General features: G+C 44.1%; 2 protein-coding genes across 2 annotated transcripts; one reads left to right on the forward strand and one right to left on the reverse strand.

The window, feature by feature from the left end:
• Positions 1-13,944: 13,944 nt before the first annotated feature.
• Positions 13,945-15,458, reverse strand: LOC124683927 (exopolygalacturonase-like). The gene is made up of 4 exons (XM_047218343.1): positions 15,324-15,458; positions 14,920-15,231; positions 14,296-14,826; positions 13,945-14,181 (listed from the first exon to the last, which is right to left on the reverse strand). Exons 1-4 carry the CDS (start codon positions 15,456-15,458, stop codon positions 13,945-13,947), a joined length of 1,215 nt encoding a protein of 404 aa, XP_047074299.1.
• A 29,540-nt stretch (positions 15,459-44,998) lies between these two features.
• LOC124683928 (exopolygalacturonase-like) lies at positions 44,999-46,437 on the forward strand. The gene is made up of 3 exons (XM_047218344.1): positions 44,999-45,193; positions 45,286-45,594; positions 45,685-46,437. Exons 1-3 carry the CDS (start codon positions 44,999-45,001, stop codon positions 46,435-46,437), a joined length of 1,257 nt encoding a protein of 418 aa, XP_047074300.1.
• Positions 46,438-62,705: the final 16,268 nt, after the last annotated feature.

A 62,705-nucleotide genomic window follows, 5' to 3' on the forward strand; every position in this document is an offset into this window, starting at 1 on the left:
AAGGTATTGCTAAGGTTAAAGAACGACTTCACATCAGACAGCACCCCGAGGGAAAACTTGCTGCTGTGCTCATCATACCTTCCTCTTGGGGTTGCCCAACGAACGTGTGAAATACACGCCATCAGTGGTCAACACGAAAAATGTTCACCTTGATGAGCTCTTGGATGAGGTGCAAAGAGTTGGCAGGGTTTGGTTTGAAAATTTCTTAATAGAAGGGCTCAAAGTGGGTAAGATATTAAAAAGGTCAAAAGTGACCATTATCACATGCCACATGCAATTTTCATTTCTTTGATTTTTGATTTGATTTTTCTTGACCCAAATGATGTTGTTGAGTGTTGAAATGCTCTAGAGGAGTGATCCAACCATTCTCCACAAGTCTTAGGGTCAAGATCCTCAAATTCACAAATTTGCTATTTACTATCATATGCCTCTATGGCATTTTTATTTTCTTTTTATTTTCTTTTGTTTCACCTTGGGTTTGATTTGTTGATCACTAGGTAGGGTTGACTAATGTTTTCAAAACCTCTACACAAGGTAGAAAGGTCTAAATAAAAGTTTCACAAAAATAGTCATAGGCACATAGGCCCTTTCCTTATTTGGTTTTAACTTGGATGGTGAAAAGAGGGGTGAGGTTTAGGGTTTAAGATCATTTCAAAAATACTTCAACAACAATCATGGCAATAGCACAAGAATTAAGCATGAGTACTAGGCATAGCACAATTTGTAATAAAAGTTTTTGTTGGTTCTCATTTTTGGAAAAAGGGATATTCATTTTCTCTTTGTTTGAATTTTTTTGGGATGTTACACAACAGCTCTCAACCCTGCAAGATATTTGCAACTCCACACACTTGCGCACGTAGCCGCCGACCACGAAGCGGTAAGTTGCAACCGTCTAATTCCCAATGGAATAGCAGATCACACAAGACTTTTCAGATCTACACAATATCAAGCAATATGGTGTAGGGAATTCAATAGTTTTGCAGAGCAAACAACTAAGAACTAGGGTTTATCTTAAACGTGGTCTAAAGCAGCTAAGGGGGCGTCCTGGGCACTTATATAGGAGTCCGGGACGACTTCTGGTCGAAAAGATACAAGAATAACCGACCCAGAATAGATCTGGTCGAGACAGACTCGGACACGGCCGGTCTGGGGGCCGGTCGACCGGGCCTGGGACCGGGCTGGCCGGTTCAAACCGGGCCGGGGACCGGGTTCCAACCGGGCACTGGAATTGTCGCGCAGTAACGTCTCCGGTTGGCATCAGCGTGGCGCCCAGTCGGCGCCGGGGTGGATCCGGCCTGCCGCCCGGTCAGGCCGGGCCAGGGACCGGGCGCGCCGGCGTGGCGGCCGGTCTGACCGGGTGCTGGGCCGGCCTGGACTTCGTCTTCTCCTCTCGCGCATGCCTCACTCTCCTCCCTCGCGCGTCCATGAGATATCTTCATGTCCAGCTCCTTGTCCAGCTCCACGTCCATCTTCACGTCCAGCTTCTCTCCTCCTCGTGCGATGCTTGTCTCCTCTTCATACCTGATGATACATAAGTAATGGGACTTAGGTAGTATAAAGTTCTGATAAGTCAAAGTATCGTTTAGGAACAAGTTCACCTATTGTTTAAGTAGCTTCGCACGAGCCCTTGTAATAGGTTCAATCCGAACTTCATTGGACTTGAGCTTCACAGCAGGTTCATCTTCAGTTGGTAATGACGGAGGTGGTAGTGAGGTAGGGATGTCCTCATCATCTCCCCCCCCTTCAAAAGGCGTCGACCTCGACGCTCCAAGGTCTTTTCCGTCATATGGTGTCAAATCAGCAACGTTGAAAGAATTACTGACACCAAACTCATCAAGTGGAAGATCTATCGAGTATGCATTATCATTGATCTTAGCAAGCACTTTGTAAGGACCAGCACCACGAGGAAGCAACTTGGACTTCCGTAGCTTCGGGAACCTATCCTTGCGAAAATGTACCCAGACCATGTCACCAGGCTTGAACAACATCTCCTTCCGCTTCTTGTTCATCCTTGCAGCATTGCTCTTGCCTTTCTTCTCTATCAACTCTTTAGTCTTCACATGGATCTTTCGCACAAAAGCTGCCCTCTTGGATGCCTCCATATTAACTCTCTCATGTATGGGCAAAGGCAATAAGTCAAGTGGAGTAATGGGTTTGAAACCATACACCACCACAAAAGGACACAGCTCCGTGGTAGAATGTACCGCCCTGTTGTAAGCAAACTCCACATGCGGCAAACAATCTTCCCACTCCTTCAGGTTCTTCTTGATCATGGATCTCAACAGTTGTGAAAATGTTCTATTCACCACTTCAGTTTGTCCATCAGTTTGGGGATGACAAGTAGTACTGAAAAGTAGCTTCGTCCCAGACTTTCTCCACGAGCGTCTTCCAGAAGTAGCTCATAAACTTCACGTCACGATCAGAAACAATAGTCTTCGGGACTCCATGTAGTCGTACAACCTCCCTGAAAAACAGGTTAGCAATATCCGATGCATCGTCGCTTTTGTGGTAGGCAATAAAGTGTGACATCTTAGAAAATCTGTCCACTACCACAAATATAGAATCATGGCCTCTTTTAGTACGGGGCAAACCCAACACAAAATCCATACTAATATCCTCCCAAGGTGTAGTAGGTGCCGGTAAAGGAGTATACAAACCGTGAGGCTTCAGCTTGGACTTGGACTTGTTGCAAGTAATGCACCTCTTCACGTACCTGTCCACATCCCGCCTCATCTTTGGCCAATAAAAGTGGTCAGCTAGCATGAGTAGCGTCTTCTCACGCCCAAAGTGACCCATCAAACCTCCGAGCATGTGATTCCCGCAATAAGAGCAAACGCACGGACGATTACGGAACACATAGTTTGTTAGCTCTAAACAAGAACCCATCATGTATGTGATATTTTCCCATGCTTTACCAAGAGCACATAAGCGATATGGTTCAGCAAAATCATGATCGGTAGCATACAAATCACATAGCACTTCTAATCCAGGAATTTTAACATCAAGTTGAGTTAATAGCATATTCTTCCTAGATAGAGCATCAGCAACAATATTATCTTTTCCCTTCTTATGCTTAATAATGTATGGAAAGTAGACTGAGCTTTCAGGTATTTTAAAGCTTCATGATCAGAATGTATGATAAATTCTTTTGGCCACAAGTAATGTTGCCAAACCTCAAGAACTCTAATTAAAGCATACAATTCTTTATCATATATAGGATAGTTCAACTTAGCACCAGACAGGTTTCTCGGAAAAATATGCAATTGGACGACCCTCTTGCATCAACACACCACCAATTCCAATACCACTAGCATCACATTCAATCTCAAATTGCTTATTGAAATCAGGAAGTGCAAGCAACGGTGCAGAAGTTAACAATCTCTTAAGTTCATCAAAAGCATGATCTTGGGCTGCGCCCCACACAAATATTACACCCTTTTTAGTTAACTCATTAAAAGGTGCAGCAATAGTACTAAAGTTGGGCACAAATCTTCTATAAAACCCAGCTAGACCATGAAAACTTCTAACTTGACTCACATTCATGGGAGTAGGCCAATTTTGAATAGCTTCAATTTTAGACACATCTACTTCTACTCCATGCTTAGAGACAACATAACCTAGAAATATGACCTTATCTTTGCAAACTGTGCACTTCTCAAGATTACCATAGAGTTTATTATCACGCAACACTTGCAAAACATGTCGAATATGTATAGTATGATCAGATTCATTGCGGCTGTACATTAATATGTCATCAAAGTACACAACCACAAACTTGCCTATAAATTCACGCAAAACATGGTTCATCAGTCTCATGAAAGTGCAAGGTGCATTAGTCAAACCAAAAGGCATTACTAACCACTCATATAAACCAAATTTTGTTTTAAATGCTGTTTTCCACTCATCCCCTTCTTTCATCCTAATTTGATGATAACCACTGATACGTCTCAAACGTATCTATAATTTCTTATGTTCCATGCTAGTTTTATGACAATACTCACATGTTTTATATACACTTTACATCATTCTGATGCATTTTCCGGTACTAACCTATTAACAAGATGCCGAAGCGCCAGTCCTGTTTTCTGTTGTTTTTGGTTTCAGAAATCCTACACAGGAAATATTCTCGGAATTGGACGAAACAAAATCCCACGGTCTTATTTTCCACGGAGCCTTCCAGAACACCGAAGAGGAGACAAAGAGGGGCGACGAGGCGGCCACACCATAGGGGGGCGCGGCCCCACCCCTGGCAGCGCCGCCATATGGGGTGGGCCCCTCGAGCTTCCCCCGACTCTGCCCCTTCGCCTATATAATCCTTCCATCGCGAAAACCCTAGTACCGAGAGCCACGATACGAGAAAAGTTCCAGAGACACCGCCGCCGTCAACCTCATCTCGGGGGGTTCTGAAGGTCGCCTCCGGCACCCTGCCGGAGAGGGGAATCATCACCGGAGGGCTCTACATCACCATGCCCGCCTCCGGACTGATGCGTGAGTAGTTCATCCTTGGACTATGGGTCCATAGCAGTAGCTAGATGGTTGTCTTCTCCTCTTGTGCTATCATGTTTAGATCTTGTGAGCTGCCTATCATGATCAAGATCATCTATTTGTAATGCTACATGTTGTGTTTGTTGGGATCCGATGAACATGGAATACTATGTCAAGTTGATTATCGATTTCTCATATATGTGTTGTTTATGATCTTGCATGCTCTCCGTTGTTAGTAGAGTCTCTGGCCAAGTTGATACTTGTGACTCCAAGAGGGAGTATTTATGCTCGATAGTGGGTTCATGTCTCCATTGACTGCGGGGAGTGACGAGCAACCCCTAAGGTTGTGGATGTGCTTGTTGCCACTAGGGATAAAACATCAATGCTTTGTCTAAGGATATTTGTATTGTTTACATTACACACAGTACTTAATGCAATTGTCTGTTGTTTGCAACTTAATACTGGAAGGGGTGCGGATGTTAACCCGAAGGTGGACTTTTTAGAATTGATGCATGCTGGATAGCGGTCTATGTTCTTTGTCGTAATGCCCTAAGTAAAACTCATAGTAGTCATCATGATATGTATGTGCATTGTTATGCCCTCTCTATTTGTCAATTGCCCAACTGTAATTTGTTCACCCAACATGCTATTTATCTTATTGGAGAGACACCACTAGTGAACTGTGTACTCCGGTCCATTCTTTTACATCTGAAATACAATCTACGCAATCATTGTTCTCTGTTGTTCTTTGCAAACAAACATCATTCTCCACACCATACGTTTAATCCTTTGTTTACGAGCAAGCCGGTGAGATTGACAACCTCACTTTGTTAAGTTGGGGCAAAGTATTTTGATTGTGTTGTGCGGGTTCCACGTTGGCGCCGGAATCCCTGGTGTTGCGCCGCACTACACTCCTTCACCAACAACCTTCACGTGGCCTTCATCTCCCTCTCGGTTCGATAACCTTGGTTTCTTACTGAGGGAAAACTTGCTGCTGTACGCATCACACCTTCCTCTTGGGGTTCCCAACGGACGTGTGCTTCACGCGTCATGAACCACTACACAAATCAATTTTAGAGAAAACAGCAGCACCACTCAATTCATCTAGCATATCCTCTAAACGGGGAATAGGGTGACGATATCGAATAGTAATATTGTTTATAGCTCTACAATCTACGCACATACGCCATGTACCATCTTTCTTAGGAATTAGAATAACAGGAATAGCACAAGGACTAAGGCTTATACGGATATAACCTTTGTCGAGTAGCGCTTGTAATTGCTTCTGTATCTCCTTCGTTTCTTCGGGGTTTGTTCTATATGGTGCCCGATTGGGTAGCGAAGCTCCGGGAATCAAGTCGATTTGATGCTCAATACCTCGCAATGGTGGAAGTCCTGCGGGTACCTCATCCGGAAACACGTCACCAAATTCCTGCAAAACATTAGAAACACCAAGAGGAAGAGGGGTCATGTCATTAGAAACCAAAACCGTACCCCTGTACAAAAGCACAAGTGGCATGGCTGTAGGATCCTCACTAAATTCTCTCATGTCTTCTTTGGTGGCTAATGAAACTAAGGAATTCACTCTCTCACTTTTCGTTATATCACTCACGACATTACAATTCTCTCGCCTATCTAAAGAAGCATCCTCCAAGTTTACTTCAATTTTCTGACGAGATTCATTGACAATTTGCTGTGGTGACATAGGCTGTAAGTTGATTTTCTTGCCCTTGAACTCCAAGTGATATGTATTGGCACGGCCATTGTGTTGCACAGAACGATCATATAGCCAAGGCCGACCCAATAGCAGGTGACACACCGTCATAGGAACCACATCAAAATCAATGCAATCCTTATACGGTCCAATAGCAAATTCAACACGCACCATGTGGTTTACCTTCATCCCACCATTGTCACTTAACCACTGAATATAGTATGGATGCGGGTGCGGTAGATACTTCAACTTCAGCTTGGTACACAATTCCTTGCTTGCTAAATTGCGGCAACTTCCGCCATCAATAATGACCTTGCAAGCCTTGTCAGGACCAACTAAAGCCTTTGTTTGGAACAAATTGCAGTGCTGAGTAGATGCACTAGGCAACACATTAAGAGCACGCTGCGACACAACAATGGTGCGAGCATCAGATGGATATGCATCTTCACCATCAGTGGCATAGTCATCATCTTCTGGAGCATTAGGATCAACATCATCTCCAGTCTCGTACTCATTGTCCTCATTGATAATCATGACTTTGCGGTTAGGGCAATCTCTCTTGAAGTGACCTTTGCCACCACATGTGTGACAAGCCATATCACGGTTACGCGTAGTAGACATGTTAGAGCCACTCGTACTTGCAGCAGATTCAGACTTCTTTGTGTTAGACACATTGGAGACCGTCTTGCTAGGCGGAGTAGAGTAAGGTGCGGAGCGCGTCGATGGCGCCGGCGCCGTAGGTGGAGCCGCGCGGGGTGTGAAGCGCCCAGCTCCTGAAGCTCGACCTTTAATCTTTGCTTCGTCAGCCAACTGTGATTCAGCTTCTCATGCATGATGTAGCTACTCATTCATAGTGGTGAAACTATAATGACGAACAATGCCTTTGATCTCATACTTCAAACCATTGAGAAAACAAGTCATTGTCATCTCAAGGGATTCTTTGACACGGCCACGCTGCATGAGCATCTCCATCTCCATGTAGTATTCATCAATAGTCTTCACACCTTGTCTCAATAGGGTCAACTTATCAAATAAAATGCGCAAATAATTTGTGGGCACAAAACGCTCAGTCATTGCCGCCTTCATAGCACGCCACGTGATAATAGGCTGTTCACCATCTTCTTCGCGAGCACGAACAAATCGATCCCACCAACGCAAAGCATAACCATCAAATTCGGAAGAAGCAAGCTTTATCTTCCTATCTTCAGTATAATGTGGATGTAAACTCCATAACTTCTCAATCTTGAGCTCCCAAGTGAGGTATTCTTCAACATCAGCTCCTCCTTCAAACTTGGGTATAGAAAACTTGGGCTTACCAAATCCATCTTCCTTGTCATATCCACGACCATTGCGACCAAGTGGAGCCCAACCTCGAGGATGATCACCACGACCAGGGGCTTCATCAGCATCTTCATTTTGTTGTCGCTGTTGATTTGTAAGATTCTCAATAGACATTGTCAAAGTTCGAAGACTGCGTTGGATATCCGTTACTTGATCAGCCATTGCGGTGACGGTCTCATTAGTAGCATCCAGCTTTTGGTTGATCTCTTGGACCTCTCTCCTAAGCACATCATCCTGAATGCGGAATTCACGTCGCATCTCATTACGAAGAGCCTCAAACTCCCTCCATGTAATCAAATCCGCAGAGTTCTTGTTCTCCTGGTTAACAATTTTTTCGTCACTAGCAGACATGATTAGTAGGTTAGTGCACTAAATCAAAAATATATGGTGGTACTCTCACAACTCACTCAAAACTGATAAGAAAAGGAAATCTTACCGCTCCAAAGTGAATTAGTATTGCTTACCACTTGTAGCGACAACTAGTGCACGGATGTAGCGAAGCGAATATCAAGGGTATAAGACAAATCACACGGCAAAGCAGGATATATGTGGGGCTGTAGGTGGGCTACCTATTTGCACCAATAACAAGTTCTAGCGCTGACCGTAGACAACCAATGATACTCACACAAGGCGATAAATGTGGCAATGCAACTATATGGAGGAAAGGTTGCAATGCATTAGAGAGACGCTAGCAAAGCTCAACGAGACAGGCACAAGATTGGTCAACTACGGGTGCAGTAAAGTAAACTTAGGCCTTCTCTTGATTCTTCTAGCACTTCACTTTTCTTTTGGGATTTTTCTATTGTAGAACGCAGCTATGTAGCTCTTTTTGCTTCTTTTCAATTTTCTGTTTTTTTATGACACAACTCCTTGATAACACGGCCAACTAGATATGCAAAGCACCAAAACCCTAATGAGCAGCCTGTCGAGCGGTAAAACTAGTCTCTTCTAGGAAAGTTCCTAGTCACTTTATATCGATAGGCTGTGTCTATGGTTGGGAACAAGCACACAGTACACTATGTGGACTCAGAGTAATAAAAACTGAAACTAGATGGAATAGAGACTCAAACCCTAACAATACTAGATGCAAGAAAAAGATACGCAAAAACAACTACGAAAAGCAACTAAAACTCGAAATTAGTGCAATCTAAGGCTATGGCAAACCCTAACCCTAATTGTTTTTGGCTTTTTCTGGATAGGAAACACTCACAACTCAACGATGGGGTGGATTGTGGATGGCTTACCGAGGGAACCCGAGAATCTGATACCAAGATGATAAGGGGTGGCCTGATCTTCTCAGTAAGCAACGGTGGTGATGATGATCATGGGGTGATTGCAGCGGAGGAACTTGGATGAAGTGGATGATAACTTGTATGACGCAACGAGATCTCTCGATTGGTCCCTGTCACCAATGCAACAGCTCTCAACCCTGCAAGATATTCACAACTCCACACACTTGCGCACGTAGCCGCCGACCACGAAGCGGTAAGTTGCAACCGTCTAATTCCCAATGGAACAGCAGATCACACAAGACTTTTTCAGATCTACACAATATCAAGCAATATGGTGTAGGGAATTCAATAGTTTTGCAGAGCAAACAACTAAGAACTAGGGTTTATCTTAAACGTGGTCTAAAGCAGCTAAGGGGGCGTCCTGGGCACTTATATAGGCGTCCGGGACGACTTCTGGTCGAAAAGATACAAGAATAACCGACCCAGAATAGATCTGGTCGAGACAGACTCGGACACGGCCGGTCTGGGGGTCGGTCGACCGGGCCTAGGACCGGGCTGGCCGGTTCAAACTGGGCCAGGGACCAGGTTCCAACCGGGCGCTGGAATTGTCGCGCAGTAATGTCTCCGGTTGGCATCAGCGTGGCGCCCGGTCGGCGCCGGGGTGGATCCGGCCTGCCGCCCGGTCGGACCGGGCCAGGGACCGGGCGCGCTGGCGTGACGGCCGGTCTGACCGGGTGCTGGGCCGGCCTGGACTTCGTCTTCTCCTCTCGCGCATGCCTCCCTCTCCTCCCTCGCGCGTCCATGAGATATCTTCATGTCCAGCTCCTTGTCCAGCTCCACGTCCATCTTCACGTCCAACTGCTCTCCTCCTCGTGCGATGCTTGTCTCCTCTTCATACCTGAATATACATAAGTAATGGGACTTAGGTAGTATAAAGTTCTGATCAGTCAAAGTATCGTTTAGGAACAAGTTCACCTGTTGTTTAAGTAGCTTCGCACGAGCCCTTGTAATAGGTCCAATCCGAACTTCATTGGACTTGAGCTTCACAGCAGGTTCATCTTCAGTTGGTAATGACGGAGGTGGTAGTGAGGTAGGGATGTCCTCATCAAGAGGTGGCGGCGAAGGCCGGTGCCGTCTGTCACGTAGCCCTCGGTGCGGCGCAGGTCAGGCGAATCGTTCAGGTCGGTGAAGCGGAAGGCACCGCTGCCCCGAGCCGTTAAATCCGGCGAGAACGGCGCGTTGTTGTCGACGGTCATGTCGATGTCCCCGAACTCGGGGGAGTAGCGGGCGCGGCCATCCATCTGCGACAACCGCATCTGCGAGATCGACGGCGCGACCGCGGTGTACCCCGCGTAGTAACCCGGCGACGACGGGAGCTCGAGATGCTGTTGAGGCCGCCGCCCAAGCTCAGGCATGCTTCCGCAGAGGCCGCCACTTTCTTTGCATCGATGGAGGCGATGCGGCGCCTCCTGCGGTCGGCCGTCATGAGGGAGCAACGTTCCATATCTTTCTCCCAATCCTCCTGCGGCATGGTCACCGGCTTCTCCTTCGGCGCGACGGTGCGCGTCTTCGGCGGCGCCTTCGTCGATGGCTTCACCGGAGCCTTTCTCTTCGGTGCCATGGCGCGGCGGCGAGGGTTTTTCGGGTTGGAGGCTGGATGGGAGATGGAGCGGCTGGCGGGAGAAATGAGCGGCGGAGGGGACAGGGTTTTGGGGGAGAAGATGTATATTTCATCGCCGTGTGGCTCATAGGCGGCTCCCACGCCCAAAATTTTCAGCCTCGCGAGGCGCCGGCGCTCCCGATTCGTGCCCTTGGCGAAGGGACCATCACGGGGTTGCCGGCGCTTCTATTGGGCTAAAAAATCCGTCGGCGCCCCCAAGAAATCGAGCGGTCGCCCCGTATTAAACGGGGCCGCGGAGGGGAGTTCGGTTTCTAAACCCTACTCCCCTCCACCGCTTTCACTCCCGCCGCCGCCGCCTGCCTCCTCTCCGGCGAGCCATTCCGCCTCCTCTGACGCTGCTCCGCCGCTTCTGCCACCACCCCTCCGTCCGCAATGGGGCGGTTAAGACGCATAGGTAGGGGAGGGGGCCGAATCGGCGGTGGAGAAGAACCTCGATGTCCGCCGGGTGTACGAGCGGAGCAGACCGCGCGAGGCGGTCGTGCTCCGACGGCGCATGGAAGCGGGCGGGCCGGAAGTGGCCGCAAGTTATCGCGCGCTGGCAAGCGCGCGAGGAGGCGGCCGAAGAAGGAGATGCCGAGGCGCCCCCCGCCGTCTCGTGCATCCCGCTGCTGCCGGCGCTGCCCCCCGCGCGGCAACGACGACAATGACGCCGACGGGCTGCCTCTAGCCTGCGAGAGCACCTCCGAGGCGGCGGCCTTCGAGGTGGCGGCGCTCATCGTCTCCTAGGAAACGCCGGCGAGCAAAAACCCTCCGTCGCCGACAGGAAGCGCCCCGGTGACACTCTAGTCGATCCAGGGACTAATCTAGTCGTTTTAGGTCCCTAATTACCGAATGTAGGTCGAACAAGTATGTATTTTCCTAGGTTAATGTAAATTATCGACGAATTCAGCTTGATCGGAGCAAATCGGGTTCAATCGCGAGTTAGATTTTCCCGTGACGTTTGATTTCCGCGATTTCCGCTTTTTCAGTTCGCGAGTTTGGTTTCTGTTCTACGCCGTGACGAAATCCAACTTTCTTCAACAGTTCGGGAAACCGAACTCGATGTTTTCGGTTCCGCGATATATAGGCTCTGCTAGAGATGCTCTTAGTACACATGTGGTTTTGAAAGTCAATCTTGAGTTGACTTTTGTTCATGTTTACACCTTCGCTGTGGCACGCGCGTGGCTTATATAAGGGCATCTCTAGCGGCGCGACGCATTTCGGACGCCCAAAAGTGGTCGCGAGCGTCCGTTTGCGTCGCCCCATGGACTTATTTTGTCCGCTCGTCCGTTTGCGTCTGGGTGTGCTCCCACCGGGGCGATCCATTTTTTTGAATTGTAACATAGTACAAACATTGAAAGTAGTACATAAAAATGCATAAAAACTATAGAAAGTAGATCTATAGGCCTAGACTACTTCCTTCCTGACGGGCCGGCACCGTCGTTGCGTCGCTCCGTCGCCTGCTTCTCGGCCGCCTCCCGCGCGGCCGATATGGCTCGGTGCGCCGCCGCGTCCTCTTGCAGGCACTGCTCCAGCCTCGCGTTGGCGGCCTCCTCTTTGAGCGTCTCGAAAGACACGACGAGGGCCCGCTGCTCGGCCGCCTTCTCCTCCGGCGTCGGCGCATCAGGGTCATCGGAGGACCAAGATATCTCCGAGTCGGAGTCCTCGGCTGCAGCGGCGGCCGCCAGCCTGCGCTGTTCCAGCTCGGCGTCCAACGCCGCGTGGCCCGCCAGCTCCTCCTGTGCTTCCTTCTCCGCTTCAGCCAGGGCCGCGGCGTCCCTGACCGGGTGGAGGAGATCGGTGCTATCTTCGGAGTCGAACTCCTCGGAGGAGCTCGACGCCGGAGGAGGTGGAGTGGGAGGTGAAGGTGGAGGTGGAGGCGCGGCAGCCTGGCCGCGTCCGGCGCTGCTCATGGTGGATCTGCTTGAGAGGAAGCGGCGGTACGGCAGCGGCGGCTAGGGTTTCTGGGGAGGAGATGAGATGCTCGCGCCCCTGTATATACAGGTCGGAGGCAGGGCGACAGCCGCACCACGCGTGGCATCGCCATTACTACGTGCGCAGAGGTAGGCGACGGCCGCGCGCCACGCGAGGCATCGCCATTAACGCGGCCGCAGACTGCCGAAGCGACGCCTCGGTGCCAGTACTGGCGGAGAAGACGCATCGACGCTGCGCACGCTCGCGGAAGCCGAGGCATGCCATTAACGCGACCCTGCAGCGCGCCGCCCGGAAGTAATGCCGCGGAAGACGAAGCAGTTGTGCCGCTTCCAAAAATCGAAACAATCGGGACTTTTCGGAGATTGGATGCAGTTACTAATTCATGATCTGGCATGCGGGCCCGTGCGAGGACTGAGCAGATATTTTCCGTGACCGTCGAGCGTCCGCCGAGACGCAAACCTGGCCCGGTCACTTTGCGTCGCGCCGCTGGAGATGGTGCACGATGCATTTTCGGTCACGGCGGACACAAACGGTCGCTCAGCGTCCGTTTGCGTCGCGCCGCTAGAGAGATGCCCTAAGCAGCCGGCGCATCCACCCTCTATTTCTTGTATTTGCCTAGTATCACGTATTCGCTTCTTTCCTCCTTTTTTTTTTTGTCTTTGGTATGCTCGCCTCTTTCCCTATCGTCGGTTTGGTACTCTCCGGTCGTTGCCATCGAAGAATGGGGAGCGGGCCGAGTGAAGGAGAGGAATAAGGACATCTCCAATAGGGCGACGTATTTCGAATGCCGAAATTATCCGTGCACGTTCATTTGCGTCATCCTAAATGGTCGAAATCGACCGTACGTTCGTTTTGCGTCTGCGGGTGGCTCAATCGGCACGACGTATTTTTTCGATTTTGCATTTTTTGAACATAAAAACATAAATTACATAGTAAAAGAAAGCAAAATAAAAACCCTAAGAACTCCTGCGCCTACTAGTTCTCGTCGTCGCTGTCAATCACGACGAGCTCCGGTACTGGCCATGGCCAGTTGGGAATCAGCGGAACATACGCCGATGCCGCCGGCGGTGGTGGAGGTGGAGCAGCCCAGGCCGGTGGTGGAGGTGGAGCAGCCCAGGCCGGTCGTGGAAGTGGAGCAGCCCACTCCGGTGGTGGACGTTGAGCAGCCCAGGCCGGTGGTGGAGGTGGAGGCCCCCACGGATTGTACGGCGGAGGTGGAGGCGGCGGTTTGATTAACTTGAAATGAATTTTAATTAAGGGGTTCTTTAATTAATGGTGGATGGTAAGTTTCTAGAGAGAATAGTGTACGATTTGATCATGGTTTAAAAAAACACTAACTTAGATTAAATCTATTAAAAAAACTTGAATCTCAGGTTGATCTTGGATCATGACGATGGTGTATTCAAGGTTGGAGTGCTTCACTGCTTCATTTTCGGGTTTATAAACCGGCTAGCAGTACTGTAAAGTGGCGAGGTAGTTGTAATTTTATATGTACAGTACGAAAGTTCACCCCCATGTTAATTCTCAAATTCGGATGTCAAAAGGCGCCTACGATCTGATTCACCGTTGGACAAGACTCATATACACGAGGGAGGTACAAGCGTGCCTCCGGCGATACCACCGGCGACATTCGCGCACCGCGACTCGGTGGCGACGCTACGCTTGACGTAACTAAGGTCGATGTCCCTGAGCTCTAGGCCATGGCATGGGTTCGCGCCGCTGCAGGACAGCTTCACGGCGACCTGCGTGGCCGACACGCCCCTGATGTTCTTGAACTTGACGTCGCTTATCTTGACCACGGACGGCAGCTGCGCCTGCATGAACAGACGGTCGAATGCATATCGAATCCAGTGATGAGAGAGTGAAACCCAGCCAATGTACGGTCGGTTTCGTGGACAAGGAATCGAGATATGTGGGTGGGTTCTGACCGATTCATGGCGGCAGGAGATGGAGCTGTAGGGGCAGTACTCCTGGTCGATGATGATGGGGTTGCGAACCTTCCTCATGACGATGTCCTCGAAGACGAGCCCGGACACAACGGAGCCCGGGCGGACGCCACCGCGCCAGGTCTTGATCCGCACGCCGTTGGCCGTGCCGGCGAAGGTGCAGTTGGACACGCGCAGGCCGCGCACGTCCTGTTCCCCCGGGCGCCTCCCGAGGCTGCCGACGCTGATGCCGTGGCCCGGGCCGCAGGAGACCCCGGACACGGTGATGTCGGCGCTGCCGGGGCCGACGGAGACGCAGTCGTCCCCGGTGGCGACGGCGGTGTCGGTTATGCGCACGTTGGAGGAGGCCTGGATGTGGACGCCGTCCGTGTTGGGGCTGTCCCGCGGCGCCCGGATGGTGACGCGGTGGATGGCCACGTCCTGGCTGCCGATGATGATCACGTGGAAGAACTTGCTGTCCAGCGACGTCACCCCCGTGATCGTCACGTTCCTCACGCGCCCCAGCTTGATCGACTGCCCGCCCGCCCGGAGAAATGGTCAAGCTAATTAAAGCCCACGTCGCCGCCATGGTGGCTGAAAGTGTGAGAGAGTAGTTGCGTGGCTTACGACGGGGAGGGGCGTGCAGTTCGGATTCCTGGGGCACTCGTTGAGGTGCCACGACGAGGCGCCGCGGCCGTCGAACGTGCCGCCGCCGGTGACGAGCAGCCCGTCGACGTTGGCGAAGTTGATCCACTCGTGGCTGCCACGGAACGCGGCCAGGTCGTCCGGCGCGCGGAGGACGCCGGAGAGGCGCAGCTCCATGTAGCCCTTGCACGGGCCGCGGAAGACCACCGGGTGAAGCCGGTACTCGCCCTTGGGAACCACCACGGACGGCCTCCCCGGCGACGCGCAGGCCTTAGTCCACGTCCGTAGAAAAGCCTGCGCAAAGAAACCCATTCAGAAACAAATTAAGCTCCTACAAATTCCTGGTTGCGCAAATGATGGACTATCGAACTCCGACGATCGATTACCTTGGAGTCATCCGTCTCACCGTCGGCGATCGCGCCGAAGTCCATGACGTCGAACACCTGGCGGCCGGCATGAGCGACCTGCAGGCACCACCTAGCCGTGACCAGAAAAAACAGAGCGGCAAGGGGAAACGCCATGTCTGATAGTCTTCTGTGCAGAAACAAACTCATCACGCGATGAGCATAGCATGAATGTCTTTCCATCTTATAATCATGCGGCCGGGGTCGATCGAATCGGAAGCAGCTGCTGCAGGCGCAAAGGCACCAGGGCCTTGTTCTGTTATGCTTCATGCATGCTGCCAGTGCTCAAATAACGCATTCTTGGAGCTCTGTGGTACTATAATGTTGTTTGTTACGCGATTACAGCAGAACGAAAGGGAAAAAATAGCGTTGTTAGTTAGGCTGCTGCTCTTGCCATGAGCCCCTGTTTTCTACCACGTTTGGTGGCTACATTGTCTCTCGCCTAAGTAGCAGTAGGCTGCTTGGCAAGGGCAGGCACGTGGATTTCCGCTTATGATTTGTTGAAATAAGATTTTTTTTTTCGAGGTTGACGGGGGCGGTGGAAATCCCCACCGCTTGTTATATTTCCACGAAAGTAGCCTGGCAGGCCCATGTTCTTACAACAGATATGGAGAGATACACGGGGATACAAGGGAGAAGAAGACAATAAAATACAGAAAAAGCAAACTAGAAAGGGGAACACAAAGGGGAGGGGGAGGTTAGCAACCGAAGCCAACCGAACCCCCCGGGAGGTCAGCTCCATAAAGGACAGTCTTTGCGACTTGGCCTGGCGAGCGAAGGACGGCGACGAAGACCTGCAGAACCGAGACCAAGCACAGTCGAAGGGCGTCGGATAGCCGAGACTGGGGCGACGACACCGGTGTGCCGACCCCGTGGTCGAAGGGCGATGCAGAGACGAGTCACGCCACAAGCACAAGCAAAACAAAGCCAAAACCCGACATCACCTTGAGGACCTCACGCCGACCGCAAGGCGAGCAACTCCGGAGAGAAACCACACCGCAAGCAGACAGAGGGAGCAGGTGGTGGAATACGTGGAACCCATTAGAAGCACACGAAGAAGCGTCCCGGCACGGACGAAGGGCGTCGGATAGCCGAGTCCGTGCGGCGACACCGGTGTGGCGCCGGCGATGCCAAGGCGGTGTGCCGCCAAGACCAACACAGTCGAAAGGCGTCGGATAGCCGAGACTGGGGCGACGACACCGGTGTGCCGACCCCGTGGTCGAGGGGGCGCATGCCGAGTCAACCCCAGGACTTCCAGGCGGCTCGGACGGGGTCACCATGACAACGACCTAGGCCCGAAAATATACGAGCGGGCGGCCAGCGGGAAGACGAGAGGAAGCACAGTCCCGAACGCAGCGAGGTGCACAAAGCCAAAAAGGTCGCCTCCAAGGAGGGGTATGGCGCCAGCGGCATCATCGTCCACAAGCTTTCGCTCGGATGTGCACCTACAACCCGGCAACAGGACGGGCCGACCTCCCCCGCCCAGCAAGAACCACAGCGAGGGGTGGACGCGGGCCACCGGAGAAGGGCAGTGGTCGATCTGCAGGGAACCCACACCCCGGACGGAAGGGCAGCGGCAAGAGCAGCCACCGAGAGGCCCGTCGCAGGGGCGCGACGCCGGCCGCGCACCGGGGGCCGGGATCAACGGCCGAACACCCATGGTGGAGACACGGAAGGCGGCCGGACCACGCCGCAGCCGTGGGCGGGCCTCACGCGGGGAGACCCGAGCCACCACGGCGGAAGGGGCGGCGTGACGGCGGCGGGGAGCAGCAGCCCGAGCGGCAGAGGCAGCAGCCGGCGGAGAGCGCAGGGACGAGGGCCAGGGGGGCAAGCCGGTCGGCCCCCATGGAGCATGCAGCGGGCGGAGAAGTGGCCACGGCGGAACTCGACGGGGGCGCCGTCGATTGGCACGAGGGCCAAGGCGAGGAGCCCGTCCGGGAGAGCAGCCGCGCGCCCGCGGCAGATCCCGGCGGCCGCCGCCGTCTGCGCGAGGGCCACAGGAGATGGGGCTGGAGGGCCGAGGCAGCCCGAAAAGAGGGGATTCCTGGGGGAGGGGAGCTTGGATTTTTGGGAGGAGATGGCCTCCCGCTGCCGCCGTCCGCCGCTGGGCGGCTTCCTCCGACGGCAGCGGGGGTGGAGGGCTCGGTGGAGGGTGGGGTGTGGCGGCGGCGGCGCGGTCGCCTCGGAGTCGCCTGTTGGCGACCCGGAGGCGGGGTTAGGTCACGGGCTCCTCATTGAAATAAGATTCCATCCCGCTATATTTAGCAACACCACAATACAACGGCGAGACACACTACACAAACAAGTTCAAGAGAAAAACCAAGAGAAAGCAAGAGGAACTAATGCCAACAACGCCATCTCAACAAAAGTGATAATGGACGCTGATGTCTACGGGAGCTTCTATTCTTGTAGACAGTGTTGGGCCTCCAAGAGCAGAGGTTTGTAGAACAGCAGCAAGTTTCCCTTAAGTGGATCACCCAAGGTTTATCGAACTCAGGGAGGAAGAGGTCAAAGATATCCCTCTCATGCAACCCTGCAACCACAAAGCAAGAAGTCTCTTGTGTCCCCAACACACCTAATAGGTGCACTAGTTCGGCGAAGAGATAGTGAAATACAGGTGGTATGAATAAGTAGTAGCAACGGCACCGGAAAAGTGCTTTGCCCGGACGATGAAACAAGCGGTAGTAACGCAGCGGTAGTAACGCAGCAGTAGTAACGCAGTAAAACAAGTAAACAAGCAGCGATAGCAGATATTTAGGAACAAGGCCTAGGGATTAGACTTTCACTAGTGGACACTCTCAACATTGATCACATAACGGAATAGATAAATGCATACTCTACACTCTTGTTGGATGATGAACACATTGCGTAGGATTACACGAACCCTCAATGCCGGAGTTAACAAGCTCCACAATAATGCTCATATTTTAGTAACCTTTAGTGTAAGATAGATCAAAAGACTAAACCAAGTACTAACATAGCATGCACACTGTCACCTTCATGCATATGTAGGAGGAATAGATCAAATCAATATTATCATAGCAATAGTTAACTTCGCAATCTACAAGAGATCATGATCATAGCATAAACCAAGTACTAACACGGTGCACACACTGTCACCTTTGCACACGTGCAGGAGGAATAAAACTACTTTAATAACATTGCTAGAGTAGCACATAGATAAATTGTGATACAAACACATTGCAATCATAAAGAGATATAAATAAGCACTTCACTACGCCATTCATAACGGTGAGTAAGTATTCTGTGAAATATAGCCTAAGAGACCCACACGGTGCACACACTCGTCACCTTTACACACGTGGGACAAGGAGTCTCCGGAGATCACATAAGTAAAACTCTCTTGACTAGCATAGTGACATCTAGATTACAAGCATCATCATATGAATCTCAATCATGTAAGGCAGCTCATGAGATTATTGTATTGAAGTACATAGGAGAGAGATGAACCACATAGCTACCGGTACAGCCCGAGCCTCGATGGAGAACTACTCCCCCTCATGGGAGCAACAGCGGTGATGAAGATGGCGGTGGAGATGGCAGCGGTGTCGATGGAGAAGCCTTCCGGGGCACTTCCCCGCTCCGGCAGGGTGCCGGAACAGAGACTCTGTCCCCCGGATCTTGGCTTCGCGATGGCGGCGGCTCCGGAAGGTTTTCCGTATCGTGGTTTTTCGCATCGGGGTTTTCTCGACGGAGGCTTTATATAGGCGAAGAGGCGGCGCAGGAGGGTCGAAGGGGTGGCCACACCATATGGCGGCGCGGCCGGGGCACTGGGCCGCGCCGGCCTATGGTCGCAGGGGCCCGGTGCCCCCCTCTGGTCCTTCCCGGGTGTTCCGGATGCTTCCGGTGAAAATAGGAACCCGGGTCTTGATTTCGTCCGATTCCGAGAATATTTCGTTACTAGGATTTCCGAAACCAAAAACAGCAGAAAACGAGAACCGGCACTTCGGCATCTTGTTAATAGGTTAGTTCCGGAAAATGCACGAATATGACATAAAGTGTGCATAAAACATGTAGGTATCATCAATAATATGGCATAGAACATAAGAAATTATCGATACGTCGGAGACGTATCAAGCATCCCCAAGCTTAGTTCTGCTCGTCCCGAGCAGGTAAAACGATAACAAAGATAATTTCTGAAGTGACATGCCATCATAAACTTGATCATACTATAAACATATGTAATGAATGCAGCGATCAAAACAATGGTAATGACATGAGTAAACAAATGAATCATAAAGCAAAGACTTTTCATGAATAGTACTTCAAGACAAGCATCAATAAGTCTTGCATAAGAGTTAACTCATAAAGCAATAAATCAAAGTAAAGGTATTGAAGCAACACAAAGGAAGATAAAGTTTCAGCGGTTGCTTTCAACTTGTAACATGTATATCTCATGGATAATTGTCAACATAGAGTAATATAACAAGTACAATATGCAAGTATGTAGGAATCAATGCACAGTTCACACAAGTGTTTGCTTCTTGAGGTGGAGAGAGATAGGTGAACTGACTCAACATAAAAGTAAAAAGAATGGTCCTTCAAAGAGGAAAGCATCGATTGCTATATTTGTGCTAGAGCTTTTATTTTGAAAACATGAAACAATTTTGTCAACGGTAGTAATAAAGCATATGAGTTATGTAAATTATATCTTACAAGTTGCAAGCCTCATGCATAGTATACTAATAGTGCCCGCACCTTGTCCTAATTAACTTGGACTACCGGATCTTTGCAATGCACATGTTTTGACCAAGTGTCACAATGGGGTACCTCCATGCCGCCTGTACAAAGGTCTAAGGAGAAAGCTCGCATTTTGGATTTCTCGCTTTTGATTATTCTCAACTTAGACATCCATACCGGGACAACATGGACAACGGATAATGGACTCCTCTTTAATGCATAAGCATGTGGCAACAATTATTATTCTCATATGAGATTGAGGATATGTGTCCAAAACTGAAACTTCCACCATGAATCATGGCTTTAGTTAGCGGCCCAAAGTTCTTCTCTAACAATATGCATGCTCCAACCATAAAGGTGGTAGATCTCTCTTACTTCGGACAAGACGGACATGCATAGCAACTCACATGATATTCAACAAAGAATAGTTGATGGCGTCCCCGAAACATGGTTATCGCACAACAAGCAACTTAATAAGAGATAAAGTGCATAAGTACATATTCAATACCACAATAGTTTTTAAGCTATTTGTCCCATGAGCTATATATTGCAAAGGTGAATGATGGAATTTTAAAGGTAGCACTCAAGCAATTTACTTTGGAATGGCGGATAAATACCATGTAGTAGGTAGGTATGGTGGACACAAATGGCATAGTGGTTGGCTCAAGTATTTTGGATGCATGAGAAGTATTCCCTCTCGATACAAGGTTTAGGCTAGCAAGGTTATTTGAAACAAACACAAGGATGAACGGTACAACAAAACTCACATAAAAGACATATTACAAGTATTATAAGACTATACATTGTCTTCCCTGTTGTTCAAACACCTCACTAGAAAATATCTAGACTCTAGAGAAACCGCTCATGCAAACCAAATTTAACAAGCTCTATGTATTTCTTCACTAATAGATGCAAAGTATATGATGCAAGAGCTTAAACATGAGCACAACAGTTGCCAAGTATCAAGTTATTCAAGACATCATACCAGTTACTACATGTAGCATTTTCCGTTTCCAACCATATAACAATTAACGAAGCAGTTTCATCCTTCACCATGAAAATTAAAAGCTAAGAACACATGTGTTCCTACGAACCAGCGGAGCGTGTCTCTCTCACACACAAGCATTTATTCAAACAAAAACAAAAACAAGAAACATACAGACGCTCCAAGTAAACTACATAAGATGTGACCGAATAAAAATATAGTTTCAAGAGAAGGAACCTGATAATTTGTCGATGAAGAAGGGGATGCCTTGGGCATCCCCAAGCTTAGACGCTTGAGTCTTCTTTGAAATATGCAGGGGTGAACCACCGGGGCATCCCCAAGCTTAGAGCTTTCACTCTTCTTGATCATAGTATATCATCCTCCTCTCTTGACCCTTGAAAACTTCCTCCACACCAAACTCGAAACAAACTCATTAGAGGGTTAGTGCATAATCAAAAACTCACATGTTCAGAGGTGACACAATCATTCTTAACACTTCTGGACATTGCATAAAGCTACTGGACATTAATGGATCAAAGAAATTCATCCAACATAGCAAAAGAGGCAATGCGAAATAAAAGACAGAATCTGTCAAAACAGAACGGTCCGTAAAGATGGATTTTATTAGGCCACCAGACTAGCTCAAACGAAAATGCTCAAATTGAATGAAAGTTGCGTACATATCTGAGGATCATGCTCGTAAATTGGCGTAATGTTCTGAGCTACCTACAGGGAGATAGACCCAGATTCGTGACAGCAAAGAAATCTGGAACTGCGCAGTAATCCAAATCTAGTACTTACTTTTCTATCAAAGACTTTACTTGGCACAACAAAACATAAAACTAAGATAAGGAGAGGTTGCTACAGTAGTAAACAACTTCCAAGACACAAATATAAAACAAAGTACTGTAGCAAAATAACACATGGGTTATCTCCCAAGAAGTTCTTTCTTTATGGCCGTTAAGATGGGCTCAGCAGTTTTAATGATGCACTCGCAAGAAATAGTATTTGAAGCAAAAGAGAGCATCAAGAAGCAAATCCAAAACACATTTAAGTCTAACATGCTTCCTATGAAGAGGAGTCTTGTACACAAATGAATTCATGAAGAACAAAGTGACAAGCATAGGAAGATAAAACAAGTGTAGCTTCAAAAATTTCAGCACATAGAGAGGTGTTTTAGTAACATGAAAATTTCTATAACCATATTTTCCTCTCTCATAATAACTTTCAGTAGCAACATGAGCAAACTCAACAATATAACTATCATATAAAGCATTCTTATCATGAGTCTCATGCATAAAATTATTACTCTCCACATAAGCATAATCAATTTTATTAGTTGTAGTGGGAGCAAATTCAACAAAGTAGCTATCATTATTATTCTCATCATCAAATATAGGAGGCATAGTATAATCAAAGTAAATTTTCTCCTCAATGCTTGGGGGACTAAAAAGATCATGAAAACCAGCTTCCCCAAGCTTAGAACTTTCTATATCATTATCAACAATGGTGTTCAAAGCGTTCATACTAGTATTACTACCAGCATGCAAATAAGATTTCATAGGTTTTTTAATTTTCGCATCAAACCATCCATGTCTTAAATCAGGAAATAGAATAAGAAGCTCATTGTTGTCCATTATGCCAAACTAGTGTAAACAAGAAACAAAAAGATGCAATTGCAGGATCTAAAGGAAATAGCTTCGAGCACACACACAACGGCACCAGAAAAGTACTTTACCTGAGACCGGAGTATGAGTGCCTTTTACCTTTCCTCCCCGGCAACGGCGCCAGAAAAGTACTTGATGTCTACGGGAGCTTCTATTCTTGTAGACAGTGTTGGGCCTCCAAGAGCAGAGGTTTGTAGAACAGCAGCAAGTTTCCCTTAAGTGGATCACCCAAGGTTTATCGAACTCAGGGAGGAAGAGGTCAAAGATATCCCTCTCATGCAACCCTGCAATCACAAAGCAAGAAGTCTCTTGTGTCCCCAACACACCTAATAGGTGCACTAGTTCGGCGAAGAGATAGTGAAATACGGGTGGTATGAATAAGTAGTAGCAACGGCACCGAGAAAAGTGCTTTGCCCAAGACAAGTAAACAAGCAGTAGTAACGCAGCGAGTAGTAACGCACCGGTAGTAACGCAGTAAAACAAGTAAACAAGCAGCGATAGCGATATTTAGGAACAAGGCCTAGGGATTAGACTTTCACTAGTGGACACTCTCAACATTGATCACATAACAGAATAGATAAATGCATACTCTACACTCTTGTTGGATGATGAACACATTGCGTAGGATTACACGAACCCTCAATGCCGGAGTTAACAAGCTCCACAATAATGCTCATATTTTAGTAACCTTTAGTGTAAGATAGATCAAAAGACTAAACCAAGTACTAACATAGCATGCACACTTGTCACCTTCATGCATATGTAGGAGGAATAGATCACATCAATATTATCATAGCAATAGTTAACTTCGCAATCTACAAGAGATCATGATCATAGCATAAACCAAGTACTAACACGGTGCACACACTTGTCACCTTTGCACACGTGCAGGGAGGAATAAAACTACTTTAATAACATTGCTAGAGTAGCACATAGATAAATTGTGATACAAACACATTGCAATCATAAAGAGATATAAATAAGCACTTCACTACGCCATTCATAACAGGTGAGTAAGTATTCCGTGAAATATAGCCTAAGAGACCCACACGGTGCACACACTCGTCACCTTTACACACGTGGGACAAGGAGTCTCCGGAGATCACATAAGTAAAACTCTCTTGACTAGCATAGTGACATCTAGATTACAAGCATCATCATATGAATCTCAATCATGTAAGGCAGCTCATGAGATTATTGTATTGAAGTACATAGGAGAGAGATGAACCACATAGCTACCGGTACAGCCCCGAGCCTCGATGGAGAACTACTCCCCCTCATGGGAGCAACGGCGGTGATGAAGATGGCGGTGGAGATGGCAGCGGTGTCGATGGAGAAGCCTTCCGGGGGCACTTCCCCGCTCCGGCAGGGTGCCGGAACAGAGACTCCTGTCCCCCAGATCTTGGCTTCGCGATGGCGGCGGCTCTGGAAGGTTTTCCGTATCGTGGTTTTTCGCATCAGGGTTTTCTCGACGGAGGCTTTATATAGGCGAAGAGGCGGCGCGAGGAGGGTCGAAGGGGTGGCCACACCATATGGCGGCGCGGCCGGGGCCCGGGCCGCGCCGGCCTATGGTCCGGGGGCCCGATGCCCCCCTCTCGGTCCTTCCGGGTGTTCCGGATGCTTCCGGTGAAAATAGGAACCCGGGTCTTGATTTCGTCCGATTCCGAGAATATTTCGTTACTAGGATTTCGAAACCAAAAACAGCAGAAACGAGAACTGGCACTTCGGCATCTTGTTAATAGGTTAGTTCCAGAAAATGCACGAATATGACATAAAGTGTGCATAAAACATGTAGGTATCATCAATAATATGGCATAGAACATAAGAAATTATCGATACGTCGGAGACGTATCAGACGCACAACCATTGCGCCCTCCGGAGAAGTCCCACCAAGCTTCTATGTCTCCGAATCGTCGCGTACCAAGCAACACCATCAACAAGATATGCAACGATAACGATGTTGATGTTCTAGGATTTCTCTAGGTACACGGAGGTGAGTGGAGAAGGGGTACACCCGACCAGGGGCGGAGCTGGGAAGAAAAGTTCCCTGATGCACTTATCAAGTTTGTAACCTTGCTAGTTGAATTTTTTTCCTCCATGATGCACTTTTCTTACCCTAACCTGATGCACTTACCTTGCTAAACACACAAATAGTACAATCAAATTCCTTTTACCCTGATGCATGTGCATCAGGGTAAGCCTATACAGATCCACCCTTGCAGCCGACACCATTCAGGAAGGAAGGGAGGCTCCCGCATGCGTCACCACATCGGTGCCGGCTGAGCTGACAAAGATTTCTCCCGGCCCCCAAAAAACCACATCCTAAAACAATCCATAGCACTCCACCAAACTTGGCGCCCACCAACATGCACCACTACGATCTTGCGGTCACCATCATCGACTCACCATGGCAAACACTGTAAGGCCACCTGGGCGGAGAAGAGACCCGTAGACAAGGGCCGGCTGAACCGCATTGACATGGTAGGGACAAACCTCCACCGCCATAGATGGTAGCGAAACGGACACGACTGTAGATCGAAGTACACCAGACCAAAATGGAACTGGAGGACGACAATAGCACAACCACCCGGAGGACTTCCTCCATCGCCATTGGCAGGTGCAGAACGGACACGGCATCAGGGACACAATCCCCACCCCCACGCTACACCATGTAGGCCACCGCCATCGCTACCCTCGAGCTCTACGACATAGGTCCGCCCAGGCCTAGACCAGACTCATGGAACCCCTGCCGCCACACATCAGAAGACATGGCGTCGTCACCGCCACTCCCATCACAAGCTGCTCGTCAGTACCAGCAGAGGCGGTTCCGCCGAGCCCGACAAATCCGTCCCTGCCCTAGAACTGGCCTTGCCAGTCAAGCACCGCAGAAAACCGATCCCGCCACCAAGTGGCAACACCGTCACCGTGTCGTCATCCGTGTCCGCGCCGGAACATTGCGGGCTAAGACGCACCGCCACCGGGACACGCCTTCCCAAGTCAGGACGCCTGCACCGGGTAGAGAAATGAGTCACCACCGCAACCAGTGTAAGGGTATTTTACCCACTACCATTGTGTTTGCTAATGATCACGTCAGAGCTAATGTGTCGACTGATGGCCTCTATAAGTGTGTACGCAGGTGGTGAGAGTCCCCCCATTTGGTGGTCGAGAGAAGCGATAATGTTTTGTCTATTTTCTCTATTGTTTTATATTTGAGTCATAGGAAACACCACACTATTAAGATGGTTGTCTCGATCAGCTCGGTGTGGATGCTCCCTAAGACATACAAATGCATTCTACCACCAAATTGACCCATCACATTTTCCAGGTGAGTTTAGTTTTTGGAGAAATCATTAGACGGCTCTAGCAATTTCGGTGCAGAAACTGGTGGCGCTGGTTCCCGACCGGAAATTTTCGGCGAGACGAACTTATTCTTGTTTGTGTTGAAAGGCATACCGGTAAGCACTTCCGGCAAAAACGTTTTGTTTCCAGCGGGTGGATTTCGTTCTAGCGAGAAAATTGGCAAACTGATATGGTTTCCGCCTAGGCTGCATGCCGGCGGTAGTTCTGGCGCGCCGATCTGTCAACCGGACCAAACCGGCGAGGAAACCAGCTCTGCCGATTTTGCTGGCGGTTTGTGTCGCGGCACTTTTTCGAAACGGCTATATTTCTCTTGGACTATAAATACCCCTTCTTCCAGCTTGAGAGGGTTAGATCAACCATTCATATCATATCCTTGTACTCTCTGACCCACCATTGTTGAAACACATAAAAGCTTGGATCTCCCATTCTACCGAACCAAAGCCAAATCCTTTTGGTGAAAAGCAATAGGAGGTCTTGATCTACGATCCCATAAAGACAAACTTCATTCCCCCTTGAGTTCATCGAGCAAGCTTATTACTTTAGGTTTGTGGGAAACCCTAGGCGGCTAGGGTTACTCGGAAGCATCCGGGTTGTTTATTTGATCCAAGAAGAAGTTTGTGAGAGTTTCGAGACTAGCTTAAAGTCTACCACAAGTGAGCAAGCTATTCATTCGTGGGATACGCCACGGAGAAGAAGGTGAGCCTTTGTGGCATTGGGAGATCCTTTGTGGGATCCCACACCTCTCCAACGTGGTTGATCTCTCAAAAGAGAGTGCCTCTCTTCCTACATGTCTAAAGTCCAAGGTTGACGAGGGTTGGCTTTGGCATCACCGCCTAGGCCACATCAACATGAGAAATCTTGAACAACTCCTTAAGGGTGAACATATTGTTGGACTAACGGGTGTTACTTTTGAAAAAGATCATGTTTTTCGTGTGTATGTGTTGCCGGGAACCAACATGGGAAAAGACATCCCTTCAAGGACGTCATCACCACCTTTCGTCCCTTGGAGCTCCTTCACTTGGATCTCTTTGGGCCATCAAGTTATGAGTCTCTTGGAGGAAGCAAATTCAAGCTCTTCATTGTTGATGATTATTCAAGATACACATGGATGTTCCTCCTCAAGTCCTAGGATGAAACCCACAAGTACTTCATTGACTTCACCAAGCAAACCCAACACACATATGAAGCGGAGATCAAAACCATTCACAATGACAATGATTCCGAGTTGAAGAACTACACCATGAGCGAGTTCTTTGAAGATGAAGGGATCACGTACGAGATCTCCGCACCCTATACCCCTCAACAAAATGGTGTTATTTAAAGGAAGAACTCGGCACTTATTGAGATGGCAAGAACAATGTTGGATGAATTCAAGTCTCCCTATAACTTTTGGGGAAAAGCCATCTCCACCACGGTTCATTATTCTAAATGGATCTTCCTCCGTCTATTGAGTAACAAGACCCCGTACGAGCTCATCACGAGGAACAATCCCAATTTCATGTACATTGGCGTCTTTGCATGCAAGTGCATGGTCAAGAACAAGAAGGTAATGCTCGATAAATTGAAACTAGAGAGTGTCGTTGTTGGTTATGCGGATAACTCTCACGACTATAGATAATACAATAAAACTAATGGTTGTGTTGAAGTATCTTGATGTGGAGTTCTTCGAGATCATAATGGATCCCAAGCGGAGCAAGTTGTTCCAAGTGATGTAGGTGATGGAGAGATTCTTCTCAAGTCATCAAGGTTATGGGAATTGGGCATATCTTGATCATAGAGACCCATTAAGTTGTTGATCAATAAAATTACGGGGAAGATTAGAGATCAAATCAAGTGGATCCTAGTTCTACTCAAGTTGAACCATTGATGCCCACAAGTATAGGGGCTCACCGAAATCTTCGATGGAAAGTATTAGCCAAACTCAAGGGGAACACAATAATACCAATAATATTTTAGCAATTGAGATATCACTCTCAATCACACATGTATATCAATAAACTCACAAAGAAAGTGGTGATTTATAGCAGTTGATTGAAAGAAATAGGACAAACAGTAAATAATAGCATCAGATTTCCTATATTCACCTAAAGTAGTGATGTGTAACTTTCAGTGGCTAAAAGCGTAGGCTTGAGGTGATAGTGGGGTGTTGCATGAATGATATTGATCATATAATTTAATCCTAATAAAATAGCATACATATATCTAATTCATTTGTGTGTAGGTATGTGATCGTAATATAGCTATGCATGCTAACAAAGAGAATTTGCATAACTCTTTTGTCCTGCCTGCCCATTTTACCGGGGCCACCTTTGAACTACAACCAATTAAGGTGTATCCTTACGAATAGCCCATAATAAAGCATTAAGTTCATGAACACACAATATCCTCGAACTATCACATATTCCCCTTGTTTTTCCCTAATTGTCACTTTAGGAATTCGCAGCTTCAACACAGTAATAAGCAATACACCTTGCAGATAAATACCAACCTCGTATATATGATAGAACAATATAGGTTTAGTACTAAAATCATGTCACTCGAGCCCTAGTAACAAGCATTAAACACAGCAAAGGTGTACCAACACTCATACATGAATATGCTCAAGATAAACACCTCAAATCTCGATACCTATGGATGATTACATGATCAATCTCATCCAAATTTCATCCACCTCTTAGGCCTACAAAGAACTACTCACTCATGACAATGGAGAGTGAGCACATGGTTGTTGGTGATGACGTTGGTGGCGGTGACGGTGAAGAAGCCCTCGAAATCCCCCTCTCCAGGGTGGAGAGAAGGATCAATCTGACCCCCAAAATGAATAATGTGGTCTTGGTGGCACTCTATTTCGTGAAAAGCTATGTGCTTCTAGCATGATAGGTTTTTAGGGTATATAAGGCGACATGCGAAGGGGGGAGGCGAGACGATGATCGAGGGCCAAACGGGCCCTAGTGGCGGGCCCTATGATGGTGGGCGCGCCACTAGGCCTAGTTTGGGCCTCATGGCTCCCCTCGTGTGATTCCAAGCTCCAGATCCCGTCTTTTGGTGAAAAACTTCTATGCTGTGTTTGGATGCATAGAAAGTTGGCATGGAATTGAATTGGACTAAGATTCCAAATCCGAGATGGAAAGTAATTGGCTTCTAATTCGATTCTATTGTTTGGATGTGTTTGGAATTTGATGTTGAAATCAAATGGTGTAACCAATTCTAAATCCTGTTTGGATGTACAAAGTATGGAATTTCATATTTTGTTGAATTTGCACAATTTTAAACATAAAAATAAACCATGTATTTCCTGTTCAATCTCAGGGCTCGCCGTAGCAGGGCTGGATGAGGGGCTCGCCGGAGCAGGCCCTGATGAGGGGCTCGGCGGAGGGGAGAAGGGCGCCGGGGCGAGTCGGGAGTCGGCAGCGTGCGCAGGGCATGCGGCGGCGTGCGCAAGGGCGAGTCGGCGGCGGCCGCGAGGAGGGAGATGCGAGGGAGCCGGAGGGAGAAGGGCGCCGGGGCGAGTCGGTGGCGGGCGCGAGGAGGGAGTCGGCGGCGTGCGCAGGGCATGCGGCGGCGTGCGCAGGGGTGAGTCCGCGGCGGCCGCGAGGAAGGAGACGGGAGGGGGCCGGAGGGAGGCGGGGCAGGGTCGAATCGGCGGAGACGGGAGGGAGGCGGCGGCGGGCGCGAGGTGGCCGGGAGGGAGGCCAGAGAGAGGCGGCGGCGGACGCAAGGTGGCCGGGAGGGAGGCCGGAGGGAGGCGGCGGCAGGCGCGAGGACGACGGGAGGGAGGCGGGGCGGGGCAGTCGTGCGGGGGAAGACGGGCGAGGCAGCTTTCGAGCCTTTCCGAGGGTGAGACCTCGGAAAGTTGGGCCTCTCTATTTGCACGGGAGGTGGGGGGCTCGGAATTTAGCCCACTTTCCACATAGCAATTCCGAGTCCAGTCCAAACGGCAGAATTTGCAGAATTGGGCCAAATTCCAATTCCACACCCACTTTCTATGCATCCAAACACAGCACTATGGTATTTTTCCCCGATTTTATTTACTACGAAAATAGATAGAAAGAATACTTTTGCTAAAAACACCGTCAGATTTAGTAGTTTTATCCAAGTATGGTGAGATTCCAGAGCAAATCCTTGAGCAAAGTGGTTGGAAAAGTAGATACATTTGAGGTGTATCAGCTCCCCAAACTTAGCTCGTTGTTTATCCTCAAAAAATGCAAACATAGTGTAGAAGAGATAAAATACTTTGAAAATAACTTTTCTCTATGCATGCATAATCAATTAAACATGGCAAGTATTTGATACATAGCTTCATCAATGAATAGTAAAGTGTTACTAAATATCCACTATGTTGGTGTACTGCTATCTATGCACGGTGTAAAAGAAATAATATATGGCAACACTATTTGGACATGATTAATTGATAGTAGCAATAAGTAAAATTCTCACATCATGTTTGACTGAATCATGACTCGTGAGCAAGGTTTTTGATACCTTTGATTCCTTCAATTGTTGACTAGTAATTCATCATTCTTCGCAAACCAAATAATGGGAGGATGTCATATCCTTCCAGTCCTATAACATTTAAACACGCAACTCATACATGAGTAAGTAGCTAGTATCTATAGTTGACCAAATGATAGAGTGGAAGTGGGATATGTGCTTGCTTGTTAGCTTTAACACCTTATATGAGTGGCTAAATGTCTTTCCCCTTTCGAGTGTATAGGCATTTATTTGATTTGCCTTTGGGCACTTCTTTGTTTTAGCCCTTTGTTGGTGTCATCATAATGGCCAACTCATTGGGTTCATTCTATTCTTCTTTTTTCTTTTCTTCTTTTCCTTTTCCTTTTCCTTTTTTCCTTTTTTCCTTTTTCTTTTTCTTTTTCTAGGTGGTAGCTCATTGGTTCAAAGGCTAGCAGGAGGTTGGTTGGTCAACTAAAGATACTACCAACCAACTTACATATGCTTCAACGATGATGTTTAGTATTTAAATGACTAGAACATCACACAAACATCAACCCTTCATTTTTAAAGACACATAGGAATATTATTCATCATAGAATATGTGCCAATTCCGCAATAACAAGCATAATGGGATGCATAGACTTTTATTAAAATATACTATCTCTCAATCAAGTATAAGTAATGTTCATCAATAATATCTCATTTGCATCACATATAGCGAGGAGAACACAACGATAGTAAACATCTAATATCACTTCCCTAAGTATTGATGAAACTATGCACACGTATTTGCTATTGTTAAATTCCATACATAAATATAGAAAAGGTGTCATACCTATTTCATAAATCCTCACATACTGATTTATCATTGTTGTTCTTCGTCTCCCAACTTGAACTGCGCAGTATGCTCACATATAGAGTTAACAAATTTTAACTTGGTTCACGCAAAACATCATTCCCACAGTAGAAATCTTAATATAATGATGTCAATAAGGTGATTCATGGTGGCTGTGATCCATATATATTTATAGCATTCATTTTGGATCATTTACAAGTTCCACTAGCCACTTTTAGCGATGAAAATCAAAATCTGCCAACAAATTCCAGCAGCTATGCATCCACATTTTGACATACTTAGACATCCCAAGATTTTTTACCAATTTTTGTGAGTGTGGTAGATGCAAAGTTATAATATCTGCGAAAAAATCATCCCAATCATTACAGGTGAAGAACTAAAAATAAAACAGTGGGCATCATCATGCAGATTTTGTTACTCTCTTTTCAGTCCTTTCAAAAATGAAAACCTTTTTGGGTTTTTGCTAAAAGAAAACAACATGCAAAGGATAAAATAAAAAATTGGGTTTTCCAAATTGTAAAAACTGCAATCCAATCAACTTAAACAAGGCTAGCATGAAAATATACAATGTAGATGAGGAAAATAAGACATACTCCCCCCAAGTTTGGGTGGAAGTTAGTAGCCAGGGTAGTCGGGGTTTGGCCCCCAACCATATGATTCATCTGTTGGAGATATGCCCAAGAGGCAATAATAAATTAGTAATTGTTATAACTTAGTGTTCATGATAAATGTTTACATCTCATGCTATAATTTTATTAACCGAAACATTGATACATGTGTGTTATGTAAACAACAAGGAGTCCCTAGTAAGCCTCTTGTATAACTAGCTTGTTGATTAATAGATGATCATGGTTTCGTGATCATGAACATTGGATGTTGTTAATAACAAGGTTATGTCATTGGGTGAATGATATAATGGGCATACACCCAAATAAGCGTAGCATGAGATCAAGTCATTAAGTTCAACTTGCTATAAGCTTTCGATACATAGTTATCTAGTCCTTAGACCATGAGATCATGTAAATCACTTACACTGGAAGGGTACTTTGATTACATCAAACGCCATTGCGTAAATGGGTGGTTATAAAGACGGGATTAAGTATTCGGAAAGTATGAGTTGAGGCATATGGATCAACAGTGGGATTTGTCCATCCCGATGACGGATAGATATACTCTGGGCCCTCTCGGTGGAATGTCGTCTGATTAGCTTGCAAGCATGTGACTGGGTCACAAGAGATGACATACCACGGTACGAGTAAAGAGTACTTGTCCGTAACGAGGTTAAACTAGGTATGAAGATACTGATGATCGAACCTCGGACAAGTAAAGTATCGCGTGACAAAGGGAATCGGTATCGTATGTTAATGGTTCAATCGATCACTAAGTTATCGCTGAATGTGTGGGAGCCATTATGGATCTCCAGGTCCCGCTATTGGTTATTAATCGGAGAGGAGTCTCGATCATGTCTGCATAGTTCACGAACCGTAGGGTGACGCGCTTACGGTTCGATGTCGTATAGTAGATTCGGAATATGAAATGGAGACCGAATGTTGTTCGGAGTCTCGGATGGGATCCAAGACATCACGAGGAGGTCCGGAATAGTCCGGAGAATAAGATTCATATATGGGAAGTCATTTTCAGGGTTAGCGGAAAAGTTCAGGATTTTTCGGTATTGTACCGGAGGTTCTAGAAGGTTCCAGAGGGTACCATAGTGGGGCCCACCTATCCCGGACGACCAACATGGACCGGAGGGGGTCACATAGGCCCACATGGGCCAGGCAAACCAGCCCCCCAAGGCTCATGCGGCTGGATCAAGTGGATAAGATCAAATCCCTTGAAAATAGGGACTTAACTTGGGGGGGAAGTTACCCCCCTTGTTTTGGCCGACCCAAGGGCTTGGAGGAGGGGCCAAGGCAGCCCCCCATGCCTATATAAGAGGGAGGGGAGGGCTGGGGCGCAGCACATCATCCCCCAAGCCCTAGCCGCCCCTCTCTCCCTCCTCCTTCTTCTTGCGCAGGCTTGGCGAAGCCCTGCAGGAATTTCTCCTCCACCTCCACCATCACGCCGTCGTGCTGCTGGGATTCCGGGGGGATCTACCACACCTCCTCTGCCCGCTAGAACGGGGAGAGGACGGGCTTCATCGACACCGTACGCACGACCGAGTACGGAAGTGCTGCCGGATTGCAGCACTGGATGATCGACTACATCAACAACGAGATCTAATCTTGTAGGCTTTGGAATCTTCGAGGGTTAGTCTCACATACATCTCGTTGCTTCGATCTTGGTAGATTAGATCTTGGCTTTTCCATATATTAGATCTTGGATTTATTCGTCTTTGCGGTAGAAATTTTTTGTTTTCCATGCAACGAACCCTTCAGTGGTATCAGAGCCGTGTCTATGCATAGATCTGTTGCACGAGTAGAACATAATGGTTCTGTGGGCATTGATGCTTTTGTTGTCTTTAGTTATGTGTACTTTGATCTTGCGGGATGGTGGGATGAAGCGGCCCGGGCTAACTTTACATGACCGCGTCTCATGAGACTTGCTCCACGCTTGACATGCAACTTGTATTGCATAAGTGGCTTTGTGGGTGTGTTTCTCTCTCACCATAGTTAAGATTCAATTTACTATTTCTATCGACAACACTAGTATCACCATTGTGGTTCATGTTCGTAGGTAGATTGGATCTTACTCAAAAACCCTAAACCACGTAAAATATATGCAAACCAAATTAGAGGCGCCTAAGTTGTTTTTGCAGGGTTTGGTGATGTGATATGGCCATGATGTGATGATGATTATATTTGATGTATGAGATGTTGATTATTGTATTGTGGCAACCGGCAGGAGCCTAATGGTTGTCTTTAAATTTGTTAAGACATGTGTGTCTATTCATCATGTAATAGCTTTATTTCAAGTAGTTGTTATAGTTGTTATAAGTGATGGACAACCATGAAGCGGCGTCATGGATCTTGATGCAATGCTGGTGATGATGGAGATCATGCTCGTGTGCTTTGGAGATGGAGATCAAAAGCACAAGCAGAAAGGCCATATCATATCACATATTATGAATTGCATGTGATGTTAATCGTTTATGCATCTTATCTTGCTTAGATCGCGACGGTAGCATTATAAGATGATCTCTCACATTAATATCAAGATAATAAAGTGTTCTCCCCTCGTATGCGCCGTTGCTACAGTTTGTCGTTTTGAAGCATCTCGTGATGATCGGATGTGATAGATTCTACGTTCACATAGAAACGGGTGTAAGCCATGTTGCACACGCGAAAATACTTGGGTTTGCTTGACGAGCCTAGCATGTACAGACATGGCCTCAGAACATAGCAAACCGAAAGGTTGAACACGAGTCATATGGATGATATGATCAACATGTTGATGTTCACCATTGAAGCTACATCATCTCATGTGATGATCGGTTTTGGTGTGGTGGATATGGATCGTGTGCCACTAAAACAACTATGAGGGATGTTGTATTAATTGGGAGTTCATTAGTAATTAGATTAAAACATGAACTAATTATCATGAACATAGTCTGAATAGTATTTTGAATTAAATTTGTAGAATTGGTATCCGCTATCTACCATGCGCTAGTCTTCTAATTGAGATAGAAATACCGTTAAGTCTGACAAGTAACTTTACGGACTGGTACCGTATTGTTAAAGAATCAAGAAATTATTAAGTCCTATTGCAAACTTTTAGTAAACCTCACATTGCCGATTCAAGGAGCAATGGTTTCAATTAGTACCTAAAACCATCTTGTCTCCGTGAAACTTGAAGTTCAAATCCAGTTGAAAAGTAAGGAGCTGGAAATTTAGTTTTCTGAAATAAGCAAGGTATGAGATATATGTGATATCTAAGACCTTATTGCAAGATGATAGAATATAATCTAGTGAGACTACATAAACTCATAAGTTTTATGGGAATGTACGAAGGTTGAAGACGTCAGGCGTCCCAATCCTCCAACTAGTTGGGCACTAATGATATTCACATATCCATGAAGTGATCGTCCTTAGTATGCACCGTTGCTAAGACTCGTTGTTTCGAAGCATCACATGATGATCGGGTGTTATAGATTCTACGTGTGCATACAACGGGTGCAAGCCAGATTTGCACATACGAGTAGTAAGGTTAAACTTTACGAGCCTAGCATGTACAGACATGGTCTCGGAAAGTCATCATGATTTGATGGATAAAATTATGAGTGAAATTATTCAGCACATTAAAAAGTTACTAATAGTGAAATCTGGAAATCTTGTCATGTGATGATCAACTTCAAAGAAAGAACCTCAAGGTTATTGGTATTTGACCAACGGACCTAGAAGTTATTTAAGGTGAAGTGTTTTCTGAAAATGAGGAAAGCTAAAAGAGAAACTACAAAAGATTTTGGCAGAAAAGAAAGAAAAGACTAGAAAGTCTAGCTCGAGTGTATATAGATGATATACATGTTATGAATGTATTCCTTGTTTGGTCACACAATGAAATTTTTGGGTATTTGTACCATATTGGTTGGTATGAGGTGTCATACAAAACAACGCAATACAAGAATACAATAGCCTAAGTGACTAAAAAGGAATATGGTAGGAATGCACGCCTGGAACAAAATAAAGTTTTATTGTGATCATCGTTGTGATTCTACCTAGCCCTTCAGATTTATAATAAAGAACTTTATAATTATTGTTTTGTTCTAGTAAAATGAAAACAATGAGTTGTTCAAATTATGACAGTATTCCATGTACGATGGATAAGTTATTATAAATCTTTATGGTGAAGCACACATGCATAACACTGACGCTAAAATGACATAAGGCAAATGATGTGAATTCCACTTATTAGTGGAACCGCCATTTAGATCATGTTAGAAAGGAACGCATGAAGGAACTCCATGCAAATGGATTTTTGAAGTCATTTGATTTTTGAATCGTTTGGCGCTTGCAAATCTCTTCTAAAGAGAATGACTGAAATTCCATTCATAGGCCGAAAAGTTGAACGGGCAACTGACTTAGTGGAAACATACATGATGATGTATGTGGTTCACTGGGCATAGTTGTGTGCGGGAGATTCTTCTATTTCATGAAAACTTCCAACAATGAATTGAGTGTATATATGTGGATATATGTATTCGATAAGGAAGAAGTTTGAAACATTTGAGTGGATTCAAATAAATTTCAGCATGAAGTGGAAATCATCGTAATAGAAAAGTCAAATATCTGTGATTGGATCATGGTGGAAATATTTGAATTACAAGTTTTAGCGAACATCTAAGAGAGTTATGAAATTGTTCTACAACCTCACGTTTCTTGGAGTATCATAGTGATGATGGAGTGTCCGAGAGACGTATCCAAATCTGTTGGATTAATGATGAGATAAAATAAAATGACGCCATTATATTTTTGTGGATTATGATTTAGATACTACCGCTTTTACAATAAATAGAGCGTCATCATAATCTGTTGAAATGACACCATATGAGTTATGGCATGGGGATAAACCCTAATAGTCCTTTCTTAAATTTTGGTATGCGTAGCATAAGTAAATAAGTTTACAACCAAAAGCAGATGAATGTCTTTGTTGGTTATCCCAGAGAATTGATTGGGAATTCTTTCCACTATGAAGTCAAAGACAAAAGTGTTTGTCGATGTTTCTTACTTATTTCCAAGAAATTGTTTCTAGCGATGTATTAGAGTGGGAGGACAATGGAACTTGATAATGTTTATGAACCTGAGCATGATGATCAGAGTAGCGCAGCATCGGAAATGGTTCCGGAAGCGGCCACGACGATCATAGCTCCCATGTCTACAAAAGAGTTATAGTCATGGAGATCGAAGTACCCATTGAACCTTGTAGGTATGGTTTACTTTGTGATCAAATAAATGATTTGTGGACAAAGGATTGATTTTGAACAATGATAAACCAACTACATACAAATAAGTTATGATGGGTCCTGACTCCGTTAAAATGGCTATGCGCCATGAAATCCAAGATAGGTGGATACTTTTTGAAAGTAAATGGATCTATAAAATTGATGGAATTGGATGGAATATCCTTGAAGAAGCTCGACTTGTCGAAAAGTTGTTTACGACAAAGTTCAAAGAGTTGACTACGATAAGATTAGATCTTCCGTAACAATGCTTATAGTCTATGTGGATTATTCTAGTAATCGCTACATATTTCTTTTATGAGATATGATAGTAGGATGACAGAAATACATTCCTTACCAGAAGTGTGTATGAAGGATGTATACTACATACAAACCAAAGAGTTTTGCTAGTCCGTGGAATACTAGATGGGTATACAAACTTCACTGGATGAAGTAAGTATCACGGAGTTGGAATCTTCACCGGATGAAATAATCAAAGAGTTTTGATTTCATCAGAAACGATGAAGATGCTTGCATTTGCAAGAAATTAAGTGGGAGTGCTGAGACATAGTTATAATATTATATGTGGCTGACATATCATTGATTATAAATGATGTAATTATATACTTGATGTGATTAGAAGGTTTCATTGAGAATTAACTTCAACGAAAGAATATGGACTGAAACATATTTAGTGTCAAGATCTATGAAGATAGATTGAAACACATAATAAGTTTAAGTCAAAGTACATAGAATGAATATTGAAGTAGTTCAATATAAAAATATTAAGAAGGTGTTCTTTTCCATGTGAAGGTTTAACAAGACATGAGTGTATTTGACACTCGATGAGTAAAAACACATGAGTGATTTTAGATCACGAATAATATGTACAAAATCGGATGTCCTGTGCTCTAAAGTGTTACGAGCATATACCAGAATGATTCATGCAATGATCATTGCACAACGGTAAGAATATCTCTGAGTGCTTTAGAAGAACCAAGGATATATATATATATATATATATATATATATTCATACTACACCCGGGTGTAGTTACACCCACGCGTGTTTCCTATAATCTAGGGAGTATCTATCATACCTAAATATGTGTACATGTAGTATGAAGTATATAAAACTATTTTAATAGTATATATAATACTTTGTATGCAGTATGCATATTTTTTTTACGTAGACTCATTTTTTACGTATACATATGCATGTATTTCATATATATAGTGCAAACTACATGCTCACTTATATTTTTTTCACAAAAGTTGATTTGTAATATCTTAGATATAATATAAGAATATACTCAAACCGATAAAGTATGGTACATACTTCCGCATGGTAGTATATGGCACGTGGGTGTAGTTACACCCAGGAGTAGAAAGTATTTATCCTATATATATATATATATATATATATATATATATATATATATATATATATATATAGTTTTGTATGGGATAATGACAAACAAATCGTTGTAAGGTGTTTCACCGATATTAGTTTGGTCTCATATAAAAATAAAATTTCAATCTCAATTAGGCTAAGTGTTGTTTAAAAGGTAGCACAATGAGCTAGAAGAAGTCTATGCTAGATTTAGATGAGTTCTAAATATTGTGACGGATTCTACAAACAAAGGCAGAGTATGTCATTGTTTTGACAATGACTGAGAATGTTAAGTCGAGGAGTTCTTTGAGAACTTGGTGTAATTCCGATAGTGTCAGAACTTTGAGGCTATATTGTGTGTGACAATATTAGTGACTTATTTCAGACCGTGGAATTAAGGTTCCACTAGAGGACTAAGCATATATAATTAATGCCGACTCATTTGGAAAATGAGTGATGTCTTGAGATGCAAATGAATTGAAAAATACATACGTTTCTGAGCGTGTCAGATCCGTTGACTAAAACCTCTCCCGTGAGCAAAACATGATAAGCACCAGAAGGCCAAGGTGTTATATCTTTACAAATGTAAACTAGGTTATTGACTCTAGTGCAAGTGGGAGACTGTTGGAGATATGCCCAAGAGACAATAATAAATTAGTAATTGTTATATCTTAGTGTTCATGATAAATGTTTACATCCCACGCTATAATTGTATTAACCGAAACATTGATACATGTGTGTTATGTAAACAACAAGGAGTCCCTAGTAAGCCTCTTGTATAACTAGCTTTTTGATTAATAGATGATCATGGTTTCGTGATCATGAACATTGGATGTTGTTAATAACAAGGTTATTTCATTGGGTGAATGATATAATGGACATACACCCAAATAAGCGTAGCATGAGATCAAGTCATTAAGTTCAACTTGCTATAAGCTTTCGATACATATTTACCTAGTCCTTCGACCATGAGATCATGTAAATCACTTACACCGGAAGGGTACTTTGATTACATCAAACGCCATTGCGTAAATGGGTGGTTATAAAGATGGGATTAAGTATTCGGAAAGTGTGAGTTGAGGCATATGGATCAACAGTGGGATTTGTCCATCCCGATGACGGATAGATATACTCTGGGCCCTCTCGGTGGAATGTCGTCTGATTAGCTTGAAAGGTTGTGACTGGTTCACAAGAGATGACATACCACGGTACGAGTAAACAGTACTTGTCGGTAACGAGGTTGAACTAGGTATGAAGATACCGATGATCGAACCTCGGACAAGTAAAGTATCGCATGACAAAGTGAATCAGTATCGTATGTTAATGGTTCAATCGATCACTAAGTTATCGCTGAATGTGTGGGAGCCATTATGGTTCTCCAGGTCCTGCTATTGGTTATTGATCGGAGAGGAGTCTCGATCATGTCTGCATAGTTCACGAACCGTAAGGTGACACGCTTAAGGTTCGATGTCGTATAGTAGATTCAGAATATGAGATGGAGACCGAATGTTGTTCGGAGTCTCGGATGGGATCCAAGACATCACGAGGAGGTCCGGAATAGTCCGGAGAATAAGATTCATATATGGGAAGTCATTTTCAGGGTTACCGGAAAAGTTCAGGATTTTTCGGTATTATACTAGAGGTTCTAGAAGGTTCCGGAGGGTACCATAGTGGGGCCCACCTATCCCGAACGACCAACATGGACCGGAGGGGGTCACATAGGCCCACATGGGCCAGGCACACCAGCCTCCCAAGACCCATGCGGCTGGATCAAGTGGATAAGATCAAATCCCTTGAAAATAGGGACTTAACTTGGGGGGGCGTTGCCCCCCTTGTTTTGGCCGACCCAAGGGCTTGGAGGAGGGGCCAAGGCCGCCCCCCACGCCTATATAAGAGGGAGGGGAGGGCTGGGGCGCAGCACATCATTCCCCCAAGCCCTAGCCGCCGCTCTCTCCCTCCTCCTTCTTCCTGCGCAGGCTTGGTGAAGCCCTGCAGGAATTTCTCCTCCACCTCCACCACCACGCCGTCGTGCTGCTGGGATTCCGAGGGGATCTACCACACCTCCTCTGCCCGCTAGAACGGGGAGAGGACGGGCTTCATCGACACCGTACGCACGACCGAGTACGGAAGTGCTGCCGGATTGCAGCACTGGATGATCGACTACATCAACAACGAGATCTAATCTCGTAGGCTTTGGAATCTTCGAGGGTTAGTCTCACATACATCTCGTTTCTTCGATCTTGGTAGATTAGATCTTGGCTTTTCCATAGATTAGATCTTAGATTTATTCGTCTTTGCATCCACGAATTGTTGACTCGCTCTAGAAAAGAGCTTCGTAGTTGGGAGCTCTGAACCGATGATCGATATGGTTTCCTAGGATGGCGGTAGACATTTTTTGTTTTCCATGCAACGAACCCTTCATCATCATCATAGTAAGGTCCTTTCTACCCCCAGTGTGCCCACTCTGAAGGATCCCCTCATTCCCCCACCAGGAAGAAAATCCTTCCCCATGGTGTTACTTAGGTGCTTCAGGCGCATACTCCCATGCGTCCTGGGCTGGTGCTGCATGAATCTCCTCCAACACATCCTGGTTGGGGTTCAGGAACCTCCTACCATGCATCATTTATTGGTGTTGCAGGAGCTGCTTCCCATTCATGTTCTTACACCTCAACAATTTATTTGTTTGATAACCTATCAAAATATTGAAGACGAGTTAGCACAGTGCATTCAAAGCTACCACGCCTAACCATGTATCTATATGTGACAATGTCATTATTCCACATTCTTATTATTCCCATATTAAGCAACAAAGTGGAATCCAACAGGTTAGATTCTAGGATTTTATTTCCTTTAATGTTTAAAGTTCCTCTAAATTTTAATATGTTCATAGATCATGGTGGCAATAGCTCCAGCATAAAGAGGTTTAAAATAATTATGGGCTACAACGTATGACAATGTCCTACCAAGAATTACACCCAAATTATAATTAGGAAATGTTCCCTCCGCTGCACACTCAATAAGTAAATAATAGGGCAAGTGCAAGGAGTGGTGTTCTTCCTAGCCAAGAATCCAATAACTAGGAACACCGAAAAATATGTAAGCCTAGGATGTTGAATATGAGTAAATCCTGGAGGCTAGCCTGTCATTTGTGATTTCTTCCCAACTCATTAGATTAGGAACATCAATAGCTTTGCAAAATTCATCCAAGGACATGACAAATCTTTGTTGCATCCTAACAAATTTAACATCAAAGGTGCTTGGATTGATTTTACCTTTGATGTCTACCTTTCCTTTTGTGTGCACAAACCTAAAGGTGACGAGGAATTCGCGACTTATCTCCGCATAAGTCTTTTGTGGGAAGCTTGCAAAGCCTCCAAACATTGTTTTATTCATGAAGTGGTTGAAATATTCCTTTACATGTAGCACACTCAACATACTTGGATCTTGCCATCTTGTGGTGTGCATGTCTAAGCATTCCGCCTTGCAAATCATATCATCTTCCCACTGATGTTCATCATCAAGGTTGATGGACACTTTGGAGTTCATTCTTGACCTTAGCCCACTAAAGAGTTCCTTTTCCTTGTTCATGGGTGATGAAACCTTGCATCACCTTAATCACAAACAACTAAGTAATTAGATGTAGCAAATTATAACCACTTAAGAATACTCACAGAAGGCTCTACCAAGCAAAACTATAAGTTATTTTAACCTAAAATTTGCAAATCCATGGATTTCTTAAGCATAATATGTGACACTAAAAGCATCCTCCTCCTCAAAATATAAAGCATTATATCAAAAATAAATTGGATGGGTGCGAGGAGTCACATACCAAGGAGCAATCCCTCCAAAGGGATTTGAAAATAGTTGCCCAAATTTGGACATCAAAATTGAGCGGGAAGGGAGCAGGAGATTTTTTTTGTGTTACATGGTCATTGTTTGAGTCGAGGGGAAGAGCCTAGGAGCTTGGTCCTCACCTAACTCCCCATGTGGGGCCCACAAGGCCAGCTGGCGCACCTTGCATGGGTGGGCGCACCAGCAGTGCTATTTTCTCCCATGTTTGCTATTTTTCCTTGTCTTTTCGCCTGGTGGATCCCCTGCAGAAAAATGACCTGGGAGTTTTTTTGGCGATTTTTGGAGAACTTTTTCTGTGTAAAATATTTCAGAACTCAAAAACTGTCAAAATACGGCAGAAAGTAATTAAAGAAACTCAACATTAATTAAAAGAATTCAAATAACTTTGCTACTAATGCTTAATGAGAATCATTATCATGTTAAGAATGAGGTTGATGAAGTCTCATTATCACTATGATAAAGATAGAAACAATGGTTCAATAATAAAAATGAAGGAAATTTTCAGGGTACCTCATAATGAATTGGAATTGTTCCAACCATTAATTTTTGGTACTTGGGTGTTGGAGGAGGAATTGGTATTTCAAATCTTCCAATTTTAAGAACCCTTGGTTTAATAACATTAACACTTTTTTTGGCTAATTCAACACAATTTTTCTTTGGAAAATGTATAGTGTGCTCTTTACCTTTTACATGGAAGGTGACATTGCTTTCAGTACAATTTATCACAGCTCCTGTAGTATTTAGAAAAGATATACCAATAATAATAGATAAGTTATCATCTTCAGCCATTTTTAATATCACAAAATCCGTAGAAATTTGCAAATTAGCAATCGTGATAGGAACATCTTCACATATACCAATAAGAATAACAGTAGATTTATCATCCATTTAAAGTAAAACCTCAGTAGGGACTAACATTTGGTACATACGTGGTGTAAAATGTTACATGTGAGATTATTTTGTACCATTAGAATATTTTTCGCACCCTATTTCTGTGACTTGACGGACTATAGGAAAAGTTATTGAAGACCAGCGTTACATACACTGAATTTTTTTGATACATAATAACTATTTTTGTACTCCCATGATTAGATGCGCAAGAGCGCTCGCTTAAATAAATCGGACATTTAAGGAAGCGGCTGATGGTTCCTGTCTTTACAGCTGCTGGGCCAAGATTTTTGTAGCGGTGACCTACAGCGTCTATAGCGAACTGATAACTAGTAGCTTGATATCAAATATTTTTCGATAAAGTGAATATATTAATATCAAAATATACAAATTACACCCACCCTCTGCAATAACGCAATGTCCTAATAACATTACGGATGCACACAGTCAAAAAAGAGAAAAAGAAAACTAATAAATAAAAGTGCCGCTACAGTATCCCAGCCCTAGCAACAGTAATACATCCACCACAAAGACAACACCTGAAATTCAGACTCTTCAAAAGCAATGCCTCCAAGAAGGGAACAATGCACCAGCGTCGTCGTCGCCCGATCAAAGATCTTAGGTTTTCACCCTGAAGATAGTCTCCGCTCTCAAAACAATGCCTTCAACAAGCACATTGCAGGCACAACCAGTTAAGGCCAGACCTTGGGTTTTCACTCTGAAAGGTAAGACTCCGAACTTCACATGTGCTGCCGCCCCCACTTTCATACCACTGTTTCGAAGTCCGAAACACCAAGCTAGCCCCTCAGCGCAAAGACTTGAACCTCCATTAGCTAGTCCTCTAAATTCGGCCTTCATGATATTCTCTTCTTCTAACTTCACCATGCATCAGTTGTCGCTTGGTGTCAACACAGAACGGATGTGAATTTAGGTTCCTATTTATACTTGAGGCCCAGGCTAGTCCTGGTACTCATGCAATTTATATTGAGAACTATGCTTTAATCTTAAGCAAGATTAAAAATCTTAGTACTTATGCCAAATAGTTGTGTGCATCCCTAGTTGTTGCAGAGTCCGGGAAGTGAAATTCCTAGTTCCTGCAGTATATTTCTATGCATTTCACATATCCTTCTACTATTTTTTGTACACAAGGTGAATAGCAAGGATAGGGTTCAGTTTTTATAACCATGTTATCCTGATTCATGTTTATCGTTTCTCTGATTGCTATACAGATGGATATAATAATTAAGTTTTAACTTCATTTAACGAGTCTTTTTTCCTATTACTTTTTGTTACAAAATTGTAAAAAAAAAAATAGCACATCACAGTTAATCTTAGAAACGAACGTAGCACTTACTTATTTTGATGTTTTTAGCATCAGAAATGTGCAAACTCAAAGTGCCTAGCTAGGTCTTACCCAAATTAGAACCTACTCTGATGACTGATCTCACAGAGGTGAACTAAAAATAACTAGTGGACAGCAACCCTGCTTAACCGGCAGCCACAACCAGAAAATAGCAAATGGGCATGCCATAAACATAGCGAACACTTGTCCCCCGAACCGAGATGTATATAAAGCTTCACCACTCGAGCTTCTCACAGAATCAAGGACAGGGAACTTGCACAAATAAAATGGCGATCAGGAATGTCGCGATCAGAGTCTTCTTCCTCTTGTTGGTGGTGAGCGCGGCGTTCGCCAAAGACAAGGAGGAGAAGAAGGATGAGAAGAAGGATGAGAAGACGGAGGGCGCAGCGTCCGAGGCTGACGGGACCTACGACATCACCAAGCTCGGCGCCAAAGACGATGGCAAGACAGACTGCACCAAGGTACGCAATCAAGAAACGACGACGATATGCATGGGTGACGATGAGTTACGATCGATAACTGATCATGTGGTCGTGGTGGGATGCGATGGCAGGAGGTGGAGGAGGCATGGGCTTCGGCATGCGGTGGCACCGGGAAACAGACGATCGTCATCCCAAAGGGGGATTTCCTGACTGGCCCTCTGAATTTCACCGGACCATGTAAGGGGGACAGCGTGACAATCAAGCTAGAGGGCAACCTTCTGGCCTCCAACGACCTGGCCAAGTACAAGTCTAACTGGATCGAGATCATGCGCGTCAAGAACCTCGCCATCACTGGCAAAGGCACGCTCGACGGCCAGGGCAAGGCCGTCTGGACCAAGAACAGCTGCGCCAAGAGCTACGACTGCAAGATCCTGCCCAACGTACGTGTGTATAATTGCATCCTTCTTGCAAATTAACATTTCATTGTGCTTATTTCTCAAATAATCAAATCAATGCATGTGGCGGTGCAGTCATTGGTGCTGGACTTCTGCGACGACGCGCTCATCGAAGGCATCACCATCCTCAACTCCAAGTTCTTCCACCTCAACATCTACGAGTGCAAGGGCGTGACTGTCAAGGACGTGATCGTCAGCGCGCCTGGGGACAGCCCCAACACCGACGGCATCCACATGGGCGACTCCTCCAAGGTCACAATCATGGACACCAAGATCGGCGTCGGCGACGACTGCATCTCCATCGGCCCCGGCAGCAAGGAGGTCAACATCAGCGGCGTCACCTGCGGTCCAGGCCACGGCATCAGCGTGGGCAGCCTCGGACGGTACAAGGACGAGAAGGACGTGACAGACGTCACCGTCAAGAACTGCGTGCTCAAGGGCTCCACCAACGGCCTCCGGATCAAGTCGTACGAAGACGCCAAGTCGCCGGTCGTAGCGTCCAACTTCCACTACGAGAACGTTCAGATGGACGACGTCGGCTACCCCATCATCATCGACCAGAAGTACTGCCCCAACAAGATATGCACCTCCAAGGGAGACTCCGCCAGGGTCACCGTCAAGGACGTCACATTCACCAACATCACCGGCACCTCCTCCACCCCCGAGGCCGTCAGCCTGCTTTGCTCCGACAAGAAACCGTGTGAAGGTGTCACCATGAACGACGTCAAGATTGAGTACACCGGCAAGAACAACAAGACCATGGCTGTTTGCACCAACGCCAAGGTCACCGCTAAGGGTGTCGACAAGGCTAACAGCTGTGACGCGTGAGCCATTCTTCCACACCTTCGACGCCCCCATCGTCTCTTACCTCCCACAGCAGACATTTTTGAAGAGATAATTAACAAGACTACACGTGCCACCTGAAGATCGTTGCCTCGAGGCACTCTTATGTACGGCATGATTTCTTTCTTCGCTGTATTTGTAATCTACCAGGTTTTTTAATTTCCTTTTTTTTTTTTGTTACCATCCCGGTCGTTTCTCTGTCAAGAGAAGATACAGACCGCTCCAGGAGATCATCTACTAGTTTAATCTCTTCATGGGTTTATTATCATTGTCCTTTTGTTAAGAATTCATGTATGTGCCGGCTCAGAGCCAGCCAAAGGCAAGGTGCTTGACTGTCGATCTAATTTTGACGGTTTGATTTATTTTTATTCTTGTGCTGGCAAAATAAAATAAAAATAGATTGATGGATTGACTTACTCGGCTAGAAGGCTTCCCAAGTTCCCATGCACTCATTAATCTGGCTTTCCGATATAAATTAACTTGACATTTCGAGATATTATTAAGACATATTTGTTGCCATTGTTGCCCCACTTTCATTAACGATACTAGAAGAATATCCCACCCATTAAGGCAGGAGTCCCTTCAAGATCTCTATTGGTAAATGAAAGAGTATACTAACATGCATGAAACATGAGGTTGTCTAAGACTCAATTAGTCAAAATAATTGAGATGCTGAATTTAAGTGAAATGGTTGTGTAGTTGATGGTTAAAACTTGGCCATGTGGACAATAGAATATCTTAAAGAATGGATAATGTGAATACGATGCATGTGAACATATACTATAATTTAAGAGGCTTACTGGGATGACATGGGTAATTGAATGGTTAAAAGAATGGGAAAATAGATACCTTGCATGTTAAGATAAAGTGTAATTAATAAATACTAGTGAGAAAAGCGTGCTTTGCCGCTCCGCCTACAGAATGTTTTGGCACTTCGTGGCCAGAATGATAGGGTTGCAGCTATTTTTGGCGGCCTCACCAACAATCGAGACACATATAGTGTTATTAGTTTTGTTTTAGCGTTGTCGATAAATTATAGGTGGGTATGCACGCTGGTAATAGTTAGCATTGATCGAGCATTCTCTGCCATGTTGGTAATAGCTAGGAGTGATCGAGCATGATATGGATATCCAGACCTGGTACTAGGACAGCCATTGATATGATGATTAAGTCTAAGGTTGTACCAGTATTTTATCATAGTCTTGTTATTAGGAAATAATAATATAGTTAGGTCATGTGGTGGGCCATTAGGGTTTAAATTAGTGTTTCTTTGACTTGGGCCTGTCCGAGTCAAACTAGGTGAGGCCCAATAGGGCTGGCCGGCCACCTCCCCCTCATATAAGGAGGTGGGGCGGCTAGGGTTTAGGGTAGGCTAGTTTTGATTCAGATCATGTAGAACCTCGAGTTCAAGATATCTCCGACCCTATGGGATCGGCGTGTGTGACGACGTCTCGGACGTTCGTCCGGTTATCCAATAAAGGTGTGAGAGTTCTTGAGTCTGTCAAGAGTAATCATATGTGCTTGCGTATCCTTGAATCTGTCAAGGGAGTTCAAGATCTATCGGTCCTATGAATCATCAAGGTGCATCGCGAAAGATCGGAAAAACGACCCCTTACCAGTACGACATATCCTAATGAGAAATGAACTATCGCAGTTCTTGATACAATTGGAATGCCACGTAGGCTTTCTTTCTCTTTGGGGTTTTTGGCGTCTTATGTTTACATTTGGTGCCATTCTTGTAAATATTTCTATGTGCTCGCATACTCTAAAAAAAAGAGCAATACATATATAGCAATGTTCCAGCTCTACTTCCACGCAAATAAGAAAACATAGGTTTGTTGCTTCAAGGGTTCAGACCTTTTTTTTGAACTTTAAAAAACATGAAATTTTGATTGTTACATAGTCACTACAGGAATGGGTTGATATGCCGACGGCCAGGGACCCTCGGCGTATCCGGTTTTGGCCGTCAGCGTAGGCTACGCCGAGGGCAGCCCTCGGCATAGCTCCTCGGCGACGATCTTCCTCGGCGGAGCCACTATTGCCGTCGGCGTAGCACGCTACGTCAACGGCAAAACCCTCGGCATACTAATTTAAAAAATTCAAATTTTCTTTTTCACAAAAACAATTCGATTTTTTTTGCTATGCTGACGGAAAAACCCTCGTAGAGTTTTACGTTTTTACAAATTTTAATTTGTTTTACACCATTTTTTTACTTATTTATCTTTCACCGAAGACACTTTTAACTCTAAGTACACTTAATCTTAGGTCAAATTACAATCATGGTTAAATTTCCCAATCGATCACCCATCCTCACACTACTCTAGTCTTAGCACTCTTAACTTCTTGGTTCCATTCGGATGAGATTACATTAAAGAATGGACACCTTGCTGATAATAATAGCATATCAACCCTATTAACCATTGGACCGTGATGTCACACCTTTTTATTTTTGAATTCCAAACAATTACTTAAGTAAACAATAATGAATATATAAGTAATAATAATATTGAATTCAAATAAGAATAAAATGATTTTTTGGTCTTTTTTCTATTTAATATGGAATAATTCATATCTTTAAATCGGAAAATCGAAATTTTACAAAAATAATGTGTCTAAATCGATCAGAAAAATGAGAGGAATCTACATATAACATCCATATCATCTTTTGAACCTAAAACTTAGAGGAATCCAAATATGACGTCCAGTTTGTCATCTAGCCAAAAGGCACCCCCGGAGATACGGAATGGCCGTACCAGGCGCGCTGGTGCACTGTTCACCAGCGCGCTAAACAGAAAAAAAAATTAGGACATAAATCGATGTGACGTAGATCTAAAACCATTTTTCCGAAATTTATTGAGCGACGAAAAGTGTACCCCTAGTTTAAATCCGGTCAGTTTCCAGCGGATTCGGCGGGACACCGCAGGAAGCCGCATTGATTCCCAGATAGCTAGCACGCACATATAGTATGTGATAGGTGGTGCGGAGGCGGTCTCCTACCACTACACGGAGGTCTCGCGCAATACTAAAATGCGCCATATGTAGCTGTTTCACAAAAAAATAGTTTTAGCAACCCGAAAATGAAAAAACCATTGCATGTGGGTTGGATTGGAAATCCGCACCTGGAGGTTTGCTTCCCGTCCCAGTGCCCACGCACGTGCCAATATGGCCTCGTTCCGACAAACTATGCGGTGTCACAGGCCATTTCCTACTCATCTATCTATTATATACTAAAAGCACAATACGAAGGTCGAAGGTCTAAAATAGAGACACCACGTTAATCCACAACATCAAAATTATAATACATGTTAGATCTATAGTTTACGGATATGATTTAACGAGACACTAATAATTACGTACATAATCGTGTAACCATATTTGACACGTTAAAAAGAAGCATATGTATTAGAAAAAGGAAGAGAAATCATGTGACGTGAAAAGGAATGAGTCTTGAAAAAAATTGATGAGCAAGACGTATATCACTAGGGCTATAGACTGTTCAATAAAAACAAAGAAAATTGTATTTGTTGGATATCAAATATTTTACTTAATACTCGCTTCGTTCCAATATTTAAGTCGTAAATTTTTTCTCAAAAAAATTATATACTAAAAGCACAATATGGAGATCTAAAATAGAGACACCACGTTAATCGACATCATCAAAATTATAATACTTGTTAGATCTATAGTTTACGGATATGATTTAACGAGACACTAATAGTTATGTACATAACCGTGTAACCATATTTGACACGTTAAATAAGATGCATATATATGTATTAGAAAAAAGGAAGAGAAATCACGTGACGTGAAAAGGAAGGAGTCTTGAAAAAAATTGATGAGCTTTACAAGACGTATATCTCTAAGGCTCTAGACTGTTCAATAAAAACAAAGAAAATTGTATTTGTTGGATATCAATTATTTTACTGAATACTCCCTTTGTTCCAATATTTAAGTCGTAAATTTTTTCTCAAAAAATAAATTTGTATTGTTGGATATTAATTATTTTATTTAACACTTCCTTCGTTCCAATATTTAAGATGTAAATAATTTCTCAATTTTTCATCAGAAAACTAGGCACTAGCAAATTCAGGTGCGAGTTAGTCGCTACTCTCCCGAAACTGTTATTTCGTTCCCGTTTTCCGTCCGACGTCTCCGAGCCTAGCGTAGATCTAGGCCACCACATGGTCAACTACATCCATTCGTCCATTCGAAGGAAGCCGCGTGTGCTTCTGCGATGTCGAGCAGGTGTCCCACCACTTTGTCTGCATTATCCACGAGACGAGCAACACAACAACAAGCGTGAGGCCCCTAGCTTTGTATGAGAGATGGCCGATTTTTCGCAAAAAAGAAGAAGATCCGTACAACTCTTATAGTCTTTGGTTTAGACGACTATCATAATGTACTTAACATGGAGATAATTAGGCGGCCGACTCCTGTGAAAAAAATCAAACGGAGCACAATCCCGTCCGTTTAATATACTTTAGATGGAGAAGGTATCAATGAATGATGCTACCGAGGAGTGGCGATGACACGTTAAGCAGAATTTCGTCCCATGAAAATAGTAGTGATTAATTGTGTGATGATATGTAGTGAATTTGTGACTAATTAGCATTTTCAAAATTATGACCAATGTGAGTCGATATAGTCATCTGACATGATAAAATAAATACATATAATTAAGACTGTCGATGCCTTGTATGAAGAAGCGGGGACAATAGGTAGGAAATAAAAAAAAGACGAATAGCACTACCTATGAAAGAAAAAAAAAGGTGAGTTAGCGTTTTAGTAAATCGTGCATTAAATATTGTTCAACAACTTAAATTTGGTCTAACAATTTTTCATATGGGTACTATTTTACTAAACAAAACATTTTGTGTAGTCATAAAACAATGTAATTTATAGTTCCACACATCTAGTATCTCTGAAACCATAAATTAATTTCATAGACATGTTCAACATGTTGAAGATGAAATGCGAGGGCCACCTTGCTAGTTTCCCTTAAAAGCAATATAGAACTCCGGACTTTATAGCCCTGTTCGTGAAGGGTTTTCCAAAATAATTGTTGTATCCCAATTCTGACTTTTGGAGTGGTTACTAGGACACATAAAATGAGTCATGCGGCTCCGCGGGATTTTCTGACTTCGTTTAAATTGTCATCTGGCCAAAACGGGAACCCGATGACACATAAGAAAGTGTTTGAATTGTTACTATGTTAACATGGTACTATACATGATTCAAATATGCATGATTTTGACATAAACGGATGGAGGATATTTTTCTGAACATTTTGACACGTTATATGAATTTTTCTGACGTCATATGAATTAGTTATGATTTTTATAAAATTAGACAAATTTGAAGGATGGCCTACGCCGAGGGTGGCCGTCGGCGTAGCCCTGTCTACGCCTAGGGCCAAAGGTATACCGAGGGCTGCCTTCGGCGTAGACCTCGCTACGTGGATGGCAACGCTACGCTGGCAGGCTGGCTTGGCCGGACCATACGCCGACAACCCCGACTTTTTGCTGTCGGCATATCGCACCATTCCTGTAGTGAGTCGAGCTGCACATTTACAACTTATATACTTATAGCCCACAATTGGAGAGGCCGAATCTAGTTTGTTTCAGAATTAAGAATTAAGTATCAAAAGTAATAAATCAACAGATGCCAGTAAATACAGTGCTAAAAACAGTTGAAAATAACATTAATGAATGTAAACAGTCACACAAGCTCGTAAGCATCTCTTCTGAACAAATTGATCTCTAAACTAGTCCAATTAGAGTAACATATTGAATAATCTCATGAGCTTGCTCCTCGTCAGGTTTCATACATCATACACAAAGAATTACAATGTCGCATTACAAAGATCCTGGTCTCCTTGCACGTCATATCTACTACCTGTCGCTTGATAGACATCATACGACAGAGAGTACGATTTTGCGACAAATGGCTTACGGGTCCCCTTTGTTTTCGTTTTACAGCTAAGTAAAACACCTTCTAAAGCTCGAGGATCAACTTCAAGATGTTCCATCCCACAAAAACATGCAAGGAAAAAATGAGAAGAAAGTATCATTAAATATACACTCCGTACTTTGTTCTTGATTGAATTCTCATCCCTCGCTGTCTATGCACGTTAGTCGTATACCTATGTCTTTCCTTGAAATAATTGCCACTATCCTATGATCCAAATTCGGGGCAGATTACAAAGAAATGGTCAAAAGGATCATGAACTGACAAACCCAACATCTGTTTACCAACTTGGACCAGCAAAGTAATCTACGCACTTACTTCATATTCTAATGTTATAGTGCCACTACTGATGCACCAATGCTCTTGGTTCCCTGTTGAATTGAAAAAATAAGTGTATTAAAGTCATCATATCAAACAAAAATGTAAATACAGGGAATGTGGTACAGTACAACTAAGCTCCAATCTCATAATTCGATGTCCATTCCAGCAGCGCTCCATGGAGGCGCAGCGGCACGTCGTGCCCATATCGTGGCTGCGATATGGAAACTTCTAAGAGGCTGTGCTGCTTTACACTATTTAGAAGCTAACTTAGTCCATAAGACATTTTCGATACTGTTCTACATATAGTCAAATGCTTGGATTTACACAAGCTCTAGTGTTTAATGTATTAATGATCAAAACTGATCTACAAACTGAGAGATTTCTAGAAGAATTACATAACACTCAAAAGTTAAAATGTGGAAGGATTAAAGACGCATCCTCTTAACTGAAGACATTAAATAGCCTCTAAACAACCTAGTTTCGAAAATTTGATCCACTAAGCAAGCACGGCTGCTTAATGCCAGGCACAAAGAAAACATCAACATACTGAAGAAACTGAGAGATCCCTAGAAGTAAGATCTTGGCGTCCCTCTACATGTAAGAGTTCCCTCAGGGTGGCACTTCATATTCTGCAATCATGTCATCTTAAGAAACAAATTGAGTACATCATTATGGCATAGCACTTAGTCGAGTACATAGTCGTGCATATATTCATATATATAGAAGACAAATGCATTTCTCTTACATGCAGTTCTTTAAGGAACAAAAGGTAAGATGTCAAAGGAGTAAAACTGAGATCCGGTGAATTTAAAACAGACCAACCAGTTAACTTTTAGCAGCCTACATGATCATATTTGCTTCTCTGTTGACTTTTTTACATTCGTGCTGGCCTCGTAGATGAGCCGAGTCAATCGCGAAATCTATATATCCTTGTCAAATGCTGGAAGTGGGCGACCACCTCTAGGGTTACGGTGCCCTATTAGCAAAACAAAAGCACACCCCTCTTATTTTATTGGGTATCTTGCCCTGTACATTGAACTAATTTCCATCCGATGTCCAAGGAGTATATCCACATAAATACATAATAGGTAGAAACATGAACTAAAACATTCTAGAAGTAGAAAGATGTATTCTACTCACTCTGGGCACACATCTGTCTGAGATAACTGTTGGCTTGGAAATGACAAGATGCTACTAACTTCTGATCTTGCATGGCCCACAACTTTCATCTTCTATGTAGTTCAGCAGTCAGATCATCCTGTCAGCCACCAAAAGAAGACCCTTTTCAGTGTTCAAATACATATATCATTTTTTTTGTCTACACGTTATGCAATGGAGCAGGGGAATCAATTCTCATGAAAGAAAATGTCCCATCAAAACCTTATTAACATGTTTCTCTCCTATTTAAGACACCATCAACACATGAAGAATTTTATCTTCGGAGAAGGGAATATAGTGCAGGGCATAAGATTTATTTTATATAAGGAAGACATTGTGTAAATTTCCAACTGAAGTAGCACCTAGATGGCTAGACCTTTATATGGTTTTCCATTTAGGGCAGAATGAGAACATCCAATAGTTGGCACTACATCACTGCAATAGGCTATAAACAAAAATGCTTCTATTTTTTATCACATAAATAATCTATGTTGCATTTAGTGTTGGAAAAAATATAACAAAATATTAAATGATGTTTACAATTAGTGAATATAGTTGGTAGCAATTCTGAAATATCATTGTAAAATACAGTCTCTCTATAATAGTAACTATGGTGTATAAACTTAAGATGGTGACCTTAATAACTTGAATTTTTCTCCATAACGCACAATTGCTCCGGACAGATTGACCAATCAGGGTTGTCTTATTGTTTAGAACACATATCTAAGTTGCTCGAGTCTTATGAAAGCGATGTCATTCGTTGTTTGTAAATATATATCAGCTCATCATAAATGAATTCGTTATCAACCTGAAAGAAAATATGCTAACCTAGGAATGATCCAGTGAGTATTTCCTCCTAATTGGACATCAATATCTCATATCTCAACTTCTTTGACTGCAATGGAATGCATGGCTATTCATGTTCTCGAGTACAAATTAATCATATGAATCGATGATCACATACCTGAAACAAAAAAGGCCATCATCATACATAAGCTTATATATAGTCCCAGGGCTCTCCTATTGGCAATAAACATAAAGTGCTCCAGCCTAACGCTAAGTTCCCAATCGCTTGAAGAACTCAACCGGGGAAAAAAACCCCGCAGAAAATCCTATTCCCCAAACAGAGTTTCTCAGCTCCACAAGACAACAGTCTAGAGCAGTATACACAAACCATATGCGACTAAACCACACAAAATAGGGCATCTAAGTGCTTCAGGCTTAAAGTGATGTCCAAAGCAATTTAAGAAAACATGAAAGGCAGGTTAAGAATTATTTTTAGATCCCAAATTTTTATCATATTTCGCGTTGTCTTTAGCTCTTGTCATGTCGCAACCTTGGTTTCACAAATGCCTTTTGATGCCATTTATTGAATACCCAAAACAAAATATCAAAGAGGTAATGTGAGATGAACTTACAGCCTAACCAAGCTTACAGCCTTTGCAAACACATCCAGCTTAATCTCACAAGAATGCATTTTTGACACACTGATCCTTCTCCGAAGCATTACCTGACAAATGTAATAAGATATTACCAGGTCAGATTGATTCACTATCCAACATGCTAACAGATTTTAGCAAAATATTGAACTTTGCAGATTGCAAATAAAGATTTAGTGTATTTGGTGAAGTGTAAACTAACAGTTGAGAACACGGATCGAACTACCAAGCTCTACTTAGTTTTACCTGGAGTAATGCACCGTGAGAATCTCATCACACAAGCAGATTCGGCAAAGGAGTGACAAATTTTCTAGCAGTGCCTGAATTTCCCACGAGACAACCAAGTTACGATATCGCAAATTGCTAGAGAAGATAGATAAGAGAAATATAACTTAAAAAATACAATCAATGGGACCCAAATAATATAGATAGAAGCATGATAACTGCTATAGTAATTAGCTTATTGTAGAATATGCTAACATATTGATTAAACCTTTGTTCTTTGCCACTTCTTTACCTAGAAAACTAGCGAATTGGCCCGCGTATTTGCGCGGCTAGATTTGTTATGAGTTTTACGTACAAATAATATTTAGTTTCTTTTCCATTTCAATCAATTCCTCCCTTTATTTTTCTTTATGCTTATGTACATGTTTATTAAATTATTTGATATCGTTTATTGATGGTAAAATTTCGGACACATTGATTCATAGAACCTTATTAGATGATTGAGGAAATTAAATATTAAATATGTATCAACCTTTTATCCAGTCATCATCATTTTCTATAGAAACTCCTTAAATGATCTTATGATTACACTTTTTGATATTTATATACTTAATTTTATAATAAGAGGATATATTCAGTATTTTTTCTATTTGTAACACGTGTGTTAGTGTAAAATTAATTACATGCATATATAAACTTGTCACATGCATATACAAACTACTGATGTAACCTCACAAACCAAACCTAAATAATTTCATTACATGGTGTTTTTCATTTCTAACAGGAGGAGAGCATAAATTATATGCACATGGAACAGAAACTACAAATAGTTTAGAAGTTTTGAATAATAGGATAAGCCTTTCACAAAAAGATTGCTCAGAGGAGAAATTGATATGTACACTGATTTGGTAGAAAATCACAATAAAGGATAAATTATTTGGAGTAATTGATTAACCTCCAAAACATGTCTGCAAAAGAAGGTTTCTGTAGTATCCACTGAAAACATCAACCCTACCAAATAACCAAAGCCGCTGGATCTACTCCATGTAAATGGGTACAGTTCACCTTGAGTCTAATATGGAATCTCCTTGCCTCGTTTGACATAGAGCACCGCCGCCCGACGCATCCTAGACGACTCATGCAGTTCTTGCACTTTTTGTCAAAGTAATTCAATCGATAGATAATTAAATCAGCTACAGATGTATGCATTATATTTGAGGGCACCCTAGAAAACAAAATATAGCTAGGGATAGTCATTTGCATCACTATCACTAACCAGGATTTTTTTTATGCCAAAGTACTTAGTAAGCTCATTTTACCAAAATCTTAAGCTGACATATACTTGCAACAAAACTAATGCAGTGTAGGGACTATAGTACTTCCATGGACGATTCTTATGTTTTACGTTCAATTCGAAGGAGGAGAGGATTATTTAAAAAAGCTTACGTCCAAGTGCTATTGTTTCCTTTAGATTTCTCGTTACCACTCTACAAATTCCTACAATAATGGTATGGAGCTTTGCCCTAAGACTCAATATTTGTGTCAGACATCGCATAATGAATCACCATGTTTTTTTTGTCAAATTCGTCTCTTAGGATGCAGATCAAGACAAAGTATATACACACACTAATATGTGTTAGAAAGATATGTACAGTTTGAACATCTCATCAAAACAATGAATTCAAACCTGCTGCGGATCACCACCACTTCCCAAATAAGAAAAAAACTACAGAAACTCAAGGTAGCAACACCACCTCTTTTAAGTGTTACAGTTGTATCCAACTCACTTTGTTTATTCTCTACTTATGTTTTTGTTGATTTGCTAATTGATATACCATAATATGGTAAAATGGAATCCACTTGGTGAAATATACACTAAATGTGTCTACGGTAATGGTACTCCCTCCATTCACTAATATAAATGTTCACTAATTAGCTTGACAAAACTCTTATATTGGTAAACAAAGAAAGTATTACATAAATATACCCGTCCAAGAAATGAAACACACAGTGACACTATTTTTTCTAACAGCCTCATGAAGCAAAACCTAACGAATTGCAGTAATATTCAGTAATTCACATGTGACCGAAACTGAAAAACAGAAACATGATGTGTATACATGAACGAAAATTAAGGTAGGAACAGGCTCCGTTATGCACCATTATTTTGTAACACCATTATGCCATTAGGACAACCACAACTGTACTACAGTATTTCATATTCTTGGAAATTTGTCGAACACTATTTTTTATTGTTGTATTTTTTAAGCAATGGATCAACTTCTCTTCATTACATCTCATTCATGGCTTTCACTACGGGAGAGCTCCAGTATGCCGACGGCCGCCAGCCGTCGGCACAGCAAGGAAGGCCGTCGGCACAGGCTGTGCCGACGGTGACCGTCGGCGTAGCTTCGTCGGCATAGTTCCGGTCGGGGACTGCCCGATCACCGTCGGCATAGACTGGCCGTCGGCACAGATTGTTGTGCCGACGGTATAACCGTCGGCATAGTATTTCAATTTTTTCAATTTTTTTTTGAAAAAAGATTAAATATATTTTTTTGAAAAAATATATTTTTTATTTTTTTTCAATTTTCTTCTTATTCTTTTTTACTTGTTAATCTTTCACAATCACACTTACACTTAGTACATCTAATCTTAGGTCAAATTGCACTTGTATTCAAACTTCCCAGTTGGTCACCCATCCTCACACTACTCCTGCCCTAGCACGCTTAACTTCTTGGTTCTCTTCGGATGAGCTTCCATGAAAGAAATGACGCCCTTATTGTTAATACTACCATATCAATCATATTAACCCTTTGACCATGCTGCCACATCTCTATATTTTTGAATTCTAAACAATTACTTAAGTAAACAACAATGAATATATATAAATAATAATAATATAGAATTTGAAAAACAATTAAATGATTTAATTTTTGTCTTTTTATTTAATATGGAATAATTAATATCAAGTAAATACGAATTTGGCAAATAATATGTCTAAATTGATCGGAAAAATAAGAGGAATACAAATATGACATCCATATCATATTTTGAACCTACAATTTAATTTACCCAAAAATCATGAGCAATAGATCAAGTACCTATAGTTTAAATCTGGTTGACTTTATCGAAAATGAGGTGGGAAACGGCATCGGCATGGCATAGTTTGCCGAAATGAGGTCATATTTGGCACGTGTGTGGGTCCTAGGATGGGAAGCAAGACCCCGGACGCGGATTTCTAATCCGACCCACTCGGCGACCATATTTTCATTTTTAGCGTGCCCAAGCGGTTTTTATTTGTGAAGCAGCTACATGGGGCGCATTTTAGTATGACGTGAAACCTCCGTGCGATGATAGTGGACCACCTACGCACCACCTATCACATGGCATGTACACGCGTTAGCTATTTGAAAACCCATGCAGCTTCCGGCGGTGTCCCGCCGATTCCGCTGGAAACTGATCGGATTTGAACTAGGGCTCAACTATCCGTCACTCCAGAAGTTCCGGAAAAAATGTTTTTAGTTCTACGATGCATCATTATATGTGCTAATTTTTATCCGTTTAGTTTGTTCGCGAATGGGTGCACCCGCACGCCCGGTACGGCGATACCGCATGTCCCGCGGTCCCTGTTTTGGCCAGATGACAATTTGAAAATCCCACGGAGCCGCGTGGCGTCATTTCATATGTCATGGTAACTATTCCGTTTGTCAAAAGTGGGATACGGCAATTATTTTGAAAAACCCTTCACGAAAAGGGCTATCACGTCCGGAGTTCTATGGATTTCAGGGGAAATGAGGTGGGAAACGGCCTCGGCATGGCATAGTTTACCGAAACGAGGTCATATTTGGCACGTGTGTGGGCCCTAGGATGGGAAGCAAGACCCCGAGTGCGGATTTCTAATCTGACACACGGGCGACCATCGTTTCATTTTTAGCGTGCCCAAACGGTTTTTATTTGTGAAGCAGCTACATGGGGCACATTTTAATATGACGTGAAACCTCCGTGCGATTATAGTAGACCACCTACGCACCACCTATCACATGACATGTGCACGCATTAGCTTTTTGGGAACCCATGCGGTTTCCGCGGTGTCCCGCCGAATCCACTGGAAACCGACCAGATTTGAACTAGGGCTCAACTATCCGTCGCTCCGTAAATTCCGGAAAAAATGTTTTTAGTTCTACGACGCATCATTATATGTGCTAATTTTTGTCCGTTTAGTTTTTTCGCGAATGGGTGCACCCGCACGCCCGGTACGGCGATACCGCATGTCCTGGGGGGTTGTTTTGGCCAGATGGCAATTTGAACGAAGTCAAAAAATCTCACGGAGCCGCGTGGCGTCATTTTATATGTCATAGTAACTATTCCATTTATCAAAACTAGGATGTGGCAATTATTTTGGAAAACCCTTCACGAAAAGAGCTATCACATCCGGAGTTCTATGGAGTTCAGGGGAAATGAGGTGGGAAACGGCCTCGGCATGGCATAGTTTCCCGAAACAAGGTCATATTTGGCACGTGTGTGGGCCCTAGGATGGAAAGCGAGACCCCGGGTGTGGATTTCTAATCCGACCCACGGGCGACCATCTTTTCATTTTTAGCGTGCCCAAACGGTTTTTATTTGTGAAGCAGCTACATGGGGCATATTTTAGTATGACATGAAACCTCCGTGCGATGATAGTAGACCAACTACGCACCACCTATCACATGACATGTGCACGCATTAGCTTTTTGGGAGCTCATGCGGCTTTCGGCGGTGTCCCGCCGAATCCGCTGGAAACTGACCGGATTTGAACTAGGGCTCAACTATCCGTCGCTCCATAAATTCCGGAAAAATGTTTTTAGTTCTACGACGCATCATTATATGTGCTAATTTTTGTCCGTTTAGTTTTTTCGCGAATGGGTGCACCCGCACGCCCGGTACGGCGATACCGCATGTCCTGGGGGGCTGTTTTGGCCAGATGGCAATTTGAACGAAGTCAAAAACTCTCACGGAGCTGCGTGGCATCATTTTATATGTCATAGTAACTATTCCGTTTGTCAAAACTGGGATTTGGCAATTATTTTGGAAAACCCTTCACGAAAAGAGCTATCACGTCCGGAGTTCTATGGATTTCAGGGGAAATGAGGTGGGAAACAGCCTCGACATGGCATAATTTTCCGAAACGAGGTCATATTTGGCACGTGTGTGGGCCCTAGGATGGTAAGCAATACCCTGAACGCGGATTTCTAATCCGACTCACGAGCGACCATTTTTTCATTTTTGGCGTGTGTGAAAGCCATGAAACCTCGAACATTATAGCTCATTTATAAGAAAATTTATTTAGGTATTTGAAAAATTCCATTTTTGATATTTTTCTATGATAGATCTTGTTTTTCTGCAAAATTTGATATATTATACTTATTTTTCTCAGTTAGAATGATTTAGTTATGCTTTTTTGAAGACTGCCGTTGAGAAATAGGAAAAAGCTATGCCGACGGTTTAACCGTCGGCACAGTTCTGTAGTGGAAAAAAAAGAAAAAAAAAGTTGTGCCGACGGCCAGACTGGTCCTGTGCCGACAGCTAGAGTTGTGCCGACGGTGACCGTCGGCACCTCCAGCCTGTACCGACGGCCAATTTAACGCCGACGGTCATCCTCGTCGCCGCGCTCCGGAGGCTACTGTGCCGACGGCCCCGACATTTGGCCGTCGGCACATCGCCTGGCCGTCGGCGTACGGCAATTCTCCCGTAGTGTTTCTAACGGAAGGAAAAATAGGAACAACTAATACAATATTGCGAGATGGAAGTAGTACAAACGTATCCATGCCTAATTACGTAATATATCTTTCCAAGTCATCGAAATATTACTACGCAAAAAAATGACATCAATCTGTGCAGATTCTTCTCGTCATCTTACCTCAATGGTACATGAAGAAATAATAGTTTCTACCTTCAGAATGTTCAATTAATAGCCTCTGCTGAGGAACACCTAAGAAACAAATTAAATAGCAAGGCACATAGCACATGTTATAATTTCAAACATGATATTCAAAAAAGGATGTGAAATCAGAAGCTTCTCCAACTAAATATGGTTATTACAATTTATTCCTTTGTCCTAACCTTGCCGGAAGAGACTCTGTCCAAAAACTAACAGCTGTTCGTTACCCTTTGTTGAAAGATCAGAAGTCATAGTATCTAAAAAGGATGGATCAAGAATAGAATCTTATCTCCTCGTCGAGCCTCTTGTGGTCGACTCCTGACCTGAAATTCTTTATTCAAGCAATCAACCAGGCTAGCATATATATAGGAAGAAAGAGAAAGATATGCATAAATTCTAAAATCTAATACTTCCATAAATACATCAGTAAGCAACTACAGAGACACGTGTATATATATTCAGGAGGATTACCAGCCGGCAGATGGCAGTGTCAACCTAATCAAGCATGAACGATGGCATCATCGCCAAACGAAACAATTTATTGCTGCGTTTCTCTTCAGGGCATCTGTACATTCTGATCGGAGATTCACGAATACGATTCCTTGACTTCGCAGCCAGATGTGCTTGTTGCCGTATTCGTTGTACCAACAGAATAGATTGAACTCCAGCTATCATCTCATTATCTCCTAAGAAAAAGCGCCTTCCATCGCCTAGTCGAGTCTTCAAGGCCGACGGCTTCCTCTCCGATGCCTGCTGCGACCGTCGGACGGGAGATAGCCGCGAACGTCGGACGGCAAATCGTCGATCTCCTTCTCGTTGACGTGTTGACAGTGCGCGATCGTAGACCTGTTAGACGTGCTGATTCCAACCATTAAAAACTGAAGGCAAGGCTTCCTTCCATCGCCTAGTCGAGTCTTAAGGCCGACGGCTTCATCTCCGATGCATGCCGCGAGCGTCGGATGGCAGATCGCCGCGAGCGCCGATCTGTTAGACGTGCTGATTCCAACCATGAAAATCTGAAGGCAAGGCTTCCTTCCATCGCCTAGTCGAGTCTTAAGGCCGACGGCTTCATCTCCGATGCATGCCGCGAGCGCCGGACGGCAGATCGCCGCGAGCGCCGGACGGCAGATCGCCGATCTCCTTCTCGTTGGCGTGTTGACGGTGCGCGTTCCTAGACCTGTTAGACGTACTGATTCCAACCATGAAAATCTGAAGGCAAGGCT

This window comes from Lolium rigidum, chromosome 1 (assembly GCF_022539505.1).
Source record: "Lolium rigidum isolate FL_2022 chromosome 1, APGP_CSIRO_Lrig_0.1, whole genome shotgun sequence".
NCBI classification, from domain to species: domain Eukaryota; kingdom Viridiplantae; phylum Streptophyta; class Magnoliopsida; order Poales; family Poaceae; genus Lolium; species Lolium rigidum.

Bases quoted from the DNA above. Each gene is read 5' to 3' on its own strand.
- LOC124683927 (XM_047218343.1), bottom strand. From the start codon at position 15,458: ATGGCGTTTCCCCTTGCCGCTCTGTTTTTTCTGGTCACGGCTAGGTGG. The intron at 15,232-15,323 runs GTAATCGATCGT...TTCTTTGCGCAG, and splicing joins GTGAGACGGATGACTCCAAG to GCTTTTCTACGGACGTGGAC. The intron at 14,182-14,295 runs GTCAGAACCCAC...CTGTTCATGCAG, and splicing joins TCTCCTGCCGCCATGAATCG to GCGCAGCTGCCGTCCGTGGT.
- LOC124683928 (XM_047218344.1), top strand. From the start codon at position 44,999: ATGGCGATCAGGAATGTCGCGATCAGAGTCTTCTTCCTCTTGTTGGTG. The intron at 45,194-45,285 runs GTACGCAATCAA...ATGCGATGGCAG, and splicing joins GCAAGACAGACTGCACCAAG to GAGGTGGAGGAGGCATGGGC. The intron at 45,595-45,684 runs GTACGTGTGTAT...GTGGCGGTGCAG, and splicing joins ACTGCAAGATCCTGCCCAAC to TCATTGGTGCTGGACTTCTG.